The following is a 72,089-nucleotide window of genomic DNA, read 5'->3' as shown; positions in this document are numbered from 1 at the left end:
CAATCTACTTCAAGAGGAAGATGGGCATCGAAGAGGCTCTTTATGGAGTTTGATAGCCTTTTGGGCAAGAAACTGCTCTTGTCTGGACTGATGCATAAACTGGACACAGAGAACCCACAGAGAGAGGACTGCTGAACTTGCCTAAAGGTGAGATGGTCTTTTGGGGTTCCTGACTCATGAAAGAGTCTGTGAGACATTCTGCAGGACACAGCAGAAAATGACTAAACTGTCTTTGAAATTTCCTGCTTCATGAAAAAGTCTGCTGGATACTATGGGCCTGAAGGCTGAAGATGGATGCCCCAATGGTACAGAGGAACTTTGGGTGACTGTACAGGCAGCGAGATGTCTCTGTCATATCTAGAGCTTTGGATTTCTTGTTTGCTTAGGTAACATTATATCCTTCTGGAGTCTTTGATGGAGTAGAAGAATCGATACATAGTTGTAGTTTTCCTTAGTTATGATAAAAGATAAAATAGATATAAATATTGTAACTGTAATTCTTGCTTGATAACTGTTTTGCTTTATGTAATTTTACTATGTTAAAATGAAAGCCTTCTTTTTTGTTTAAACAGAAAAAGGGGAAATGATGTGGGAGTGATTTCTTTCTAATCTGTTGCTTTCATTGGTTAACTAATGAAAAAACTGCTTGGCCCTCTGACAGGGTAGAATTTAGATAGGTGGAGTAAACAGAACAAAATGCTGGGAGAAAGAAGCTGAGTCTAGTGAGTCACCACAATTCTCCCACTCCAGACAGACACAGGTTAAGATCTTCCCTGGTAAGCCACCTCATGGGCTACACAGATTATTAAAAATGGGTTAGATCAATATGTAAGAGCTAGCCAATAAGATGCTGGAACTAATGGGCCAGACAGTGTTTAAAAGAGTACAGTTTCCATGTAATTATTTCAGGTATAAAGCTAGCCATGCGGGCAGCTGGGCACCAGCAATGTAGCCTGCCACTCCTATTACAACACTAACCCAGAAGTAGAAAAGAATTGACATTATGAAAGTGATAGAGTCCTTTAAACAGGAAATGAAAAACTCCCTGAAAGAAATGGATGAGAAGAATAACAGAAAGTTTGAAGAAATGAGTAAATCTGTAAATGATACCCTGGGAAACCAAGAGAAAACAATTAAACAGGTAATGGAAACAGTTCAAGAATTGAAAACTGAAATGGAGGTAAGGAAGAAAACACAAACCGAGGGCTGGCTGGATATGGAAAATCTAGGTCAATGAACAGAGACTACAGAAGCAAGCATAACCAATAGAATACAAGAGATAGAAGAAAGAATCACAGACACTGAAGATACCATAGAGAAAATAAACTCACTGATCAAAGAAAACAGCAAATCCAACAAATTCGCATCACACAACATTCAGGAAATGTGGGACACAATAAAAAGACCAAACCTAAGAATAATAGGGATAGAAGAAGGAGAAGAATTATAGCTCAAAGGTACAGAAAATATATTTGACAAATTATGGAAGAAAACTTTCCCAACATAAAGAAAGATATTCTTATGAATATTCAAGAAGCATACAGAATACCAAATAGACTGGATCAAAAAAAGTCATCCCCTTGCCATATAAAAATCAAAACAAAAACCATACAGATTAAAGAAAGAATATTAAGAGCTGCAAAGGAAAAAGATCAAGTAACTTATAAAGGTAAACCTATCAGATTTACACCTGACTTCTCTATGGAAACCATAAAAGCCAGAAGGTCCTGGATAGAGGTACTCTAGAAACTAAGAGACCATGGATGCAAGCCCAGACTACTATACCCAGCCAAGCTATCATTCACTATCAATGGAGAAAACAAAATATTCCAGGATAAGAACAAATTTAAACAATATGTAGCCACAAATTCAGCCTTACAGAAAGTAATAGAAGGTATTTAAATGTTTCTTGGTAAGACTTCTTAAAAGAGCTATTAGGCTTTGCAGCTAAAGCTGAGTCAGGAAGCCTCTCTTAGATGAGAATGCTTGCTTGTCTCTAGCAAGCAAAGCAGACCTGAGATATTGCTGATACCAAGGAAACATGCTTTATTCTATTCTTTCCCAAGCTTTCTCAGGCTTTCTGTGGATGCAGTTATCCATGAGGGCACCATTCTGAAATATGAGGGCTGGTTTGCTGGGGTTTCCGTCCTGTCCAGTACCCCACAGCCAGCAAGCCCCAAAGAAAATTACACAGACACCCTGTCTTAACCCCCCCCCAAAGAAAATTACACAGAGATCTCTATAAGTTATAAAACTGATTGGCCCACTAGTTCAGGATTCTTATTAGCTCTTAGCACTTATATTAACCCATTATTCTTATCTATGTTAGCCACATGGGTAGGTACCTTTTTCAGCTGTGCAGGTCACATCCTGCTTCTTCAGTAGTCTGGGGAGGAGTGGTGGAAGAGCTTTCTTCTTCCCAGAATACTCCTGTTCTCATTGTTCGCCTCTACTTCCTGTCTGGTTCACCCACCCATACTTCCTGCCTGGCCAATAATTGTTTATTTAAAACATGATTAACAGAATACAGACAATTCTCCTGCACCATTTTCCTAACAGTGAGTGATGCTACATTCTTTGTTAATAAATATGATGACCATTTAAATTTCTCACACTGGGAATTGTATAGAAATAGCATTGACTTGATTTTTAAAATGATGATTTTGGCTTTTCCTAAACTGTGTCTTATGAATGTCTTTTAAATTGTGGACAGTACTGCATGACTGAATGGCCAGCAAAAAGAAAAATGCTGCCATGATTCCCACAATGATGACAATGGACTAACCTTCTAAACTGTAAGATAGCCCCAATAAAATGCTTTCCTTTGTAAGAATTGTCATGGTCTTAGTGTCTATCCACAGCTATAGATTCCTATCTAAGACAGTAATATTTTTCTTATTTGGGGCTCTTATCCTAAAAAACATTCACTGAGCCCAACACTGTGTCTTCACTGTTTTATTCTGGCACTTTCATGGTCATGTGTTACTTCTAGGTGTTTTGTACATCTAGAATTTGTTTTCATAGAGAGTGAAAAAGTGGGATTTCACTTCACTATTGATAGGAATGAAAGTTTGTAGAGCAGTTACTGAGAATTGGATGGAGCTGCACAGAAAATTGAAAACAGACCTACCCCAGAATCTCATTGCCTCACTTCACTTACTTCTCCAAGAGTCAAAAATCAATTTAATAAAACCATCTATGAAGTTCTTTGACTGCAACACATTATCTAATAAGCTGAATAACCCCAAGTCAAAAAAAATGAACCTATTAAGTACACGTATTTCATATGGAGTGAAATGATTCAGTGACCATTTGGTGAAAACCAGATGAAACCTTGAGATTTTGTATAAGGGATTATATCTGACACATAAATAAAAATTCAAATGTTGTGCTGTGAAAGCAAAGGCGTAAGTCAAAAACAATCCCACACCAGTTTTGAATTATGATTAATAGAATGGTTATTTATTTAAAGGGGAAAAAACTTACAGATCACCGTCCCAGACAATAGCCCTCTGCACAATCAGGAAGGGAGTCTAGTCACCTGAAGCAGAGCAGGAAGTAAGAGAGAGCAAGAAGGGAAGTGGCCGGTTTTTTAAAGGGAGAGAGACCACACCCCAATGGGCTGGTATCTCAGCGGCTATTGGCTGGAGGAGTGGAAGGACCTCCCACAACAGTGCTGTATATAAAAAGATGATTCCTACAATCTCAAAAGGTAGAAGTGAGTTTGAGACAGTATAGATAACTAACAGGTATCTCAAATACAGGTAGATATAATCAACTGAGTTCTAGGGCACTAAAAACATAGAGTGACAACATTTAATAAATACATATAATTCTACACTGTAGTACTGTGTTTGTCTAACATGTGAGAGGTCTAGAGGCCAGTCTGCAACATTACAAGAGAAACCCAAAGCATTTTGAACATAGTTAGAATAACTGGAAAAGGGAAGCACAAAGGTAAGGAGAAAGAACTGTAAGCTACCCTGATGAGTGATATACCATACTGTATACTATATGTGGGTAATTATTAAATATTAATCAAAATTGTTCATTTATGGCACTGCAGACTCTAACTTACTTGAAATGATCTTAATAGGGTGTGCATGTATAAAATTATCTCAAAGAAACATGTCAGTGATTATAGCACTGTAATATAAATTTAAGAAAATTTTAATATTCAACTAATTACCAGAATTTAAATGCAGAAAATAAAAATGAGTTTAATCTTTGGGCTTCAGTTTGGTTTATACATCTTAGATTTTAATGTATGAACAAAATATGCCTTTTGGTTCAAACAAGGAGGTAAGAAGAAAGTTCTAGTGCTCTACAGAATAATAGAGAAATAATGTTTAACTTTGCTATATTAATACTCTGTGAAGTAAAATGAGAACTTCATTTATACTCTCCTTCACATAAAGGTATAGCCTTTTACATTTTGTAATGGTAATAACAAGTTTCATTGGTAATACAATTGTAGCAATATTAATATTTAAGCTTTCATAATCAGTAGTTAATGGCTATTTTCTACATAGACTAGTCTAATTTGTACCTACAAGTTGGATGAAAATTGAATGTAAAATCTACTTAGATTATTCCAGATCAAGGTTAAATAATCAGTAATTTTTCATAGCTCCAGACAGTAAGACATTCAGTCATGCCCAAACATAGGTTACATTGTTGTAGGTACTATGCTGTGACATCATTTGCTTTTGTCACACTCTCAAGAATTCCCACTCAGGGTTCAGTTTAAAGACACCATTGATGGGTGTGGTCAATCGATAAGCTAGAATTAATCAGACCAGCTCAATACAATAGATTTAGTTTAATAATTGGAAAAAAAGGGAAACTCACATGACCCGGGGTCCAGGGAACACCAGGAGCACAGAGAACAAAGAGAAGGGGGTGAGTGCACCTGGATGTTTTTATCTTTTTTTTTCTTGGCCTCAGGGGGACACACCCTAAACAAAATGTGATTGGCTGAACTTCCCCATCATCTTCCCCTTTTGTCTAAACAAGATTGAACCAAATCCAATACAACTATATACAATAGGAACAGATACTAAATATAAAATTAAAAGTAACAAACAATATTAAGCAAGAAACATATAACAAAAGTTTTACTAAGCATTCTATTTCAAGGAGTCTAAATAATGTATTGAAATTGAGTTTAGCTAAATCATGAGGAGGGTAACTATAATTATCTAATCTTCAATTCCATCGAAGATCTGAGAAGGGAAGTAATATTACTTGAGTAACAAGGAAGAACAAATGAGAAACTTCCAAAATGTGCCACAAATGACAGAGACAACTGACTACCTGGGCAATCAGCCAAAGTCTCATTTGCAATGTTGAGTCAACCAACTTTGGCTAAGGCCTAACAAAACTGACATACCACTTTCAAAGGCAAGGAACTTTTTAGAACCATCTTACCCTGTCTTGGCAAGAGAAGACAATCCTCTTTTTGTCCATTTATGGATACTGTGTATCTCTGTCAGTGGTTGAGGTATGGGCTTTTCTTTGCCCAAAGGCCAGTTCTGCCAAGAAGACAAGCTCCCAGTGGAGTGTCTTTGGTGCTCAATGTTCTCTCAGGAGTAGAGTGGTGTTGCTGGGAGTGATTGTATTTCACTAGCATGGAACTCTAGGTTAGATTAAAGGCCATTTTCTACAGCTCTTCGAAGAGGTTGCGGATTATACTATCTATACTAAATATAATCTCTATATATCTAAAGAATCTGATTAGCCTAAATACAAATATGACAAACATATATGACTATTGATTTATAATTCTCGATACCTATCTAACTTGAAGACTAGGAGAAAAACAACTGTGCAATAAATGAGGACAATGACTTCCAAATGTAAACAATGTATATCATTACATAAACAATATATAAGTATCTTAATCAGAGGTAGAAATGTACACTGCAATATGGTAAATATATGTATATATATATTAATACTATATATATCAATACATAACAAATGTTTTAAACAGAGGTAGAAGCATACCCACATACAATATTCAATATAATTTAACTTTGTATCAATATACAAGAATCAATACCAATATAATTTTCTAAAAACAATAACTCACAAATACCAATCGATTATCCCATCACCAATTATCCCTCTTTTTTTTTCAAAAACACCCCTGAGCCTATAAAATACCTCCCCCATCCCCTCAACCCTATACCAATTATAACCAATCACTAAATGATGTCCCTAAACCTGAGGGCAAACTCTGCTGGGAGAGGGGACGTCATATATATTAGAATAATGGGTTAATGTAAGTGATAAGAGCTAATAAGAAGCCTGAGCTAATGGGCTAATCAGTTTATAACCTATGTAGACCTGTGTGTGATTTCTTTGGGACTTGCTGGCTGTGGGTACCAGGTGGGACAGAAACCCCAACAAGCCCTCATGTTACAGGAATTTGTCCAGCTTGTTTTTGTTCTTACTTTGGTCAAGTATTTCTTCACTATAATTATTTTCCTATTTTTTTGGAGTGATACTATATATCTTGTTCCATTATATGTTTTAAGTATGTGATTTGCTATTTTGGCTTTGTTTTATAGGGAATTATAGTTAAAAGATTGCTTGAATCCCAGAAGATATTTTGAACTTTGGACTTTTAAACATTGGTGAGATGTGATAAACTATGGGAACTTTTGAACTTGGACTAAATTCATTTTTGTCTTATGATCTTGTTAAAAGTTTATGGGAGTCAGGGAGGGGAATGTGGTAGTTTGAATGTAATCGGCAAACACAAGTTCATAGGGAATGGCACTATTAAGAGGTGTGACTTTGCTGATATAGGAATGACCTTGTTGGAAGAATTGCATCACTGTGGAGGGGGGCTTTTTGGGCTCATATATGTTCAAGTCATGCCTAGTGTTACAGTTCACTTCCTGTTGCCTGCACAATGGAGCCAAATTCTCACATTGACAAATTACAATAGATGTAATTTCTTTTATTTCTCTTGGTATGAATTAACCAATCCTTGCTAAAAATGAGGAATTCTGAAAGCGTAGGACCATTGCTCAGGGCCTGCTCTGATAAGGTACCTTCTATAGCTTTCCCACTTTGGAAACCCATGATCACATGACTCCATCCACAGGAAAACTTTTAATAGGGGCTGTTTTACAGTTCAGAACATGGTGCTATAGGTGTGGCTGAGAGTCCTACATCTTGCAATCAATTGAAAGTGGTCTGAGTGTTAAACTGAGGGAAGTGTCTATAAAATATATCACACAAAGCCTTCCCCCACAGAGACACACTTCCTCCAACAGGATCCTGCCCACTTCGAAAAGGTCAGACCTCCTAATAGTGCCACTTTATTTGGGGGCTGTATTCTTTCAAACCAACACAGTGGGTATAGACAGCTATCTCCCCTCAGAAGAGTGGAGGGAAGAAAACCACAAAGTAAGAACAGTAATGGTTGAGGTTGGAGAGAACAGAAGAATTTTGGGAAAAAAAGAAAGGGACTGAAGAGATGGCTCAGTGGTTAAGACTATTGGCTAATATTCCAGAGGACGCTGGTTGTATTCCTAGTAACCCCCAGTTCTAGAAAAATTTTTCTGTCATTTCTGGGCACTACATGCTGGTAGTGTGTGACACCCGATTCATTGTTACCCCCTCGGTACAGTTCGCGCACCACTGTACCATACATTAGTTGGGCAAGGGCCTGGAGATTGAAAGAACACACAAAGAGACCTGGGTCATTAGAAAGGAGATCAGCCGAATGCCGTTTATTCAACCTTGGGGAAATCCTTATACACCTAGCTGCTGCACAAGGATTTTTGCCCAGGCAGGTGGGAAATTACCATACCAAAAATGGAGTCAACAATGCCCTACAGCTAATCACCAGGTAGGGCAGGGAGAGCACAGGAACAAACAGAATACTTTAGTAGCTGACCAGAAACTGTCCTCAAGATGAACCCCAGGAATAAGGGTAGACCCGGGTCCTACAGTAGTGCTCATACATATCCCCATGCAAAACTTTTAGACTCCAAAAAAATTAAAAAAGGTTTTTTAAATAAGAAGAAACATCAAATATGATTCTTAAAATAGCAGTATAGAACTTTTAAGCCTGAACACATAAGGAGAGATTTCAACCTAATCCTTTGTTATAGACATAGAGGTATTAAAAAACAAACAAAAATCATTTTACACAATATTGAGTATCAGCAACCACTGTGCATATACATTTGAATGATTTTCAAATAGATATTTCATAAATTGTTTAGAAATCAATATAGTATTAACCATTGAAAGACCCCCCCATATTTGAAAGAATCCCCATACTTGAAAGACCACCGTGCCCACATACTATGTTAAACTCTGCTGAAAATTTAGCTGGGCCCCCAGGCTCAGCCGATGCTAAAACTGGATATCTATGGGTTGCAGACTCACTGACTAGGCTAAGGAGAGAGAATATTCCACCCCCCAACGCATTCTATCTAAACTGTCAACCTACTGCAGAGTGCTATATCTAGCTTTGTGGTTTTTTTGGGACTAAGGAGAGAGAATACTCCACCCCCAAGATGTCCTATCTAAACTATCAACTCACTGTAGGGTGTTTTATCTGGCTTTATGATTTTTCAGGGAAATTCAAAAATAGACATGGGGCCGTCCCCAGGGTGAGCTAAGCCCGCCAATTTGAGAACCAATGAAATGCTGTTGCTAGGCAGTCTCTTATGTAACTCCTAAACCCCTATAAATACATGATGTGCCATCAGCTTGACATGCTCAATAACTTAATTGTAACTTAGTTGCTGCAGCATCCACAGGCGCCTGTGTATCCAATAAACTGCCTTGTGCTTTTGCATCCAGTGGATTAGTTCTGGTTCTTGGGTGGAGGACTCCTTGATAGACACCTCTCTCTGAGGGTCTCTCACCATAATAACCCTTCTTCCTTGATGTAATTAACTCATTTTCCTTATAAATAAGACATTGTTTTATCCTGCAGGAGAAACACGGTGTTGGAGTCCACAAAAATTATACCATTAATATACTAATAGACCAATAGGCAAATCCATGGGAAGTATATATGTACACATTCACATGAAGAACCCCATTTTGAAGAGCTACAGGAACGCTTGTCTTTTGGAACATTCACTGTCAAATCTGTAAAAACATTGTGAAGCCATGATTCTTCCCTTTGAAATGGGATTCATTTCCAAAACACCTCAGCAGTGTAACTTCTCGTGCCTGGGTCTTGTCATTCCTTCACACCATGAGGCCTTAGAAGAATAACATTCACTCTTTATTCTAACAGTCAAATTTGCATAGAGACAATCCCACATTACCTGCTAACACTTCATATAGAATTTCTTAAAGAAGATAGGCACTGAACAGGAAAGTAGTGTGCCCCATGCTTGCTAACGAGAAAATCAGGGTGTCTCCAAAGCTGATTATCAAAAAAGAGATTGGGTGAGAAGAATAGGTGAGTTCAGGATTCAGGAATATTTAGTAACTTTATCTAATGTTTTGGAATATCAGGTACTTCCCCTTAAATGCAGGCTCTTTCCTGGATGGTGTCACCTGTTTTGAAATGCTGTTTTATCAGGTTCTACCTGCCCTTTTGGTGATTTTTTATATGTATATTATCATTGTATTTGCCTATGGACTTTTCCAACTATGACTATAAAAACTAAAAAGCACAGGGAGATCACCCCTTCTCTTCAGTTTTTCTCCCACACCTGAAAAATAAAGAACATGTAGAGGTAATATACTTGAATCAATATTTTTACCCTCAGATCTTTGCTTGCCATACACATCCTATTCTGATCCCCGAGTGTATGCTGAGGCTGATACTAAAGGCCCCCAATAGAAGGGCAATCATTAATATCTACCAACTACAAACCATCCATAAGTGATGGAGGAAGGTCATTGGTTAAAAAATAAAGAAACTGCTTGGCTGGCCCTCATAGGTTAAAACATAGGTGGGAGGAGTAAACAGAACAGAATGCTGGGAGGAAGAGGAAGTGAGCTCAGACTCGACAGCTCTGCTCTCTGGAGCAGAGACGCCATGCTCCCCTCTCCAGGACACGTAATGAGGCTCCGACCCAGGATGGACGTAGGCTAGAATCTCCCTGGTAAGCCACCTCGTGGGCTACAGCAGATTATTAGAAATGGGATAGTCCAGGTGCGAGAGTTAGCCTAGAAGAGGCTAGATAGAAATGGGCCAAGCAGTGTTTAAATGAATACAGTTTGTGTGTTGTTACTTCAGGCATAAGCTAGCCAGGCGGCCGGGGTGCTGGGGACGCAGCCCCGTGCTCCTATTACAACACATAAGACTATACAAAAGTGAGTTAATTGCAAGAATATACTAGTGCAATAGGAGTCACAAATGCTATGGAATTAACCAACTTAATTATGCATGGATTTATGGTCTACTAAATGAAGTGGAATCTATACCTGACTCTGCTTAAAAGGGTCAAGAACATGAAACTAGATAGATCATGGGCCTATGGGAAAAACATATGCTATTGGTTTATTAAATGAAAAAACAATAAAATTATTACTAATGACACATTCTTTTTTCAGCAGATTATATTTTTATTACTTTATAAATAATAGCAATCAAAATTTCCACTTCCTCCTCTCCTCCCACTTCCCTCCTGCTCCCCAACTCACCCTCTTTCCATCCCCCTCTAATCCTAAGAGAAGACAGGTTACCTGCTCTGTGGGAAATCCAAGACCATCCCCTCTACATTCAGGCTTAGGAAGGTATGAATCCAAATAGAATAGGGTCCCAAAATGCTAGTACATTCAGTAAAGACAAATCCCAGTGCCATTATCATTGGCTTCTTGGTGCCCCAATTGTCAGCCACATTCAGAGGGTAGAGTTTGATCCCATGCTTATTCATCCCAGTACAACAGCTAGATTTGGTGAGCTCCCATTAGGTCAGGCACACTGTCTCAGTGGATGGACCAACCCCTCGTGGTCCTGACTTCCTTGCTTATCTTTTCCCTCCTTCGACTCTTCAACTGGACCTTGGGAGCTCAGTCCAGTGCTCCAATGTGGGTCTCTGTCTCTATCTCCATCCATAGTCGGATGAAGGTTCTATGGTGATATTCAAGATAGACATCAGTCTAACTACGAGACAAGGCCAGTTCAGGCACACTTTCCTCTACTGCTCAGGTTCCTAGCTGAGGACATCCCTGTGGACACCTGGAAACCACTCTAGAGCCAAGCCTATTGCCAACCCCAAAATAGTTCCCTTAATTAATATCTCTCCTTCCCTGCTCCCATATCTGTTCTTCCTCCATCTCAACCATCTCACTCTCCCAAGCTCACCCCAACCCTCCCCTTCTCCCTTCTCTCTCCCCCTCTCCCCTTCCTCCCACTCTCACTCCCATGCTCCCAACTTTTGCCTGGCAATTTTGTCTGCTTTCAGTTTCCAGGAGGATCTATATATGTTCTTCTTTGTGTTCAACTTATTACTCAGCTTCTCTAGGATCACAAACTATAGGCTCAATGCCCTTTGTTTATGGCTAGAATCCACTAATGAGTGAGGACATACCACATTCATATTTTGGGGTCTGGGTTACCTATCTCAGGATAGTGGGTTTTGTTTTTTTGGTTTTGGTTTTATCAAGACAGGGTTTCATGTAGCTTTGGAGCCTGTCCTGGAACTTGTAGACCAGGCTGGACTCGAACTCACAGAGATCCGCCTCCCTCTGCCTTCCGAGTGCTGGGAGGCTTGTGCCACCACTGCCAGGAAGAATAGTGTTTTCTATTTTCATCCATTTGCATGCAAAATTCAAGATGTCATTGTTTTTACCGCTGAATAATACTCTAATGCGTAGATGTGCCACACTTTCTTTATCCAGTCTTCCATTGAGGGGCATCTAGGTTGTTTCCAAATTCTGTTATTAAAAAATAGTGCTGCTATGAACATAGTTGAACAAATGTTTTTATAGTATGACTGGGAATCTCTTGGAGATATTTCGAAGAGTAGTATTGCTGGATCCTGAGGTAGGTTGATTCCCAATTTTCTAAGAAAACACCACACTGATTTCCAAAGTGGTTACACAAGTTTACATTCCCAGCAGCAATGGATGAGTGTTTCCCTTACTCCACTTCCTCTCCAGCATAGGTTATAATTGGTGTTTTTGATTTTAGCCATTCTGACAGGTGTAAGTTTGTATTTCAGTGTTGTTTTGATTTGCATTTCCATGACCACTAAGGAAGTTGAACATGATCTTAAGTGTCTTTGTACATTTGAAATTCTTATGCTGAGAATTCTCTGTTCAGTTCAGTACCCCATTTTTTAATTGGGTTATTTAGAATTTTAATGTTTTTGAGTTTTTTTAATATATTTTGGAGATCAGACTTTTGTCTGATGTGGGGTTGGTGAAGATCTTCTCTCATTCAGTAGATTGCCTTTTTGTCTTAATAACACTGTCCTTTGCTTTACAGAAGCTTCTCAGTTTCAGGATGTTCCATTTATTCATTGTTGCTCTTATTGACTGTGCTACTGGGGTTATCCATAGGAAGTAGTCTCCTGTGCCCATGTATTGCAGGCTACTTCCCACTTTCTCTTCTATAAGGTTCATTGAGGTCAGATTTATATTGAGGTCTTTAATCCATTTGGACTTGAGTTTTGTGCATGGTGATAGATATGGATGGATCTATTTTCACTCTTCTACAGGTTGATATCCAGTTATATCAACACCATTTGTACAATTTTAGTTTTTTTGCAAAAAATCAGGTGTTCACAGGTTTATGGATTAATATCTGGGTCTAAAATTCAATTCCCTTGGTCAATGTCTCTGTTTTTATGCCAGTACCAAGCTGTTTTCATTACTGTAGCTCTGTAATAGAGTTTGAAGTCAGGGATGGTAATGCCTCCCAAAGTTCCTTTCTTGTAAAGTATTGTTTTGGCTATCCTGGGTTTTTTTTCCATATAGAGTTGATTATTGTCCTCTCAAGGTCTGTGAAGAATTTTGTTGGGATTTTGATGAGATTGCATTGAATCTATAGATTGCTTTTGGTAGAATTACCATTTTTACCATGTTGATCCTACCAATCCATGAGCATAGAATATCCTTCCATTTTCTGGTATCCTCTTCAATTTCTTTCTTCCTTGGTTAGTGTTACTGAAAGATACTTTATGCTATTAGTGGCTATCATGAAATGTGATATTTCTTTGATTTCCCTCTCAGCTTCTTTATCCTTTGTATATAGGAAAGCTATTGGTTTTTTTTTTTTTTGAGTTGATCTTGTATCCTGCCACATCACTGAAGGTATATATCAGTTGTAGGAGTTCTCTGGTAGAGTTTTAGGGGTCATTGATGTACACTATCATATCATCTGCAAATAAAAGTTTGACTTCTTCCTTTCCAATTCGAAGTCCCTTGATCTCCTTATGTTGTCTTATTGCTATAGCTAGAACTTCAAGCACTATGTTGAAGAGATATGGAGAGAGGGGACAGCCTTGTATTGTTCCTGATGTTAGTGGGATGGCTTTGAGTTTTTCTCCATTTAATTTGAGAATTAAATTAAATGGCTGTCGTTTGCTGTATATTGCATTTTTCATATTTAAATATGATCCTTGTATCCCTAATTTCTCCAAGACCTTTATCATAAAGGGGTATTGAATTTTTGTCAAATGCTTTTTTGGCATTTAATGAAATGATTATGTAGTTTTTAAATTCAGTTTATTTATATGATGGATTATTTTGATTAATTTTCATAGGTTGAACCAGCCCTGTATCTCTGGGGTGAAGCCTACTTTATCATAATGGATTATTTTTTGATGTGTTCTTGAATTCGGTTTGCCAGTATTTTATTGAGAATTTTGCACCAATGTTCATGAGTGAGATTGGTCTGTAATCCTCTTTCTTGGTTGAGTCTTTGTGTGGTTTTGGTATCAGGGTAATTTTAGCTTCATAAAAAGAATTTGGCAATGATCCTTCTGTTTTTATTATGTGGAACACATTAAGGAGTTTAGTTTTAGCTCTTCTTGGAAGTTCTGGTAGAATTCTTCATGAAAACCATCTGGCCCTGGGCTTTTTTTAGCTGGGAGGTTATTGATGACAGTTTCTATTTCCTCAGAGCTTATAGGTCTATTTAAATTGTTCACCTGGTCTTCATTTAATTTTGGTATATGGTATTTATCTAAAAAATGTCCATTTCTTTTACATTTTCCAATTTTGTCACGTACAGGCTTTTGTAGTAAGTCCTAACAATTCTCTGAATTTCCTCAGTGTCTGTTGTTATGTCCCCCTTTTCATTTCTGATTTTGTTAATTTGCATGTTCTCTCTCTACCTTTTGATTAGTTTAGAAAGGGGTTTGTCAATCTTGTTGATTTTCTCAAAGAACCAGTCATTTTTTTCATTGCTTCTTTGGATTGTTTTTTGTGTTTCTATCTTGTTGATTTCAGCCCTCAGTATGATTATTTCCAGTCTTCTACTCCTCCTGGGTGAGTCTGCTCTTTTTTCTAGAACTTTCAGGTGTGCTGTTAAGTCCCTAATGTGAGCTTTCTTCATTTTCTTTATGCAGGCACTTAGTGCTATGAATTTTCCTCTTGGCACTGCTTTCATAGTGTCCCATAGGATTGGGTATGTTGTATCTTTATTTTCATTGAATTCAAGGAAGACTTTAATTTCTTAATATTTCTTCTCTGACCCAGTGGTGGTTCAGTAGTTGATTGTTCAGTTTCCATGAGTTTTTAGGCTTTCTGGGGGGTGGAATTGTTGTGAAATTTTAACTTTACTCCATGGTGATCCGATAAGACACAGGTAGTTACTACAATTTTTTTTTGTATCTGTGGATGTTTGCTTTGTTACTGAGCATGTGATCAATTTTTGAGAAGGTTCCATGAGATGCTGAGAAGAAGGTATATTCTTTTCTGTTTGAGTGGAATGTACTATAGATGTCTGTTCTGTCCACTTGATTCATTACATCTGATAGTTCTCTTATTTCTCTGTTAAGTTTCTGTCTGGTTGACCTGTCCATTTTTGAGAGAGGAGTGTTGAAATCTCCTACTATTAATGTGTGGGGTTTGATGTGTGATTTGAGTTCTACCAATGCTTCTTTTACATATGTGTGTGATTTTATATTGAGGCATAGATATTCATGATTGAGACTTCATCTTGATGAATTGTTCCTGTTATGAGTATAAAGTGTCCTTCTCTATCTCTTCTGATTGATTTTAGTTTGAAATCAATCTTGTTAGATATTAGTATATCCACACCCACTTGTTTCTTAGGTCTGTTTGCTTGGAAAACCTTTTCCTAACCCTTCACTCTGACTTAGTGTCTGTCTTGGAGGTTGAGGTGTGTTTCTTGTAAACAGCAGAATGTTGGATCCTGTTTTAGTATCCATTCTCTTAACCTGTTCCTTTTTGTAGGTGATTTGCATTCCTGATATTAAGTGATATTAATGACTAGTGGTTGTTAACTCCAGTTATTTTTTTTTTGGTGGTAGTGTTTCTGTGTTTCCCTTCTTTGAGTTGTGTTGGTTAGATGTCTGTGCTATTGTGGGTGTTGTTGGCTTCCTTGGGTTGAGGTTTTCCTTCTAGTACTTTCTGTAAGGCTGGGTTTGTAGATACATACTGTTTAATTTTGTTTTTATCATGGAATATCTTGTTTTCTCCATCGATGATGAAAGAAAGCTTTGCTGGGTATAGTAGTCTGGGCTTGAAGCCATGATCTCTTAGTGTCTACAACACATTTATCTAAGACCTTCTGACTTTCATGGTTTCCATTGAGAAAGCAGGTGTAATTCTGATAGGTTTACCTTTATATTTTACTTGATCATTTTCCTTTGCAGCTTTTAATATTCTTTCTTTATTCTGTATGTTTTGTGTTTTGATTATTATATGGTAAGGGTTTTTTTTTTTGATCCAGTCTATTTGGTGTTCTGTATGCTTCTTGAACCTTCATAGGAATATCCTTCTTTAGGTTAGGAAAGTTTTCTTCTATAATCTTGAATATATTTTCTGGGGCTTTGAGCTGTAATTCTTCTCCTTCTTCTATTCCTATTGTTCTTAGGTTTGGTCTTTTCATGTTGTCCCAGATTTCCTGGATGTTTTGTGTTAAGAATTTGTTGGATTTGTTGTTTTCTTTGATCAATGTGTCTATTTCCTCTATAGTATCTTCAGTGCCTAAGATCTTTCTTCTATTACTTGTATTCTATTGGATAAACTTGTGTCTGTAGTTCCTGTTCGTTTACCCAGTTTTTCCATATTCAGAATATCTTTTCTTTGTGTTTTCCTTTTTACCTCCATTTCAGTCTTCAAGTCTTGAACTGTTTTCTTTACCTGTTTGATTTCTTTTTCTTGGTTTTCTTTGCTATTTTTGAGGGATTTATTAATTTCTTCTTTTTTTTTGTCTTCTCTTCCATTTCTTCAAGGGTGTTTTTCACTTCCTGTTTAAAAGTCTCCCTCATTTTTATAAGGTTACGTTTAAAGTCAATTTCTTCTACTTTTTCTGGATTAAGATGTTCAAGTCTTCCTGTTGTGCGTTCACTGGATTCTGCTATTATTACGCTGTTTTTCATGGTGTTGGAGGAATTCTTCTGCCCATCTCTTTCTTTAAATGAGGCCAGCAGAGTCTTGGCATCTTGGCCCAATCTTTGCTGTGGCAGACTGTATAGTTGGGAGTTTTTCTTTGTTTTCCTTCTCTTAGGTTCTCTCAGCAGTGGAACAGGCTCTCAGATTCCCTCCGCCCTGAAGCAGGCTCTGTTGGGGGATCCAAGGACCTCGCAGATGAAAAGGCAGGCTTGAGGGGCAGAGTGGAATCCTCATGTAACATTCTTATATGAATAAATCAGTGCTTCACTTGGACCTCCAAACAGTGGCTATGTTTTGTAATAGATGGTAAGTATACATAGAGCCACAACTGGAATATATAAAAGGAGAGATTTTGGAACATTCAGTCCCATATTAGATGTCTTTATCAAAATCTTCCCCTTATGGCTCAGGGGTCTATGTGGAAGAGAAGATGGAATGCTTGGTTGTAAGATTTCAAAGTAATATATGACTCAAAGAAAACAGTGTCTTCCAAACACAACAGGACCAATGAATACATGCACTCTAAAGAACTGTGGAGGCACATCCAGGGCCTGTACAGGTTCAAGCCAAACGTCCCCAAACTGATGGGGTATACAACTGGAGTCTCACTTCAGGGTAGGCCCTATGTCCAGGACTAGTTGACAAACACAAAATCAATTCAAGAAAATTTTGGTATACTATTATCTGCTTTTTTGGTATTTTCTTGTTGTTCTTATTAGTCTTTTGCCTGTTCCTTTTGATTTCCATTTTGTATTTTCATAGGGGTTTTGTGTGTGATTTTTGTTTTTGAAACAGAAGAGAAAAAGAACATAAAGTTGGGTGTGTAGCAAAGTGTGGAATATATAAGAGGAACTGGAAAGAGAAAAAATATAATCAAGATATGTGATCCTTTTCAATAAAAGACCATTGTTTATGAGATAAATAAAACAATTTTGCAAAAGAAAATTATTTTTATTTCATTCATGAATATATCATGAGCAACAGATAAGTCAGAAACATAAAATAATTAAAATAAATTGATATATCAATAAATAATTTCTTAAAGATGTCAATCATTTAAAATAAAGAAGTAATTTTGCTAAAACGCTTTGCTATTATTTTAAATAAGTTTATAATTAGAAACTTTCATTCTAATAGGTTTTCATTTTTATTGGAATTCATGATAGGCACAATACTCTCTAGTCTGAATGGGATGAATAATAGCAGTCCTGGATAAACAATAATATTCCATGAGAAACGACTTTTTATAAAGTGGGAACATTTCTGTGGTGTAATTATGAATGCTGTGCAACCATACAGTTTTCAAGTTAAATGTTGGTGATGGCTTGTTCTGTTGTTTATGCAGAGATGGCAAAAGGTGGATGCACTGGGGTTATAGATCATAGCAGAAGGGGATGACAGTGGGGAAACCTCCAGTGAATAATAGACATGCTTAGCAGGGACCAACTGAGACTAATAAAAAGATTTAAATAGATGATAAAATGCAGTAGTGCCTTAAAGCAATCAAAGAGACTGACCAGGAGAAGGAAGTGGTTGGAAGCTCTGGGCTCAGAGGTGAATGAGTACGAGAGTTTTGTCCTGAGCATATGCTGAATTTCTCTGTTTTTGGTTTTGAAGGATGATCCTAGAACTACTGGGCCAGGACATGAGCCTCACACACAGAATGTCAAGAAACTATGAAGCTAGCAAATACAGATTTTTCACTTGCTCTTTTTGGGAGAAGAGTCCTACATTTGTAATCTATTAGGTACAAAATATTGTGTTTTGTAGCTATTTACTCAGGAAAAGCCATATTCAAAAGGAAATGAAGGATCCAACCGAAGTACAATAAGGAACCAGTGTACCTGTGAAATTTGTGTTTAAAATCTGCCCAGATGGAGCTACTGGGGTTGATGGTGTTGTCCTAGAAGACACCAAGGAATCTGGTGCTTCCAATATACACACCTCTGTCCACTCTCGGAAGACAGAAGTCAATTTGCCTCCAAAATCTCCTAAGAAATTTTTCACACAAAAGCTGTCATTCTGTGCTCCTCTGCATAACATAGTGAAGTAGCTTGCCACAATCAAGTGCTGAGCAGAATATATGGACACTAGGCAAACAATTATCTTGATTACATAAAAAGACATGATTTCAGCACAAAAATTAAAGAGTTTGTAAATCCATGTACTGTTTAAAGTGGTAGTGGGATAACAGAGAAGTTAGGGATTGATCCTTCATGCTGCCTTAACTCCTAAGGCCTTCAAATATCTGGTTATATGTCTGCAGTACATTATAAATTTCTAATACCTTTTAGATGTGTGGCTTTTAAAATTACTCAACAATGTTCATTTAATTTGATTTAATGACTTTTCAGGTCAATGCAAATGAGGCACGAATGTTTACATACTCTAAGAGAAGTTTTCAAAGAATGATATACTGCTACAGGAGCATGCTGGGTGATGAGCCATGTGTACCCAAATAGTGCTGCCTTCATATAAGGATTACAAAGGAAAAGCACATTTATTTTTTTTTTTATTTTTTCGAGACAGGGTTTCTCCTAGCTTTGGTGCAAGCACATTTATTTTAAAGGAAAACAAAGGTCCTGCTGTTAGAGATATTATAGTATGGTAAATAAAACATTTTGCTCTCTTGAGCATCTTAGTTTGAAACTCTTATCTATAGCAGGTCAGATGCCACTGTCCTTTACAGGTACATGCACTCTGAAACTTTGCCATGCACTTTCATGGGTGTGTGCACATAAAGAGACAAAAAGAAAATAAAATTTAAGAAAAAGAAAAGTAATAAATAACAAGAAAACAAAAATGAAAAAACTAATATCCCAGTATGTGCTTAATAATCTCATGACGTCAACTTTTGCAAATAAACATTGGTCCACCAATAAGTTAGTAAAAGATACCAGGAAATTATCACCAAACATTGGATACAAACCTGTATTCTCAGAACTTGGGTAGTAGAGGCAGGTAGCCAGCCTCCAAACTTCAAAGTCAGCCTAGAAAGTTCAAAGCCAAATGGTGCTATATGAGCTCCTGTCTCACGGAAATAATTTTTTTTACTTTTAACAATGTTAATTTTAGATAACACATTCACGTAGTAACAATTCTTTCATGAAGTAAACTGTTACACATGATATATGAGTAGAGAAGGATAGAAAATATGATCTGGGGCTAGAGAGTTGGCTCAGAGCTTAAGAGCACTTGTTGATCTTTCAGAAATCTTGAATTCAATTCCCAGCAACCACCCCATGAGATCTGGTACCTTCTTCTGGCATGCAGGCACACATGCAGGTAGATCACTGTATGCATAATAAATTTTTAAATAAAAAGAAAATTTGAGATGTGAGTGGTTGAGATGATCAAGATCTCATCCAGCATGCAGAACTGGAACAAGGGATACTTTTTGCGTTGGATTCCAGGTCTAAATTTGTCTGGATTCTGAATTAGAAATCAGATCATTGGTTGGAAGTAACACTCTGTATGTAGATGACAATGGGTTAAAGAGGGTTAAAGAGTTCATGGGTGTAACTTTGGAGCTTTGAAGGAGTTTTCATGTGTTAGTATATTTGGTGTTGGTGGGTTAGAAGTTGGCAATCATATCACAGTAGACAGGACGGATCCTCCATTACAGTCATTGGCTTTGCATGGAATAGGTATATCTGTGTACCTAGAGATAGGATAAAAAGTTCTCTTTCAGCAAAGCATAAGACCTACTACATCATTTAAGAGGCTATCACCTTGAGTTTTTATGCTTGAACATTAATAAAGACCTGAATTTGATACTGAGAAGTAAGTAAATGCTCAAATACTACAGACTAAAGAATCAAGATCATTGAAAAAGAGAGAAAATATTTAGGGAGAAGTAGGGGAACAAGGGAAGGTCATGAGAGATAAAAGAAAGGGGTAATAATATGATGAAGTAAAATGATAAATACATATGAAAATGTTATAACAAGGGTCTCCGCCTTATTACACCACCTAATACACCAAGAAAACAGTAGGCTTCTTTGATTGGAAACATAATGAATTATTTTTCCTTCTAAGAGGTTTAGCTTGGATTGTTTGCACTTCCTTCTCGTTTAATGTATATAGTTTTTGTCTTAGTATTCAAATACTATGAAGAGACACCATGATCTTGGCAATGCTTACACAAGAAAAACGTTCATTGAGGCTGGCTTACACTTTCAGAGGTTTAGTCCATTACCAATTTGGTGGGAAGCCTGGTGGCATGCAGGCAGATATGGTGCTACAGATGTAGCATAGTTCCAAATCTACATTGGTAGACACCAGGGAGTGAGGAAGACACTGGGCCTGGTTTGAACATTTGAAACCCCAAATCCTGTACCCAATGAGACACTTCTTCTGACAAGGTCACAGCTCCTAATCATTGTCAAGAGGAACAAACTAAAGACCAAATACTTAAAATCTATGAGACTAGGGGGGTTATTTTTATTGAAACCACCCACTTCACTCCCAAGCACCATAGACTTGTAGCTATATCATAATACAAAATTGCATTCAATCCAACTTTTAAAGACCCCATAATCTACATCAGTATCAACACTATTTGAGACTCATAGCAATCTCTTAAATGTAAAATCAAAATCAAAAAGTGGATCACATACAATGGCATTGGATATTCAACACCATTTCAAATGGGAGGAAAGGAATCATAGTGAGGAAATTCTGGACCAAAGAACTTCAAACTAGCATGGCAAATTCTAAACTCTGCATCTCCATGTCTGATGTCAAAGAACTCTTCAGATATCCAACACTTTTCAGTTGACTACAACACACTTCTCTCTCTCTGGAACTTATTTCACTTGCTTTTAGCAGTTCTTGGTGGGTATCTCACATTTTGGCATCTCCACCATCTTGGGAGGTCCCCAAAGCAATAAAGGATTCATATTCACACCTTCATGCAAAACATCTCTGGGCCTTTATGGAGGGAAAGCACTGAAATACACATGGCCTCAGCAATTTTTCTTAGCTGCAGAGGGACGTGTCACAGCTCTTTTCTTGTAACTGGTCTCATAAAGTCAGATCCACATGGCCAAAGATGCTAAGTTCTGCTGCTTGCTGGAAATGTGGGCCCCTCATTCAATTACATGTGTATCAACTTTCTTTTGTTAATGATTTCCTTCATTCCTTGAGCTTTACCTTAATTCCTTTGCACAAGTTAAAAGCTTTGCTAGGTGGAGTCACTGAGATCACCACTTCATTTATTACATTTAACATCATTTTAAAAAAACTTTTCATCTCCTTCAGCACTGGACTTACTTCCTACATTACATTTCCTGGTGCTCCTTTTTCCCTCAAACTGTGCATTCCATAGTTTTCCTTGGTCAGCTTGTTTTTCATTAGAGATCTACATTAAAGTGACAACTAACCACGGGACAGAGTCAATGATTGCTGACAAAACCATTAATCCAAAATTCTTCAATTTAGATTCTGGAAGATTTTCAGGGTGGGGAAGAAAAGAAGCCATATTATTTGTCAACATATCACAAGAACAGTCTCCAAGCCACTTACTAATATTCTTCCCCTCTGAAGTTGAGCTTCCACATTTCAAATCACCCTCAGCACTGCCTTCCATCATCCTACTAGAATGGTACATTAAGACCTAGTTAAATGTATGTCCATTTTTCTTGTCCAAGGTACCAGTCTTTCATATTCCCCAAATCATTATGAGGCCTGTAATAGCAATGCCCCATCTCTGATAACTTGTTTTAGCCAAAGTTCTATTTTATGAATATACACCATGAACATGGCCAACCTTAAAAAAGAAAGCATTTATTTGGAGCTTGTCTCTAGTTTTGGAGGTTCAGTTCATTATCATCATGGTGGGGATCCATGGAAGCACACAGGCAGACATTTCACTGGAAAAGTAGCTGAGTTCTATACTAAGATATGCAGGCATCAGGAACAGGAAGCCATGGGTCCTTACTCGGGTTTTTGAAACGTCGAAGCCTACCCATTTATTCCTTATCCTTTCAAATAATGACCACTCCCTGACCAAGCATTCAAATTTATGAGACTGTAAAAGCCATTGTTGTTCAAACCACCAAGGTGGGTTCTTTGTTAATCCCAACTACTGCACCAGCTCAGCCTGGATGCCAAGTCTGAGCAAAGGATGTCAGGTCAGGATTAATGAGGTCAGGATTAATGGAACATGCACTCTGGATGTTGCAGAATCAGAAGCCCTTTTATTGTACATGACCAAGGGGGTTTATACCTAACAAAGACAGGTGGGTCAACAGGATGAAGATCTCATCGCTGAATCCTCTGGTTAGGGCCAAGGCAATGTGTACTCAGGAAGCAGGGTTGATAAACAACTCTGAGTAAGGAACTTTTAAGTTTCTCAGAAACCCAGAACAAGGGCAAAAAAGGTCACCAAGAGGAGATGAGTAGGAAGGCCAGGACTCCATTAGGTCCCAACACCCAACCATGTGGTTTATAGGCCTGTATACTGTGGAAGAAAAGTCCCATGATGTATTTTGGTTGGAAATACTGCTGAATGCTATAAGTAGAACTTAATGGGACTTTTAGTGTGAGCAGGGATGACAGCAATACTGAGAAAAATGCAAAATGTGGAAGTATAGCTCACAAGATTTCATAAGAAAGCAAGGACTCTAATATCAGTTTATGTTATGCACTGGCAAAGGATCCCGCTGAATTCTACACCTCCCCCCCACCGCAAGAATTTGAGTGACATTGCATTAGGAAGTAATGGGCTGATTTCTTTGGGAAAGTCTTCAAAATACCACAATATTTTGTGGCATTATTACTGGCTACTTATGAATCTATAGTGAAAAACACGTGGCACAGAATGATAAGCAAAACTCCAACAGCTAAGGCCACAACTTATTTGTGGTGAAACCTTAGGGTTCTTTTGCCCCAATAAAGCAAACAGGAAAGTTTTTTACCAGCTTCCATGTGCAGAAGTTGATGCAACTGGCCCAAGGGAAAGCTTCATAAAAAGTTGGAGGCAGAGCTTAGTATTTTCCAGTTCATACTGGTTTAGGGAAGAAAGGATGCAACACTGAGGGAAGTCAATGAAGGGTTCAATAAGAAAAGTCTCCCAAAGGCTCATGTAACTAAACATTTGGTCCCCAGTTGGTGATACTATTTGGTAAGGTTGTGGACCTTACTGGAGAAAGAGGTAACGGGAATTGTCCTTTGACGTCTTACAGCATGGCCCAACTTTCTGTTCCGGTTATGTAACATTTACAGATTGCCATACCTTCCTTGTCATTACTGAATGTATCTCCTCTGAAAACTGTAAAATAAAATGACCTTTTTTCCCCTAACTTGCTTTGGGGGTGGGGGGAGGGAGGATATTCTAGCATAATAGAAGAGTAATAAATTATCTACCTTCAGAAATTTTGGAATATTTTATTCATATTACTTCATGCATTTTAGCTTCATGTTTACTAAATAGTGCTTAAGGCAAACTTTTGTCATTAAATAGTTGAATTCATGATTCTAATAGTACTGTTGTTTTTCAAATTTTATTGATGTGGAAAGTCAACCAGAATGAAGACTGCGTAGTTTATATCAATTAATGGAAGTACTGCACAGCTATGAAGAGTCAACAGGTATATACAAAAACATGTTATCTTTGCTTTGGTAGTCTACACAATGTATCTTCTTGATGTCCATTATATCTACACAAGTATCCTTTGGGCATAGACAGAATAAATTCAATGAAAAATGATTATAGGGCCCTAAAACTTTATAGCATTTGATTTCATACGAAGTATAGAAACCTCAACCTGAGGAGCTTTACTTCAATTTCTCATTTCCTTGCAGGAGCATTGCACTGATACAGAAAAAGACTATACAGAAGAATTAAAAACACATTCACAGGAATGTAAAAAGCTTTAACTAAAAATTAGGTCAAGGATATATTTTGAATAAAATAGTGGCAAAGCTTAACAACAATAGTTAAATGATATCCTCAAGAAAACTTTAGTGTATTTTTACTTTTGGTGCTACTGAGGGCCTCACATATGGTAGGCAAGTACTTCTCCACAACCTCTATGGCCATCTCCTACACTTTGATTCCTTGGGTTAAATGTTCCATTCTAATAGTTTCTTTCTTCAAATTAAACAGTAAGAAAAATTATACTTTGCTGTACAAAAGCTATTGCCAGTCAATGTAGATGTTAACTATGCCTTCTGTATTTTACCAGACAATCCATCCCTGAGTATATTGTTCTCATTTCATAAAAAGTTCAATATTCTTCTCAGTCAGTCTTGTTGATTTTCTCCAAGAACTGGCACTGAGTTTTGACCCTATTGCATGCACTGGCTTTGTGGGAGCCTAGTCTGTTTGGATGCTCACCTTCCTAGACCTGGATGAAGGGGGGAGGACCTTGGACTTCCCACAGGGCAGGAAACCCTGACTGCTCTTAGGACTGGAGAAGGAGGGGGAGGGAAATGGGAGGAGGGGAAAATTTTTAATAAATAAAAAAAGAAAACTAAAAAAGAAAAAAAGTTCAATATTCTAATTTCATTCCCATTTAATTGCTGATGTCACACAGATAGCCCCCAAATTACACAATGAACTTGAAAACTTTGCGTTGCAGTTTTACAATATCTCATGCCTTTCAGATGATAAATGTTCTGTTTAGATCTTGTCAACCTGACACCCAGGAATTACCTGGAAAGAGGGACTTTTAAGAAACTGCCTCCATCAGGCTGGACTCTGAGTATATCTGACAAACATTTTCTGGGAGGGCCTGGTCCAATTTGGGCACTACCACCCCGTGCTAGGTGGTACTGGGTTGTATAAGGGAAGTTAAGCCATGAAAAGTGAACCAGCAGGCATACCTTCTCCATTATCTACCTTAGTTCCTGCCTCCACGTTCCTACTCAAGCCCTTGCTCTGGCTTATCTTAATTAATTATAATCCATAAGATGAAATAAACACTTTAGTCCCCAAGTTGGCTTTGGTCATAGGGTAAATCACAACTAAAACAAAACAATAAGTTAAGTAATAGTTAATTCAAAAGGTGGAGCCATTCTCAGAAATTATAGACATGCTCCTTTCATACTAATGTGATTTTTCATCCTGTTTTTCCCAGAGGGTGCAAAAAAAGGCCCTGGGGCAAGAACTGTACCATCACAAAGTTGAGGCTGACAATCATAAATTATAAGGAAGACTTTGCAGGGAAATACAAAACAATGACTAATTTATATCCTGAAGGCAACCAGGTATATCAATGTAGTCTTGCAACATATGTGTGTGTGTGTGTGTATGTGTATAGTTTTAGCCTATTCTGAACTTTAATTGTTCTGCAATTAACAATTATTTTGTTGCCTGTAACATCAAAGATTAGCTATGGAAGATGAAGACTTATTCCTCTGGTAAATCCCACAACTGTCTGACAAGTGTGTGGTTTGCATGCATACAACCATAACCAGTGATGTACTTTAACTCTTGATGAGTGTTGTTCTATCATTTAAATTAATATTTTCTTAAGACTGAATTCCTGGATATTGTGCAAGTGAATTGGGGCTGAAGGCCTTGCTACAGTCACTTATGTTTCTGTCCAATATGAAGTCTCTGATGACTTGCAAGGTTGGAACTTCGACTAAAGACTTTGCCACACACACTACATGTATAAGGTTTTTCTCCCGTATGGATTGCCTGATGGGTAGTCAAGCTTGAACGTACACTAAAGGCTTTACCACACTTATCACATTTGTAAGGTTTTTCTCCAGTATGAGTCCTACGGTGACTTGCTAGGTGTGAATTTTGAGTGAAGACTTTACCACATTCATTGCACTTGTAAGGTTTTTCTCCAGTATGGATTGCCTGATGAGTAGTCAGACTTGAGTACACACTGAAGGCTTTGCCACACTCATTACACTTGTAAGGTTTCTCTCCTGTGTGGGTTCTGCGATGATTTGCCAGGTGTGAATTTTGAGTAAAGACCTTGCCACATTCCAGACATTTATAGGGTTTTTGTCCAGTATGGATTACTTGATGGGTATTTAGGTTTGAATGTGAATTAAAGGCTTTCCCACACTCATTGCACCTGTAAGGTTTCTCTCCAGTGTGAATTCTCTGATGAATTGCAAGGCTTGAAGTCTGACTAAAGACCTTGCCACATTCATTACATTTGAAAGGTTTTTCTCCAGTATGGATTACCTGATGGGAAGTTAGGCTCGAACGCACACTAAAAGCTTTGCCACATTCATTGCATTTGTAAGGTTTCTCCCCAGTATGAACCCTCCAATGCCTTGCGAGGTTTGAAGTTTGACTGAAGACTTTGCCACATTCTTCACATTTGTAAGGTTTCTCCCCACTGTGGACTCCACGATGACTTGCAAGATGTGAATTTTGCGTGAAAACCTTGCCACACTCATCACACTTGTAAGGTTTTTCTCCACTATGGATTGCTTGATGGGTAGTGAGGCTGGAATACACACTAAAAGCCTTTCCACACTCATTACACTTGTAAGGTTTTTCTCCAGTATGTATTCGCCAATGATTTGCAAGGTGTGAATTCTGAGTAAAGACCTTGCCACACTCTGAACATTTGTAGGGTTTTTCTCCAGTATGGATTATCTGATGGGTATTTAGGTTTGAATGTGAATTAAAGGCTTTCCCACACTCATTGCACCTGTAAGGTTTCTCCCCAGTGTGAGTTCTCCGATGAACTGAAAGGCTTGAAGTCTGACTGAAGACCTTGCCACACTCGTTACATTTATAAGGTTTTTCACCAGTATGAATTACCTGATGATTAGTTAAGTTTGAACGAACACTAAAGGCTTTGCCACATTCATTACACTTGTATGGTTTCTCACCAGTATGAATTCTCCGATGACTTGTAAGGTGTGAATTCTGTGTGAAGACCTTGCCACATTCATTACATTTGTAAGGTTTTACTCCAGTATGATGCCTCTCATGTACCAAAAGGTAAGAACGTCGAAAAAAAGCCTTACCACATTGGACACATTTGTAAAGTTTCTCTCCAGAATGAATTTGCCGATGATGTGCCAGAGAAGAAGTATAACTGAAGACCTTGCCACACTCATTACATTGATAAGGTTTTTCCTTAATGTGTGCTTTGCGTCTTTTCATAAGTAGTGAACAATAAACATCATATTCATATTCATGAACAATGTGAGCTTTGACACCAATAGACGAAATCTGTTCAGATGATGAAATTGAAAAGCCACTGGTGATAGACTGAAGTTCATCATCATCAATATTCTCTGTAGATGGAAATGGCTGCATTTCAAATAAGTTCCTAAGGCATTTTCCTGTATTCTTTCTACAATCTTGATGTCTTCTATGGGTGAATTTATAACTCCTTTCACTGTCTTTCCTCTCAAAATCCTGTACGTTCTTCTGGAGTCCTCTGAACGAACAGTCTTTAGTGCCACTGCTTTTATATCTTTCTGACACCACTGTCTGGTCTATTTCCCCTGAATTGCTGCTCTCTTTTGGTGGTAAATCTTTAATTATATGTTCAAGAGAGTTGACTAGAAGACATAACAGATTTTTCATTAATTAAGACAGATATTCCACTCTGAAAAAAAGTTCCAGCAAAGTAAGATTTACTGAGTTAACTTATCAATTTTTAGAACCATAAAAAATAATGTAAGCATAATAAAATGACTGATCCCATAATTAATGTAATTAATTTATATGTAATTTAAATCATCAGGAAAAAGTGATTGTTTCAAATAACCCATGACCAAATGCTTCATATTGAGTAAAGTACCATAAATCAGGAAAAGAATATTTTTCCATCATATAAAGGTGTATACTAATTGCCAAAAAGTATATGGCTATACTATAACTGAGGGGAGGAAAGTAGATATTAACAGCTTATTCTGTAGAAATACACACTAAAGCACCAAAATAAATTAAAATGGAAGGTAATAATAGTTAAATTTATATAAGTAGGTGGCAATTTTGAATTGCAAAATGATAGCTAGAAGAAAAATTGACAAACAGTACCAGCAAAAACAATGCAATCATCTCTCATAAACCTACCTAGACCCACTAATGATGGGCATTTTTTAACATTAACAAGCAGTGCATGTCATTTATACTGCACAGCACATACAAAAAACAATCACTTATAGGTCCTAGTAAATATTATAAAGCAATTTTTGGATTTCATGATAAAGCAAGCAGGCAAACTTATGACTACATAAGTTCATAAACTGATAAATATAGGATCTGAAGATCTAAAGCACTGTTTGTGCTTATGAGTATGCACTACTCTTGTACAAGAGCTGAGATGGGTTCCCAAGACCTACATTGGAGAACTCTCAACCACCTATAATGCCAGCTCCAGGGGATCCAACAATTATGTCTGAACTCTGTAGGCACCTGAACTCCTGTGCGCGCGCGCGCATGTGCGCGCGCGCACACACACACACACACACACAGACATTTAATTAAAAATGACAAATATTAAAAATAAAATATCACGTTGTAAAATGGTAAACACTTTCATATTAAGAATAAACAGGACTTTCTATTACAGTAGTACAAAAAAGGAATATAACATTGTCATTTACCTCCTGTGTTTTTATGTATGAAACAAAGTCATTATATAGAAAATATAACTGCATAGCCATGATTATGAAACGAAGGCTCACAATACCCAAGACATGGAATCAGCCCTCAAGTTCATCAACAGATTGATTCATAAACATAGGCATTACAGAATTATTCAATGATAAAGAATACATGGAATCCTGTCATTCATTAGAAAAACTGACAGAACTGGAGAGCACTGCATTAAGCAAAACAAATTAAATACAAAGACAAATGTAGCATATTTTGTCTTACATATGGAAATTTTTCTAAAAAGCCTGATTCAAAAAAATTATAAAGTAGAAGAGATTCTATCAGGGAAGGGGAAAGAGAAAAAGTAGAGTAAAAAAAAAAATGTGGGCATGATCCAATGCAAACATGAATGGAATGTTTGCTGTCTCTCACTAATTTAGATAAGTAATATGTCATGTTATGGAATATTTGTTTACACTGTGAGGATAGGTGTCACTGTGATTTGGATTAATAAAAAGTAGAATGGCCAATAGTTAGGCAGGAGAGAATAAGTGGGACTCCTGGGGAGAGAGAAGGAACTCTGGGAAGAAAGGGGGGAAATGCCAGTGAGACACTGAAAAAGTCAGACATATGGTACTGAGCAAAGAAACTGAGCAACATGACATAACGTATATTAATAGAGATAGTTAAGTTATAAGAGCTAATTGGGAAAAAGCATAAAATAAGGCGCATCTTTCATAATTAATGATAAGTCTCCAAATCATTATTTGCAGGCTGGTGATCCGAAGATAGCTAGACAAGAAAACTTGCTACATTTAGCACCCAACATTCAGCACATAAATCTACATAGGGCCTGAGAAAGTTGGAACAAAAAGTCCCAAGTGTGACTTTCTGGTGACCATGTTCTTTCGGGTAGGCACTTTTCTTACAGCATACAGAATCACAGATTCTTTAAAAGATTTTGCTGGAAGGAGAGAGAGCACGAGCAAGGAACTCAGGACCGTGAGGGGTGCACCCACACACTGAGACAATGGGGATGTTCTACTGGGAACTCACCAAGACCAGCTGGCCTGGGTCTGGAAAAGCCTGGGATAAAACCGGACTCTCTGAACATAGCGGACAATGAGGACTACTGAGAACTCAAGAACAATGGCAATGGGTTTCTGATCCTACTGCACGTACTGGCTTTGTGGGAGCCTAGGTAGTTTGGATGCTCAACTTACTAGACCTGGATGGAGGTGGGGGGTTCCTTGGACTTCCCACAGGACAGGGAACCCTGATTGCTTTTCGGGCTGAGGGGGGGGGGGACTTAATTGGGGGAGGGGGAGGGAAATGGGAGGCGGTGGCTGGGAAGAGACAGAAATCTTTAATAAATAAATAAATTAAAAAAAAAGAAAAAAAAAAGATTTTGCTGTACATCAGAGCACTTGAACAGCTGGTATGCTAGGTAAAAACACCTACTGCATCTTGATCTCAGCAACTTTCCAGAGCTGGGATCATTAGGCCAAAGGAGGCAGAGCCAGTCGCCAAGCCATGTGCTCACCCTAGAGAGTAAAGGTTTGGTTCATGTGGACAGAGAAGGGTACAGACATGCATAAACTCAGACTTGAGTCAAGAAAGCCTCTGAACAGGTCACAACATACAGTGTGCCTGAATGTATGCTTAGATGCTATAGAAAGAAAAAAATGGGTATGGAAAGTCATAACAAAATCAATCAATCAATAAATAGTTTAAAAATAATAAAGTAAAGTAATTTTTAAAAAGCAATGTAAGGATGGGAAATACATAGGGCTCGATCTTATATGTTGCTTTGATGACTTTAAAATTTTTGAATGCTGATGAGCAAAACACAAATGCTCCTGAAAGACAGTCGATTGGACAAAAAAAAAAAAGCTAAGTTAAGTATTTTAAGAATGTCTTAACTTCATAATGTAAGGTAGGAAATCTGATGTGTTGGGGAAGATGTTATGCCTATGACTCTACAGAAAGCAAACAGCTATAAATTGCTTCAAAATTAATGAAGATCAGATTTGTTTGGGAGAAAGCTCCTAAAAGTCTTGGTTATAGAAATGAAAAAAAAAAAAACAAGCAAACAAAAAAACAAGAAAATCTAAAAAACAGATGATGTACATGCTGATACCTCCACATGGGAATAGCTCTGAGACTGGATGAAATCTTGTTTGCTAAAGAGGCCTCATGATTTATTATTCCATATCATCTTTACAAATGGCATGGATAGAGGTTTGTTTATATAATCCAGAGACTTATAAAGTCAACAGATCCTTTATGCCTGCTAAAACATAGAACAAAAACCACCTTTAGCTGACCTGTACACACCATTCTATATTTGTTTTAATGCAGATACATATGTTACATAAAGTTTGTGTTTTCATAAAATAAAGGGATCAGATAACAATAAAGACAAGCATCTCAGGTGACCCAGCATTTTAGAATGTCTCTGCTGCAGTTTCCTAAAAATTCTATATACAGGTTAATACATAGTCATCTATTATAGTCAAGCTTGTAGTCATGTTAGTTAGATTTTCTAAATATATAAATTATATTTCAGTTAGACAGATAACCTTCAAACCTTTCAAAGACCTACAGATTTTGGCATTTAGAATGTTTTAAGAACTTAGGACTTTTCTCGACAATGAGACACATGTGCTCCTGGCATCACCAATCTACTTCAAGAGGATGATGGGCATCGAAGAGGCTCCTTATGGAGTTTGTTAGCCATTTGGGGAAGAAACTGTTCTTGCCTGAACTATTTGACAGAAATGAGTACTGAAGCTGCTTAAAGAAGATGTTCCTGCTTCATGAAAAAGTCTGCCAGACATTCTGCAGGACAGAGAAGAAAGTGACTAACTGCCAATATAGGTGGAACTGTCTTTGAAATTTCCTGCTTCATGGAAAACTATGCCAGATACTATGGGCCTGTAGGCTGAAAATGAGTGCCTGCAATGTTACAGAAGAACTTTAGGAGACTAGGCAGCGAGATGTCTCTGTCAATTTTAGAGTTCTGGAAGTTGCTTACAATGCACTTCCTGTTAACTTAGGCAAGATGATATTCTTGTTGGGGTCTTTGATGGAGTTGAAGAATAGTTATAATTATTGTTTTCCTTAGTTATGATAAAAGATCAAGTAAGATATAAATATTGTAACTATAATTATTGCTTGATACCTGTTTTGTCATATGTACTCTTGCTATGTTAAAGTTAAAACCTTCCATTTTATTTAGATAGAAAAGGGAGGTGATGTATGCTGTGCATATGTTTTACTGCCATCGGTTAATGAAGAAGCTGCTTTCAGCCAATGGCTTAACAGATTAAAGCCAGGCTGAAAGAGATATAAAGTAGGTGGAATGACACACCATGTAGCCACTGAAGGAGACAGATGTGACCCCAGAACTTTACTGGTAAACCACGAACCACATGGTAAAATTTAAAATAATAGAAATGAGTTCATTTGAGATGTAAGAGCTAGCTATAAACATGAATACGCTAACAAGCTGAGCAGTGTTTTAAATAATATAGTTTCTGTGTGGTTATTTTGGGTCTAGGCAGTCAGGAAACAAAAGAGCAGCCTCTGACCACACATAGATGCATTGGTTATGAACACATGGTCTATTACTTAACTTGGCAACTAGCAATAATGTCACAAACGTAAGTCACAAGAACAATATAGCCATGCCATGTACATGTCATCATTAGTCTTCAGTATCTACATTCACAAGTTGAGCTGCCTTATTGATTATACAGTAGTTCTATTTACTTTTTCTGATTTGTCTGTAATTAGTTCTTATTAATGAATCCCAATCTAGATTCCCAACAACAGAGAACCCAAATTCCCTTTCTACCACATCCAGATCAAGGCTCACCTTTTCCACAATAGCTATCTTTCCAAGTGAAAGTGACATTCACTTTGGTAAAAATTGGCATTTCTGCAAAATAATAATGCTGAACTTCATTTCATGTATCATTTCTCTTCAGTAAATATGTATTAAAGTTAGGCATCGTGATGTGTACCTCTAATCCATCTGAGGAGTCTGAGTGGCCTGTGCAATGTTCATCTCAAAAAAAGAATACATAAAAAGTAAAATGAAAAGAATACAACATTTCTAATGGGGTGGGAGCCTGGTATGGTTCTAGCTTAGCTAGGCCCTAAGTGTAAGCACCACCTCTTGCCTAACACACACACACACACACACACACACACACACACACACGCACACATCCCCATTTTTAGGCCGGCTGTTTTCATGCTGGCTTACTTCAGGTTTTACATTTTGGCTATTAATTCACTTTTGGATATATGGTATGCAAATTACTTGTCTACACTCAGAGGAAAATACCTAATGCAAAGTAACAAAAGCCTGTTTCATTTGGTTCTTCTCAGTTAGTCATGGTAGGTTTCACAATGGTGACAATAAGTATGGAAGAGGAAACATTCTGAGACAGAGGCAAAAGACAGATGTTGTTATTACATCATCTGGCAACTCAGCTTTTGAGTGATGCCTGCACTATTCTGGTGTTATTTTTAGTAGCAAAATTATTTAATTTACCTGTGTGTACATAAATAGCTGTCTGTGTGTGTGTGTGATGAGTTTTATTTGTCCAGGGAAATGAAGTTCTAAATATGACAACATTTATCATCCCAGAGAACATTTTACTGGACAAAATGAACCAAGTAGGAAACCATTATGTGTTGTTTTGTGTTAGCCTAATTATTTCAATTTTTAAGTTTTATTTCTATTGAGACAGACTCTGACTACATAATTGGAACTCAATTATGTAGATCAGCTTTGTCTCAAACTCAGAAAGATCCCCCTGCCTCTGCTTCTCAAGTGCTGGGATTAAAGTCATTTACCACCAGGCCCAGCTTAGCCTTACTAATACATCATTATGTTCAACATTAATCCCTCTCAGGGTGGCTCATCCAGTTACCTATTTCCTAATTAGATTCACCTCTTCAAAGTTCTACGTCAGGGAAGCATGGAGGCCCACATACATAATTATATCAATTGTCAGGCTAAAGCAGGAGAACTGAGAGTTCCATGCTAGCCTGGTCTGCAGAGATAACATTGCTACCCATCCTCCTCCCACACAGAATGTTCCATTTCACATTGTCAAAGAGAGTTAAACATTTCACCATGAACCTTGTATAGCACCTCTGTCAAAATTTAATCAAATGGTAGCTCATGCATCTAATCCTAGCACTTGGAAGGCTGAGACAGGATGCTTACCAAGAGCTACACAGTGAGTTTCAGATCAGTCTGAAATGAAGAGTGAGACACTACCTCAAATACACAAAGAAGAAAAAGATTAAAAACAAACAAAGCTACCAGGACACCACGAGAGAGTTAAAGGCTAAAGTTCTCTACCTGTAAAGGATAGTGACAGACTTATGTTTCCCATAGAAACCCTGACTTGCCAATGCACAGCGGTACAGCTTCCACTCTACCCTCTGAGAGCTTACCTGTCCTCACATATTCTTGTCCATTTGGTTTTCTGGTTATTACTGCCTTACTCTCCACGATCCAGGACCCTTTCTCTTCTTCCAACATAGACATAATATTCAGATTAGGAAGTGTGACTCCTGTTTATAAAAAGACAGTAATACCATGTAGTGAGGTTTTTATAGAATATCTGTCCTATGCTAATGTGGGGAGAGAGCAAGCTTCATATAAATCTAGAAAAATACAAAATCATTACTGACAGCCTCCTTCTGGGAGTTTAATGGACAGATATCTAGTTATGTATCAAAATGATTGAATCAAAAGTTCAGGGAAAGAAAGCAAAGAATTGGATGTAGTGGGACTCTAATACAGTCATTTGTATCTAGGGTAAACATAAAATATAATAGCTGTTCCTCACTATATATAGGGCAACAGTAGAATGTATTAGCGTTAGTTGAAGGTACCAAACTATGAAGAAACCACAGTAGAGAAGAGTGACTGCTTTCTATGATTTATAGATTTGTTTTCTGTTGTATGATTTTGGCTACAGGACTATCCAGACACACCTGGAGATCTTGCACTATTAGGTACTGCAAGCAGTACAAAATAAGAAGTAAAGGTTTTGGGAATGTGATAATTTCCTCCAGAAAGCATATAGACCAAAGGGGCTTCGATACTCCTAATACAACTTTTGTGTACTGTCAATAAATATGCTTCGAACATAGGTTCAAAGTTCAGGTCACAGAAACTGTTTCTCCCCGTTGCCAGAGGGCCTAAAATTTACGTGACTCTCCTTCTTTGAACACCCCACGCAACACAGAACACTCAACATTGGATACTTTAAACACAAATCTAGGTGACATGAGTCATGTGTAGTGACACATGCCAGTAATTCCAGCACTAGGGAATGTGAGGCAAAAAAAAAACAAAAAAAAAAAACAAAAACAAAACTCTTAAGGTCAAGGCTTCTAAATTATATAACTCAAGAGATCAAAACAAAAACAAAATCTACCACAAGGGCCAGAAATAACACCCAGTGCTTGTTGGTGAAAAAGTCTTAGGTTCTATTCCCAATGCTGAGCAAGAGAAGGAAGAGGGAACAGTGGGAGGAAGAAAGGAAGAGGCCACATGGTTCCCCCAAAGGCATGGAAAGAAAACTGCAAGGTTACATGGCAAAGATTCCCAACTCTTGAAAGAAGTCATCCTTACCGAGGGAGACCAGGTTGCTGTAGTTCTCCAACATGACATCCCTGTGCAAAGCCCTCTGTGCAGGGTTCAAGCATTCCCACTCCTCCTGAGAGAACTCTATGGCCACATCACTGAAAGTCAACTTCCCCTAAAAGGAAACAAACACATTTCACTATGTGGACATTTAGGATCTTCACAAAAAGACAAGAAAAGGGGAAAAAACAGAAAGACTGAGTTGATGAGACCAAACCACCACCACTCTGTGAGATTACAAACTATATATCTGATGTGGGAAGTCCTCCTATATATGTGTTGCTTTTATTGGTTAATGAATAAAGAAACTGCTTTGGTCTGACAGGGTAAAATAGAGAGAAGTGAGGAAAACTAAGCTGAATGATAGGAGAAAGAAGGTGGAATCAGTGAGAAGCCATGTAGCCCTGGCTGGACAGAACTTTATCCAGAAAGCCACAGCCATGTGACAATACACAGATTAATAGAAATGGGTTAAATTAAGATGTAAGAGTTAGCCAATAAGAAGCTAGAGCAAATGGGCCAAGCAGTGATTTAATTAATACAGTTTCTCTGTGGTTATTTCAGGAGTCTGGGTGGCCAGGGAACAAACAAACAGCCTTCCTGTAACATATGTTTTTGTCTAGTTCTCAGACATACAGTTCACCTGGCATCTCCAGAGTGATAAGAATGGATTTGTTTTCTATGATTATGATAAAAGGTAAAATGAAGTCCCGAGTTAGAGGACAATTTACAGGGCCCAAGACGACCAAGGCAGGAATAGGTTCGAACTTCAGGTCTTAGTCCCCATCCTCCATGGAGAGGATTGGGCTGAAGGCATGTGTGAATACCAATGACCAAAGGAATTAAGTAATATGTGAATAATGGAATCTTCATAAAACCTCAAATAAGTTTAAAGCTTTTATCCTACATTCTGCTATGGGGAAAGTACTAAAGAGTGGCTTACCCAAGGAGGGAGTGAAAGTGACAGCCCATCTCATGTACATCGCTTTTTCTGTCTTCTCTGAACAACCTGTCATCTAGAGTCTTTGGAATGTTCTTTATAATAAATAGGAAAAGGTAAAGGGTTTCCTTGGTTTTGTAAGTTGCCCTAAGAAATGAACCATAAAACTGAGGAGGAAGCTGTATAGATCCTTGCTGAGCATATTCTGTGAAACTGGGTCCTCCAGCTGTTTAGTGTCAGAATGCAACTTGATTAGCTGACACTGGGCTGCAGTACACTGCAGAACTACTTGACTGGTATGTGGGCTACCCTAAACTTTCTGATTAATGAGTGTACAAGACCTACCCTAGTTTCTCCTATGTTCCTAAATTAAGATGCATCAGAACAACACGGTATGTCCCTAATGTTTTTCTGCTTTGTAATGAAATATTATGGTATCACATCACAGAGCATTTCTCATGTTTGTAGACAATACAAAAATAAACAAAAGCCAACACAAGGTCTGCTCCTTTCATTCACTGCCCACTCTGATAAATGTTCACTGTGTCCTCCGAAACCTTTTTTCACCCCCTTTTGCCCAATTCCCCTAACTACCACTTGGTACTTATTTGATAAAAGAAAAAGAAAAACCCACAGGCTCACCTCAACTCAAGTGGTAGATAAGATGTTTGACACACCCAGTTCAGTTTCTAGCTGAGCTAATTCATGCAGTGTCTTCTGAGATGACATCATGGGGCCTTAAGAAGTCAGCTCAGTGCCATGACACAGGCTTATTATCCCAGCACTTTAAAGGCTGGGGTGCGAGGACCTCTATGAATTCAAGGCCGGACTGTACTGCATATTGAGTGCAGGGCTAGAGTGGGCTTATTACTTTGTATGTTTAAATGTTTGCTAAGATGTATGTCTGGGTAAGACAGGAGTACCTGGTGCCCAAGAAGGCCAGAGGAGGGTGTTAGGTTCTCTGAAACTGAAGTTACAAATGGTGATGAGCCTCCATGTAGATGCTAAGAATACAACACATCTCCTCTGGAGGAGCAGCCAGATCTTTTACCTGCTGAGTCATCTCTATCTCTCTAGCTCCCCCCCCCCCAAAATCATTTTATAAGCAAAAAAGTTGAAGGTACAGCTCAAACCTGTGTTCACCAGTCAGCAGTAAAAATATGTAGGAAAACAAAACATGATTTTAAATAAACCCAAACATTAAAACTATCATGACCACCATTTTCTCCAGAGGATAGAAAGCAGAGAGGCGACTAGCCAGAGATGCAGCAATCATTACCACTCAGTGAGAGGAAAAGAAGGCGGTGAAGAGAACAGCAGAAGTAGATTTACTAAAATTAACACATTGATGTGGTTACAACACAGAACCAGGTAATCAAGAGGACTATGTTTCCTCATCACAGTCTCATGAAACATGCAATCCAACAAAAAACACTCTACTTTATACACAAATTTATCAACAATATGTAGATCATGAAAAATCCAAAAAACTTTTGGATTTTAGCAATGAAACCTGAGATGGTGTGAAAATACAGGAACCACTTAGAAGGGTATAATTCTAATACCAAGCCTAGAGGGGTAATTTGTAGCACTTATCAAGAACCCAATCAAGATGTGTTCACTGAACACTATGTGAGAACTATGTACATTCATTTATAGAATGTTCCCACAAGACTGTGAAAAAGCACTGGAAATGGTAACTTACTTTTGTAAAACCAAGCCTCTGGAGGTTGAAGCTACAGATTTTACTATGGGGTCAAGGCCAGTCTGAACTATATAGAGTTCCAGAAAACAGAGTGAAAGACTGTCACAAAAGAAAAGAGTATGTCAGGCAGTGATGGCACACACCTTTACTCCCAGGACTTGGGATACAGAGGCTGGTAGATCTCTGTGAGTTTGAGGCCAGCCTACAAAGCAAGTTCCAGGACAGCCAGGGCTATATGGAGAATCCCTGTCTTGGAAAATCAAAAAGAAAAATAGGAGACAAAAGAAAATGAGAGAGAGAGAGAGAGAGAGAGAGAGAAGCTACTCTACTTTCCTAATGGGAATACTTACAAAATAAAGTACCCTAAAAAATCTTTTAAATTCCTAAAAGAACTGCAGCTGTGGTTTCCTGGTGTCTAAGAAACAGTAATAGGCAAGGAAAAGAATGCTTCAATTCACTTCCTAAAATTCAGGACTGCTTCCAAATTTATGATGAAAGAGTCTGTTTAGGATACACATTTACATTTTTACTTTTGAATATCCAATACTAATTAATAGGAGGAAAATATTATTGTGTTTTTTATTACAAGGAAATATGCTCCCAAGTCTGAAAAACAGAATTACTTTTATCAGAAATGTGAGATTCAGAAGAGTCACATGGGAACAGCAGGGGCTACAGGATAGAAGTTCTGAGAATGTTCACAGAGCCCCCTTCGTTGAGCACTCAGGCTGGTTCATACTGACAGCTCAGGCAGTAAAGTGCTTGCCTGGAAAGCAAGTGGACCTGAGCTTGTATCCCCAGCACCATGTAAAAGCTGAGAGCATCTGCAAACTCCGTACTGTACTAGTGGAGAGACAAATCCATAGTGCTTAGTGCTCAGCCAGCTTAACCAATTAATGATCTCCAGATCCCATAAGACATGCTGTATCAAAATAAGAGTAGCAAGCCCCTCAGGAAGATGACTGATTTGACTTCTGGCCTTCAAACATGCCTACAACGTATGAGTACACTCACATGAACAAGTACATACTCCACATACACAGAGAGATGATGATAGCCCAGAATGCACTGAGGAAGCAGCCTTAGCTACACAAAAAGATAATCTTACTCTCTCTGAAAACAAGGGGGGAAAAACCCTAATATCTTAATGGTGAAATATAACACCCTCTAACCCTTATTCCAATTTTAGTTGTTGAGATGTTCTTTTGGAAACAATGACCACTGACATTATATCCTGCAGTATACTGGGCTATGAAGAATGCAGTTTCACATGAAGGTCCCCTTATCCCCATAATTGAAGAAGTATCTGTGTGTGCATGTCAGTATGTAATTTCAAAGTATAGTGTCTTTTTCCTACATCTAGAGAGCTAACAGTCAATCCTTACTAGGCAATCCTTAGCACAGGGGCTGCTTCTAGAACATATTCAATAGAAGTTTCTTCCATGTGCTATATCACAGGATTATTGTGAGATGAAATCTAGTGAACACAACAAAGGCCAAGGAAAAACACGAGGAAGAGCAAGTGAAATGTCTGTGCTACACTCAGTGCAGGACAGCAGCTTCCATGCCTAACACTTCAGGGAGAGCAGAAAAAAATGTGGTGTGTGTGGGGAGTGGGATGACGACAGTGGCTCACTTTACCTTCATGGCAGACATTACTGTTTCTTTCTGTTTCTTCATTTTCCTCCTCCCAGTTTCTTCCTTGAGTAACTTGAGTATTCAGAAGTCAGTCCTGAATACCAAAAGCACACAATTAAGATATCAAAGGTTTGTGAAGTGCTTTCATTAATAAAACCCTAATTTTCGGAATAATATTAAAAGAGAATGGGCCTGCATACATATACAATGCTAGCACTAAAGACTGAGGATTGTGAACTCAAAGGCCAGTCAGGCTAGTGATTTTCAGGCCTTATGGAACTAGTAAAACTAGCAAAACCTTCTCTCAAAAATAGTAAAATATAATGTTCCAGATAAACACAGCCATTTCCCTTCCCTTTTGGAGATGAGGGCACAATATACAGCCCAGACTGGACTTGAACTCATCACCCTCCTGCCTGAGTCTCCTGCGAGTCGGGATTACAGGGACATTCAAACCAGCTAAGCAAGGCACCCACTTCCTGTACCACAGCCAGAGTCACTGGGTCACTGGGAGGAATTCACCATGCAGAAAGATGGACCTTTTTAGCCCACTGCAGCAAGGGGCTGTAGGGACAATAAACTACTGCAGGAGAGACAACAAGAAAGTTGACACTTTTAGAAAAGAGGAAAACATCCCACCACTCCTCCATACCACACCTGTGAAACCAAAGGGTGACCTTGTCGAAAGGAGTCACATCACTGTTCTGGCTGAAGAAGGTCTAAACGGGGGCAGTATCCTCAAACCTCAACATTATTTACTCACTTGGAAAGTGCCTTACGTTATCTTTTCCAGGCTGCCTTAAACTGTCCGTATTCCTACCCCAGCTTTGCTTCCACACGCTGACATTACTGGTGTGTGCCAACATGCTCTGCACAATACGTGCCCGGCAGATACACATTTTGCAATTCTCTTTCTCACCACCAACATTTAAGCAAAGCTTTTTCAACAAAAAGGCAAGCTCAATAACAATAACCCTATTAACCCATCAACTCCTCCCTTATCTAGCCTCTCCCGCCCTCATTCTGCACTATCTCCTTGACACCTTCCACCAGCTTTTCTTTCTCTCCAGCCACCCTCCACACAACGGCAGCTCAGCTCGTGTCCCCTCACCTCCCGTTGCTTTCTGTACTCCAGACCCTGCTTTTTTTTTTTTTGGTTTTTTCAAGACAGGGTTTCACTGTGGCTTTGGAGCCTGGTCTACAGAGCTAGTTCCAGACCCTGCTTTGTGTATTCCCTCCGACGGGCCAGATATCCCACCGCAACCAGGTCCACTGTCACCTGCAGCTTCACCCCTCTCTAGTCCCCTCATCGCCTGGCTCTTCCCGCACCAACGACAGTCAAGTCTCCTCCCCAGCCGCAGAAGCGTCTGAATCCGTGTCCCTGATCCTTTCTGGGTGCTTCTTGTCTGGGCAGCCCTCGCCTCGCTCTGCTGCCATCTCTCTCCCACGTCCCTACTTCCTCAGTCTCCCGGCTCTCCGCGTCACGCGGGTTGAGCTGGCGCACAAAATACGGTTCCCGGGCATGGGTAAAGGTTCTCCACGCAGCTCCTAGGCAGGCAACCATTCTAAAGGCTCTGGGCAAACTCACCGGACTACAGCATTTGACCTGCGACGAACTGCTTCCGGGCCGCAGCGGAAGTGCTTCCAAGCCAGTTCTGGGAAAGTAGGCGGGGTCAGACAGAGTGATTGACATTGTCGAGGGGCGTACTAGAGGGTATAGACTGAGACGAAAATGTAAGGGGAGGTCGGTGAGTACGGGTGGAGTCCAGAGTCCAGAACTTCAGCAGGGCAGGAGAAAGGTGGTCAGGCTGGTGAGGGTTTCAATGACGAGATGGCGTGATGAGGGCGGAGAACCAGCTGGTAAGGGAATGTGGGCGGGGCCAAGGCCCAAGTGATGGACTAAAGTGGAGGGTGGGCATAGCATGCTCCTGGGTAGTGTACAAAAACAAAACAAAGCCAAAAGAGTGGAAGTGAGCGGAGCAGGTTCTGTAAGAGGGTTAGGGGCCAGGTTACTCTCCAGCACAGTGTTACCAGCCTCCGCTTCTTTCCCTTCCGAGCCCAGCTCTAAGTAGGGCAGAGTCAATGAGTAGCCATGGGTATGCGTGAGTAGGAGAAGCCCATGGTGAGCTTTTTTTTCTTATTTTTAATTTGAAGTTTTTTTTTTTTAATAATCGTCTATTTTTCGGTGTTATAATTGTTTTCTGTTACAAAAAAAAAAAGAATTGTATTCGCCAAAGTTGTTACTGTTTGACATTGAAGATCAATACTTTTCATTTGCGTATTTTCTCTCTGTCGTTTGATTAGCTTGGATAGGGGTTTAATCAATCTTGTTGATTTTCTCCAAGAACCATCTTTTTGTTTCATTGATTCTTTGGATTGTTTTCTGTGTTTCTATTTTGTTGATTTCAGCCCTCAGTTTGATTATTTCCAGTCTTCTACTCCTCCTGGGTGAGTCTGCTTCTTTTTTTCTAGAGCTTTCAGGTGGGCTGTTGGGTCTCCAATGTGTGCTTTCTCTGTTTTCTTTAAGTGGGCACTTAGTGCTATGAACTTTCCTCTTAGCACTGCTTTCATAGTGTCCCATAGGTTTGAGTATGTTGTGTCTTTATTTTCATTGAATTCAAGGAAGATTTTAATTTCTTTCTTTATTTCTTCAAACTTCTATCTTCACAGAGTAGGGAAGGGTGTGTCCATCAGCAGCACCAGCTTGCAGTGTGTCTTTCAGGCCATCACGATCAGCTCTAAGCGCTCCAGTTGGACAAAGGCTAAAATCAAGTCTTCAAGTTACATTGCTTCTAGTGTGTGCCTGCACTGGATACTATCACTCACAGCAAACATGATTTTTCATATGAACATGACTTTAAAAAGGAATAATAGAAATGTGATAAGTCAAAAATAGTTTGGATGTCATGCTGTCATGTATCATGACAAAACTAGTGTCATCCTCTATATAGTATTACTCTCAAATCTTAATGTCTTGTTCATGGGTTTGATGTGGTGGTCCAGCAGTTTCATGATTTACATTCTCTACAGACACAAGAACAAAATGACATATATTCATAGGAGCAACTTTTCCCTCTCCAGAGGAAACTATGTCTTCCCTGGAGAGCAGAGCTACAAAAAACATTCTGTTCTTGGTGAACACCTTTGTCTGTTTCTTCACACTTTCTTGCCTCATGCAGCCTAATTTAGCTCTTCTGTATGATCCAAGCTGGCTCCTGGTTAATATTGCTGCAGTTGTCTCTGGGTGTTTCCTAACTGTGATTCCCTTTCTAATGATGACCAAGGACTCCAAGGAAAATACTTTCAGCTTTGTTTGTGAAAGGAAAAGAAAGGAGTAACCATGTGGGCAACAAGTAAATTGTTTCTAATTAATGTTCAATTGTGTCTTCAGTCTCTGCAATAATGTAGTATAGAGATTAAACTGACACATCAGAAAAGTGAATATAACTACCCACAGGCACATACACAATAATCTTTTCTACTACATTACATTTGATTTTGCTTATCTCATGGAATTTTACAATGGGCGACTGACTATTAACTCTTTTATGTAAATTGTACCTTTGTCATTCTATCAAAACAGTGATAACCTGAGTTGTATAGGAAATTTTACTTAGTAGTTCTTTCTTTGATAACACAGTTAAAAATTCAGCAACTCTGTATGAATTTATAAACTTACATATTTCTGAAAGAAATCAAATAAATGGACTTGAATATGCCTTATTTCTCTTCTTCTTATGAACGCAGAGAAATTACCAAATTGCTAGTATTTGCCTTCAAAAGAATAGACTTTTGTTTTAATAAAATAATGGGAATATTTTAGAAGAATTTGCCAGTGATTAGTTACTCATGTTTGAACAATACAAGGATCATATATAAATATAATAAAAGCAATATACAGCAAGCTGGCGGCTAACATCAAATTAAATGGAGAGAAACTCAAGCTATTCCACTAAAATCAGAAACAAGACAAAGCTGGCCACTGTCTCCATATCTCCTCAACATAGTTCTTGAAGTTTTAGCAATAGCAATAAGACAACATAAGGAGATCAAGAATATTCAAATTGGAAAGGAAGAAGTCAAACTTTCATTATTTTTAGATGATATGATAGTGTACATAAGTTACCCCCAAAACTCTACCAGAGAACTCCTACAGCTGATAAATACCTTCAGTGATGTGGCAGGATACAAGATCAAAAAAAAAAAAAGTAGCCCTCCTATACACAAACGATAAAGAGGCTTAGGGGAAATCAGAAAAACATCACCTTTTACAATAGCCACAAATAGCATAAAGTATCTTGGGGTAACACTAACCAAGGAAGCAAAAGACCTATTTGACAAAAAGTTTAAGTCTTTGAATAAGAAATTGAGGACGATACCAGAAAATGGAAAGGTCTTCCATGCTCTTGGATTGGTAGGATCAACATAGTAAAAATGGCAATTCTACAAAACGCAATCTATAGATTCAATGCAATCCCCATCAAAATGCCACCAAAATTCTTCACAGATCTGGAGAGGACAATAATCAACTTTATATGGAAAAACAAAAAACCCAGGATAGCCAAAACAATCCTATACAATAAAGGATCTTCTGGAGGCATTACCATCCCTGACTTCAAACTCTATTACAGAGCTACAGTAATGAAAACAGTGTGGAACTGGCATAAAAACAGAGAAGTCGACCAATGGAATCTAATAGAAGACCCGGACTTTAACCCACAAACCTATGAACACCTGATTTTTGATAAAGGAGCTAAAAGTATACAATGGAAAAAAAGAGAGCATCTTCAACAAATTGTGCTGGCATAACTGGATGTCAATCTGTAGAAGAATGAAAATGATCCATATCTATCACCATGCACAAAATTCAACTCCAAATGGATTAAAGACCTCAATATCAGTCCAGACACACTGAACCTGGTAGAAGAGAAAGTGGGAAGTACTCTACAGCACATGGGCACAGGAGACCACTTCCTACGTATAACCCCAGCAGCACAGACATTAGGGCAACAATGAATAAATGGGACCTCCTGAAACTGAGAAGCTTCTGTAAAGCAAAGGACACTGTCACTAAGACAAAAGGGCAACCCACTGAATGGGAGAAGATCTTCACCAACCCCGCAACTGACAAAGGTCTGATCTCCAAAATATAAAAAGAACTCAAGAAACTAGACTGTAAAAAACTAATCAACCCAATTATAAAATGGGGCACTGAGCTGAACAGAGAATTCTCAACAGAAGAAGTTCAAATAGCCAAAAGACACTTAAGGTCATGCTCAACTTCCTTAGCGATTAGGGAAATGAAAATCAAGACAACTTTAAGATACCATCTTACACTGTCAGAATGGCTAAAATCAAAAACACCCATGATAGCCTTTGCTAGAGAGGTTGTGAAGTAAGGGGTACACTCATCCATTGCTGGTGGGAATGCAAACTTGTGCAACCCCTTTGGAAAGCAGTGTGGCTATTTCTCAGGAAATTCGGAATCAACCTACCCCTGGACCCTGCAATACCACTCTTGGGAATATACCCAAGAGATGCCCTATCATACAACAAAAGTATATGCTCAACTATGTTCATAGCAGCATTGTTTGTAATAGCCAGAACCTGGACACAACCTAGATGCCCTTCAATGGGAGAATGGATGAAGAAAGTATGGAATATATACGTATTAGAGTACTACTCAGCAGTAGAAAACAATGACTTCTTGAATTTTGCATGCAAATGGACGGACATAGAAAACACCATCCTGAGTGAGGTAAGCCAGACCCAAAAAGAGGAACATGGGATGTACTCACTCATACTTGGCTTCTAGCCATTAATAAAGGACATTGAGCCTATAATTCATAATACTAGAGAAGCTAAAAAAGAGGTGAACCCAAAGAAAAACATATAGGCATCCTCCTGGATATTAACCTTCATCAGGCAATGAAGGAGACAGAGACAGAGACCCACATTGGAGCACCAGACCGAAATTCCAAGGTCCAAATCAGGAGCCGAAAGAGAGAGAGCATGAGCAAGGAACTCAGGACCGCGAGGGGTGCATCCACATACTGAGAGAATGGGGATGATCTATCGGGAACTCACCAAGGCCAGATGGACTGGGTCTGAATAAGCATGGGATAAAACCGGACTCGTTGAACATAGCGGACAATGAGGACTGCTGAGAAGTCAAGAACAATGGCACTGGGTTTTGATCCTACTGCACGTACTGGCTTTGTGGGAGCCTAGGCAGTTTGGATGCTCACCTTACTAGACCTGGAAAGAGGTGGGAGGGCCTTGGACTTTCCACAGGGCAGGGAACCCTCACTGCTCTTTGGGCTGATGAGGGAGGGGGACTTGACTGGGGGAGGGGGATGGAAATGGGAGGCGGTGGCGGGGAGGAGACATATCAAAACAACTTTGAGATATCATTTGACACCTGTCAGAATGGCTAAAATCAAAAACACCCATGATAGCCTTTGCTGGAGAGGCTGTGAAGTAAGGGGTACACTCATCCATTGCTGGTGGGAATGCAAACTTTTGCAACCACTTTGGAAATCGGTGTTTCGGTTTCTCAGGAAATTCAGGATCAACCCACCCCTGGACCCAGCAATACCACTCTTGGAAATATACCCAAGAGATGCCCTATCATATGACAAAAGCATTTGTTCAACTATGTTCATAGCAGCATTATTTGCAATAGCCAGAAACTGGAAACAACCTAGATGCCCTTCGATGGAAGAATGGATGAAGAAAGTGTGGAATATATACATATTAAAGTACTACTCAGCGGTAAAAAACAATGACTTCTTGAATTTTGCATGCAAATGGATGGAAATAGAAAACACTATCCTGAGTAAGGTAACCCAGACCTAGAAAGATGAACATGGGATGTACTCACTCATAATTGGTTTCTAGCCATAAATAAAGGACATTGAGCCTATAATTATGATCCTAGAGAAGCTAAATAAAAAGGTGAACCCAAAGAAAAACATATAGTCATCCTCTTGTATATGGGAAGTAGACAAGATTGCCGGGCAAAAACTGAGAACTTGGGGTGGGGTCGGATGGGGGTAAGCGGAAATGGGGAGAGAAAAGTGAGAAGGGGAGGATAGGGGGAGCTTGGGGGGATAGGATGGTTGGGATAAAGGAAGGGTGGATATGGGAGCAGGGAAGTATATATCCTAATTAAGGGAGCCATCTTAGGGTTGGCAAGAGACTAGATTCTAGAGGGGCTTCCAGGTGTTCAGGGAGATGTCCCCAGTTAGTTCCTTGGGCAACTGAGGAGAGGTAACCTGAAATGGCCCTATCCTATAGCCATACTGATGAATATCTTGCATGTCACCATAGAAACTTCATCTGGCAATGGATGGAGATAGAGAGACCCACGTTGGAGGACCAGACTGAGCTCCCAAGGACCAAATGAGGAGCAGAAGGAGGGAGAACATGAGCAAGGAAGTCAGGACAGTGAGGGGGTTGGTCCACCCACTGAGTCAGTTTGCTTGATCTAAATGGGAGCTCACCAAAGCCAGCTGGACTGGGACTGAACAAGCATGTGATCAAACTGGACTCTCTAAATGTGGCTGACAATGGGGGCTGACTGAGAAGCCAATGATAATGGCACTGAGATTTGTCTCCACTGCATGTACTGGCTTTTTGGGATCCTAATCTGTTTGATTGCACACTTAGGCCTGGATGGAGGGGGGAGGACCTTGGACTTCCCACAAAACAGGGTACCCTGCCCTCTCTTAGGACTGGAGGGGGATGGAAGAGGGTGAGTGGAGGAGTGGGAGGGAAATGGAAGAAGGGGAGGAAGAGGAAATTCGAAAGGTATTATTTATAAAGCAATAAAAATTTTAAAAATGGAACCAATAAAAATAATCAAGTTTTAAAAATTTAAAGACAATAAAAATATATCTTTCAAGAAACAAAACACTAAACACACAAACACTCACTGTTTTTCTGAATAACTAAGTTCCCCTCATCCTTCATCTTCAAAATCAAATTCATCATAGCAACAAATTCTGCATATATGGTGGATGGGGCAAACAATTTCTTTATGTTTCCTTCACAGTAGGGACTAGTACATTGCTAAAGCTCTTTCCTTTTGCTGAAAAAAAACATGGAATAACTATTCTCATATAGAATGGTAAACAGAGAAAGGTAGATTTCAAGAGACCTATCACATATAGACCATGATATGTTTTCCATGCAGGAACCTGACACTCAAACGCCAGAATCAGACAGAAGGGCAACCAGTGATGTGAATATAGGTCTGATATTATCACAGATTGAAGTTGGAGTTCTGGGCAATTTCTCTCTTCTCTATTGGTCTCTGTTTTCTTTCATTTACACAGAAGACTTTAAGGTCTACAGACTGGGTTTTGATGCACTCAATTGTAGTCAATTTCTTACTTCTCCCAAAGTTTGACAGCTCTTGCTTGAAGAGACTTCCTCCAACATTCTGGATGCAAAGGCCTTTAATATCTCCACAGAGTGGGCAAGAAAATTTCCAATGTCAGTACCAGCTTCTTGCATGTCTGACAATTCATCACTGTCAGTTCCCAAAACTCAAAATGTTTAGAGCATAAATTAAAAACACCAAAATTACATTGTCTCTTTTGTAAACTTTAGTTGTATTTTGAACCTCATTATTAGTATAATTTTTGGTATAAATGTAAGTTTAAAATAGGACAACAAAAATGTCACAGTGCTAAAGGACTTTGGGTACTTTTCTGTTTATCTCAGAGAAACTGATAAAATTCTGCATATGTATATCTGTTATTCCCTGATATTATGTGCACAAAACAGCACTGTGGTTTTCATCCTGCACAGACAGAAACAAAGGATGAAACACATGCCCAGAAGCAAGATCTTTCCTCAATCCTTACCAAATACCAGAGTATTCCAAACCACCTTTTTTCTAGTGAGCACCTTTTGTCTGCTTTTACATGGTTTCCTACATTTGTCCAGTTTGATTGGCTCTTGTTTATAATCCTATCTGGTTCCTGTTGATCATGTCTATTGCAATATCTGACTGTTTCTCAACCATAAATTCCTTTTTATGAATTGTAACTCCAGAGTATTGACTCCATTATTTACTTTTATCCAGAATACACATGCCCCATGATCATCTGAGAAACACATAATGCACATTTGTTCATAATGCTTCACCCAATACTCAGTCATGTTCACACTCTTCAGACAATGAGAGTCTATTGGAACCATGAATGACAGAAACATATGAGAACATATCTGAATCCACATTTATTTCTGTTTTCTCTATTATAATGTGTTTGTGGTTGTATTTCTCTTGTTTTGGTTGCTCCCGTAGCAAAAGTGAAATTCTGAATAAAAATTGTTGGTAGGGGGTATTACATTCAATGAAGCAATAGCAGTATCTTCTTCTGTGTATTGCTTATTCTATGTTTATCATGTCATTGTATTTTACTTATTCTGTAAAATATGTGCAATAGGCTTTTATTTACCTAATTTAGCATCTCTCAGAAAAGAATAAAAAAATAGGCTAGGTCTAGTACTATTTGAGGTCCTTTCTGTTCATATGTAAAAAGCAATTAAAAACAAAATAATTTATTTTAAAATGCTTCAATTAATAATTGACATAAAAAGAAAACTCATTTAAGTTGTATAAGGGTTATACTTGTGAAGAAATAAAGATATTAGTCTTCAGTTTTATTTTCTTCATTTTTTCTGTTGATCTCCCTTTTCTAGATTTCTTTTCCCTCCTCTAATCTGCCCTCCTATTTCCCCTGCATTTACCCCTTTGAGTTTCATTGTTCTCCCTTAACCTTAACATCACTACATTCTATCTTCCCTACCTGGAGATACACCCCAGTGGGCCTGTACCAGTTTCATGACCTCTAAGGGTATTCCAAATTCAGCACCCATTAATAAAGACTCAAAGATAACATCCACAAAAGACAGAAAATACACAGTGTTGTTTCTTGGTCTGGTTTACCATACTAATAATCACTGTTAAAGCTCTTCTCATGTATGAATATCATAATTTTTGTTTTCTCTAATATGAATAATATTCCTTTGTTTAAATATGTCATATTTTAATTATATTTTGATCAGTTGATAGACATCCATGCTGGTTCCATTTCCTGGCAATTGTGAATATAGTTAACAGTGAACATGGATGAGCAAGTAACTACAGAGTAGGATATGGAGTATTTGGGGTAAATAAACTAGAAGTGGTTTAGCTGAGTTATAGTAGCTCGATTGCCAGCTTTTTGAGGCACCTACACTCTAATTTACATACTGGATTCGAAAGTTTGTACTCACACCAGAAGTGAATGAGTATTCTTCTTTCCCCACATCCAGACCAGCATTTGTCAATACTAACCATTATGATTCGGTAATATCAAATATCAAAGTAATTTTAATTTTCATTTCCTTGTGAGAAATCTCATAGTTTGATGTCCCACTGTTAATTGGATGTTTATCTTCCTTAGTTTTTGTTTGTTTTTATGTTCTTGTTGTTCTTTGCCTATGCTAGATACTAACCCAGTGTCAAGTGTATGGCTGGTAAAGATTTTTTCCCACTTTGCATGCTGACTTTTCACTCTGATAATGGTATCCATTGCTGCACTGAAGCTTTCTGCTTCCTTGTAATCCCACATTCAATCATTGGTACTAACATCTGTGTTATTAGGGTTCTGTTCTAAAAGTCCATTCTTACACTTATAAATGAAAGTGTGTTCCCTATTTTCTCTTTTTTCATATTCAGAGTGTTATGACTTCAGTTGAGGCCCTTGATCCATTACCACTAAATTTTTTACAAGTTAGACTAATGATCTAAAAACAACTGTGACAGGAATCATAAGGCCTGAACAAATTTAAGACAGACAAATTTCCAATATGGAGAAGGGAATGTTGTTATAAGGTTCCATCCCTAAGAAAGAAGCTATTGGCAATTGATTCCAGACTAGAGAAGGAAATTATTTTCCTCCAGTGGAAATATATCACTCACAGGGCAGAGCAGGCAGAATTCTGAGGGCTAGATGGCCAACACAAAATGGATTTCATATTTTCATTTAATTTTTTTTACAATTTTTATTTGCATTGGTATTTTTGTCTTTTTCAGTTTTGTTGATTTATTTTGGTGGTCTGGGTTTGGTTTGGGAGAAAGACAGAGAGGGAACAAACTTGAAATTCAAGGGGTAGGGAGAGTGCAGAAAATCTAGGAGAAGGTAGGGGATGAAAAATGATATGATCAAAATATATTGCTTGAAGAAATATTAAAGTCAATATATATGAAAATAAAGATTTCTGTTACATGGACCTCTACAATTTGAACGGCAAAATTTCTTGAAAATTCTGTGTTTTCTCCATTGCTCATTGTTGTCTTTGTTAATAGGTATTTCTAGAATAGAATTGTGAATTTGTATGTAGGTTTTCAATTTTATCCCATGATCAATGAATTTGTTTTCATTTCAATAACATGCACTTTATCCCTCATTCACTCTGCAATATACCTTTAAACTGGGGATTATGATGTCTCTAACAGATTTTTATTTTACTTAATTATATGGCTGTCACTTAGAAATTCTCTATTCTATGAAGATCAGTTGGGTTTTCTGAATGTTTTCTCACATCTTCAATGGCCACTCTCTAATTTCCATCTCTCTTCCTTCTTTGAGTATTTATATATCAAACAGCAGAATATGTCTCAATTTTCACTCACGGGATTTAATACAACTCTATGAATCTAACTTATATATACCACCCGATATATCCAAGATTATTATTTCTCATTGTTTCTCTTGGGTTATTTATGTCAGCCATGACCTTCATCTTTTCCAGCTCCTACATTGCCTTGTTAATTTTCTTCTTGGATGATATGCCTTACCTCTCTGTGACTCAATTACCTCATATTCATGCTAACTTCAACCTATGTTTACTTCCATCATCTTCAACACACATATCTCTTCTCCTTTCTGTAGACAGAAATTTCAGTCCTGTCTGGTCCTACAGCTTTTCTGTTCCAAAGAAACACATAGAGGATTATATTAATTATAAAGTGGTGGACCTATTAGCTCAGGATTATTAACTAGCTCTTAAAACGTAATTAACTAATAATTCTTATTTATGTTTAGACACATGATTTGGTACCTTATTCAGTGAGGCATTCTCATCTTGCTTCCTCAGTGTTTGGCAGGTGACTACAGACTGAGCCTTTTCTCTTCCCTGAATTCTCCTAGTCTGGTAACCCCATCTATACTTCCTGCCTGTCTATTGGTCAATCAGCATTTTTATTAAACCAATATGAGTGACAAATCTTTACATTCCCTCCGTTATTTTCTGCCAGTCTTTAAATGCTAAAACATATGTCTGTCTAAATTCTATAATTTATGCCTGAGAATTGACCAATGCATACCACATCAATGATGACTTATTTTCAACAATTCAATGAATGTACCATTATGCAATAACTGCGGCACACTAGAAGTATAGAAAATCTACTACTGAAGCCAATGTTACCAATAATCTATGGGTATAAGCAACAAGGTTCAAGAAGCAGTGTGCCCTGTCATCATGTTCATTAATCAATACAACAGCATTGGTCTCACCTATAGGCCCTAAGATCTCTCCAGCTAAATTTCTCTGCCCTGGTAAGGACAAAACATCATAAACTTCCTGTGAAGCATCTTAAATGCATTCAGTAATCATTTGGCTACTGCTGTAATTGCCAAGCCACTATTGCATCCCTAGGCACAATTTATTCAGTGTACTGACAGTGTAATACACCAAAACCATAAATGACCAAGCTCTCAGGGACAATTCACCTGCATCAGCTTGAATAGTGACTTCTGGAACTGCAGAAGCCAGCATAGAGCAGACATCAGCTTTTCTTTTTTTAAATTGTTTTTACTGAGGTATATATTTTCCTCCAATCCCGTTTCTTCTTCTCCCTGCCTCTTCTACCCTCTCCCATAGGTCCCATGCTCCCAATTTACTCAGGAGACCTTTTGTTTTTCTACTTCCCATGTAGATTAGATCCATGTATATGTCTCTTAGGGTACTCAATGTTGTCTAGGTTCTTGGGGATTGTGAATTGTAGGCTGGTTTTATTTGCCTTATTTCTAAAGGCCACTTATGAGTGAGTACATATAATATTTGTCTTTCTGGGTCTGGGTTACCTCACTCAATATGGTCTTTTCTAGATTCATCCATTTTTCCACAGATTTCAATATATCAATTTTTTTTCTGCTATGCAGTACTCTGTTGGACATTAGCTCTTCTCTTGTTCGTCTCCTAGATTATCCTGAAAGCAAAGTGTTATATCTTTTGCAATAATGGCTCATTTTGTTCTTTCAATTACCCATATACAATGGCAAAAAAAGGTAATGCAGGAGAAAATGCAGCTCACACCTGTGACTGGAAATTTTAACCCTATACTTACAGCACCTTGACTAAATGTCCTTTCCCACTAACACAGAGTGCACTTATTTGGAGTCCTTACTTATAATTTTACAATTTTCAACATGATCTTCCAATATTGTGAAACACTCAAGGGTTATAAACATTTTTACCTGGGGTCAGCAGGATCTCTGCCTTCTCCAAGCAAGTACCAGTGGATCTGATGATAATTGGCTACTACAATAAAATAAGAGCAAGAGTCAGTAAAACATAAAAAGAGTTCTTAATCTGCACCTAGATTTTTCAATATAGTTGTGCTGGGAAGAACATAATGGATGAAGAGCACTGTGACATCCAGAGATAAACTTAGAGTAAGGTTGTGTGAGAATATAATACATTTATGGCATGTGCTCAGAAATGGCAATGTTGATATTTCTCAATGAGAACATGAAATGAAAAGAAGACAGATATTTGAATAGGAACATGGCAATCTCTGCAGTCCCTAAACTTTTAGAGATTTGTTATGATAACTGATGGTCAGACTCCTAAGGTGTTTTTCTGAAGACAGCGTAGTTGCGCGCTGTATGATCCTGCGCATAATGGTCTGTAAAGCGGGCTTCTCTGAAGTACTATAATCCCATAAGTTATCAATGGAGATGTAATAATAACAATGAGTATATAATGAAATAATTATATAATAAAATGAGTATGTAATACAATTATAATAATAAAAATTAGTGTTGTCCTACAAATTGCACTGTCAATTTTCTTTCTTTAGTCCCCTAGTTTTACTGCCTTTCCTCTGACATTAATCAGGAGACACAATCTGGACAATTTCTCTGCGTCCAGTCTTCTTATTGCACTTTTCTTCCCCAGAAGCCATTCATCTGCCTTACTGTAGGGTAGTCCTATGACTGTGGGACCCCTGCTTATCTCTGCTATAATTTTTAAATATGACCTGTACTGACAAACTCAGCTCAGATAAAGGAGGTAACAAGAACATGCTACAGCATGTTGAGCCTTCGACTGCAGCCAGATCCTCTGTTCTGGCAGGATACCAAGAAACATGTATGCCCATACTGTTTCAGTGCATCCATGTCTTGTATCAGAATGGAACACTGACAACCCATGGAAGCTCCTTAACTTTCCCCCAAATTTCTCCTCCCTGTGGAAAATATAACGTTTCCTTGTGTAAACAGGCCAGGGTTGAGATGTGTCTTCTATCATGAGTACATCGCTAGCTCCTTTTTCACTGTCTGACTCCTTCCAGACTTGGTCTCTTTTGTATTCATTCAGTGGATTCAAAGGCTTTAGCCCTCCTGAGGGCCTCTTTACCAGTAGTCTATTGGTCTCTTTTGTATTATTTTTCTGTACCTACTCGCTTCCTACTGCAGCAGATGGAAATGAATACAGAGACCCACAGACAGACATTACGCAGACTGAGAAAATTTGAAACACTCAGTCCTACATGGGATGTCTTTATCAAATCATGTCCCAAAGAGCTACGAGATTTTAATGGAAAAGGACATAAAAACGTGTAAGAGCAAAGAAAATTCAAGACACCAAGAAAACAAGACTGACTAAATCAGCATGATCAAGCTCATATAAACTCACAGACACTGAGTCAGGCAAGCACATGACCTGCATGAGTCTGCACCATATTCTTTGCTTATATATTGGAGCTTCCAGTTTAGTGCTTTTATGCTACCTGTGTGAATAAGGGGGTCTCCGTTTCTGCGACTTCTCTTAGGGTCTTCATTCCTCTTTGTTTGTTTAGTTCCAATTTGATGTGTTAGATTTTTTTCTTTCATATTATATTATATTATGCATCTCATACATTATATTACATTATTATATTTTTATCCCTTATAAAACTTGTGTGTTTTGGTGGTGGATTTTTATCTTTTCTTGTTGTGTCTCTGTGTGTGTGTCTGTGTGTGTAGTCCTACCTGTCCTGAAACTAATTCTGCATACCAGGCTGTCCTCAAACTCATCAAGATTCACCTGCCTTTGCCTACCATGAGCTGGGATTAAAAGTGTGGACCTCCATTGCGTGCTTGGCTGCCTTTTTGATTTCTTTTTTTAAAAATATTTATTTATTTATTATGTATACAATAATATTTCTGTATGTATGTCTGCAGGCCAGAAGCAGGCACCAGACAGATGGTTGTGAGACACCATGTGGTTGCTGGGAATTGAACTCAGAACCTTTGAAAGATCAGGCAATGCTCTTAACCACTGAGCCATCTCTCTAGCCCCCCTGCCTTTTTGATTTCTAATGAAAGACATTGTAGTAGGAAAATCAAAGTTATGAATTAGACACAAAAATATTTTGACTGGGCACACCAAAATTCCAGGAACTGGATTAGAGAGAGATCTCTCACTTCAGAAATAGATACACTGGATTTGATCACGTGACACATCACTTAATCATGAAATAGAATGATGTAAACTTACCTCAATGGTGTATGGAAGACAGACATCAGAATTTCATCATCCATACTGGTCTCCAGGGAACTGAGCAGATATCAGCAGCTATAAACTGCAACACTCCAATTAGAGGATAGCAAGAAACTTGAAATTGTTTTTGATACCTGACATCTGGGGAAAAGATGCTCAGAAAAGTTTCTACCTGCCTTATGAAAAGTTGTGTACCCATTACTACTGAAGGTGAAAAGGTAATTGGAGGTCTGTTGGGAGGTGAGGTCACAGAATAATATACCCATATCTCAGGCACTGGTGGCTCCCACCAGAATATGTCAGGGACCATAAGACTCTGGCTGTGAGATTGTCATCCTAAGAAAATAAACAACACTTGGCATGCACTCATAGAGTCTGTGAGACAGAATCCACAGAGCAAAACTCATCTGAAGACTCCAGCTAAGCAAGACTTCCAGAAAAGCAACTTGGAATTAAGTAGCATAACAAAGCCACCTGGCAACTAAAGAAAAACCTGAATGAAGCACAGACTCAGGACACAGGCAAAGTGAACATGAGGTAATAGACACAGAACACAGTCTCTGATGTTTTTATCTTTATCAATCCTCCACTCATTGGAATTCTTGTGATTTTTTTTCCAACACATACTGAAAGCTGGAATGCAATGTTTTAAAATTGGTCTACTGCTCAGCAATGATCATGGGAATCCTTCCTGCTCATGAGCTGATTCTATATATTCTTGGGAGATGCTTCAGAGAGTAGGAGGAAGGTAAATGAATCATGGAATCCTGTGTGAAAGCATATCTGCATGCATGTGCTTGAGCAGAAAATCTTAATCTCTGACCTATGAGGCCATTGATGGAGAGAGAGACTGTATTTACCTCGAAAGCCAAGTATTCTGAGATTGTGATGCAGCTACTGCCCTCCTAAATCATAGTCAGGGACCTTGACATAAAAATCACCACCATTGTTTAGCAAGTTAGACACTGCCAGTCAGATGTGGACCATCGTGCTTTTAGATCATTCTTCCTTAATTGATATAAATAAACATACACATATATATCATATATATTTATAATATACTATCAAATTAGTCCAGCATATATATATGTGTGTGTACATGTATACGTTAATTGACACATATGTGTATATATGCATATATAGTATATATTCTATATATAATGATATAGAGAAGCAAATTGACAGTTTGCTTAGATATTACAATCTAAGTTTAATTACAATGTGAATCTAATGGTTTTTCTAATGAATGCTGTATTTTATTTATTTAGTTTTTAATAGTAAGAATTGGAAAGTTGAGGTGTATTCCCTTTACTTTTCTTTTGTGTGTTTGAAATTATGTACATCTGTGTATCACATGTGTGCCTGGAATACTTAAAGTCAAGAAGAGGGTGTTGGAACCCCCAGGACTGTCTGAACAGTCATTTATGCTAGGAATTGAACTCGGGTCCTTTGGAAAAGCAGCTAGTGACCTTAACTAAAGTGTCTTTTGTACAACCTCAAATACTTCAAGGTTTACAAAGCACAAATCTTGATGCTGACAAAAGACAGAGTGTATGCATAGTGAACATACCTTATGTCTGTGATCACAGATCATTGCTCAGGTACCAATTAGCAATGAAATATGTCATCAGATTCCGAGTCGTACTGTGTGTGTGCCACACACTTTTATTACGTGTTCTTTTTTTATTGAAATTAAGGAAAAACATGTGAGTGTGATTGGTTTCCATTAGGCTATTATTTTAGTTGTTTTTAATAAATATAAATAATCCATAAGGCAAATGCAGCTATCTGAAATATGGGACAATTTTGCACTGATGTATATGATTTCTCCTGACACTGGTTCCTGTAGAGTTATAGTTCCTCCTGTACATTAAAATACCCAGTGTTTTCTAAGAATAGGTACTCACTCATGCAAGAAACAGTAACACACATGGAAACAAAATATCCACTACAAAACACACAGCAATAGTAATTTTGAAAAGGTATAAATGTATAATAATCAAACCTAAGTATCGGGATGTTCATTTTAAGTACTGAATTGAATGGTTTTACAAGTAGTTGGGGATTCCAGTAGCCTAACTGTGGACTTTATGGACTTGAAAGTCCTCACTTTATCATTAATCAATCATGAATTTACAAATAATTGACTCAGATGATCTTATCTCACTTTTCCTCATCTGCATAACTGGAGTCAGAGCAGAGGATTCCACACTGACTGTGAATATTGACTAAACTGTATTACCCTTTATTCAAAGCTAGGAGTTATACATTATACACTCTCTTGTAGGTTATAATGCCACTTTTTGATTAGTTGTTTAAAAAAATCAAAGAAGGATTTTGCATTAGTCTTATTATGGATATAGAACACAGTATATAGATGCAGCCCATGCATCAACTTCACATGCCATGATCCTGAGACCACAAGAGTTGACATTATGGAAGCCAGTGATATGGTTGTAAGAATGATATTTTTATCACAAACTGCAATTGGAGTCCTGGGAAACTCCTTCTTAGTCTACAACTATCTTCTGCTTTACTTCACTGGGATCAGGTTAAGGCTCACAGATTGGATTCTGCAGCACTTGATTGCAGCTAACCTTTTAACTCTTCTGTCTAAAGGAGTTCCCCACACATTGGAAACTTTAGGTTTGAAAGACTTCCTCGATGATTTTGGTTGCAAACTGATCTTCTATCTTCACAGAATAGGGAGGAATGTGTCTCTCAGCAGCACCTGCTTCCTAAGTATCTTCCAGGCTATTACCATCAGCCCAATGGGCTCCAGGTGGACACACCTTAAAGTCCAGGCTCCCAGTTACATTGTTGCTAGTGTTTACATAAGTTGGATCCTGGCCCTCATAATAAACATTGATTTTCCTATGTATATAACTGCAAGATTGAACGATAAGAATATGACAAATCTAAAATGGTTTGGATTCTGTTCTGCCGCTCGTCATGACAAAGCCATTGACATTCTCGCTGCAGTAATACACACAAGCCCTGATGTGCTTTTCGTGTTGCTGATGATTTGGTCCAGTAGCTCCATGGTTTGCATCCTCTACAGACACAAGCAGAGAATGAAGCACATTCATAGAAGCAACTTGGCCCTCAAATCCTCTGCTGAGTCCAGAGCCACAAAGATTATTCTGCTCTTGGTGAGCACTTTTGTCTGCTTTTATGCCCTTTCTTGTGTTTTACAAATTAATCTGACTATTTCAAATAATCCAGGATTTTTCCTGGTAAACATGGGTTCAGTAGTCGTTGCAGGTTTCCCAACTGTGAGTCCTTTTCTGCTGATCAGTCATTAAATCTGTGAATCTCCCCTCTGTTTTGCCTGTGCAGGGAATAGAACATTCTAACCATATCTGTAACATCAAAATTGTGTGTTTTTAATAATGTACATATTTTATTCAATCATGTATATATGCTCAATCATGTCCTAAAAGCAGGTAGTATGTATTCAAGAACTAACATGTACACATATAAAATGTGAATATATTATAAACTGTATATTTGCATACTCTATATTGTTTTGTGACATTGAGAATATTAATAAACTTATGTAAATTATGAATTTGTCACAGTTTATAAAACAATGGTTGATTTACAGTCTGTTTTTGGAAATTTGTCTTGCTTTTTTCTACAGCAACAGAATAAAATTTGCTGGACAGTTTTTTTCTTGGCTACTTTTCTTGCCAAATCAAAAAATCTTAGTAAGATAGTCAAATAGCATTCATTGCCTTTTTACACTTAACAGAAAATATTAAGAAACCTGATAGGATTTAACTATAAAAGGACAGTCTGCATGTATGTGTAATAATGGGGATACTAACAGACAATGATCCGCTCTTACAAACATTTGTATAATACTTTTCTATGTTGACTTCTGCAAATCCTTGCCTTTTTTGGAGCCACCATTTTTCCAGATTTATTGTAGTATGATTGAAAATGAAATTTTAAGATTATATATGGTGAAAACTTCCTATATGCACATATATGCATATATATAATGAAAAATGATTAGCATCATCAAATCATGTCATATACTTTCAAGTCAACAACATAAGAGTGATTTGGAGAAAGAGAACTCCCATTGAAAAAACAATGCACCCACCAGATTGTCATATGGACAGACTTTCAGACATTTCCTTGATTAATGTTTGATGTGGAAGGGTTCTGCTCACAGTAGATTGTGTACACCCTTGGCAGGTGACCTGAAGCTTTCTAAGAAAGCAGGCTAAACAAGCCAGTGGAAGGAAGCATGAACACAGATTCATCTATGGCTGCTGCTTTAGTGCTTGTCTTCAGGTTCATGTCTTGAGCTCCTGCCCACCCTTGTCTCAGTGATAGACTATTACTTGGAAGTTTAAGAAAAACATAAATCTTTTGCTCTCCAACTTGCTTTCTGTCACGTTGTTTCTACATAGAAATAGAAGCTCTAAAATCTATCTATCTACAACCAATTTCTTGAGATGAGAACTTTTAAGATCTGTCCTAACATCTTCCACACAAGAAGCATGAAGTATACTTATGTATTTTAGAGCCTCAGAACTTGCTCATCTTTGTGAGTATATGTGTTGGAGAATCTGAAGCTCATGAGTCCAGCTAGGATGGCTTATCAGCCAGACCCAGAGATTCTCCTGTCTCTGCCTCAGTTATTATAGGAGCAGGAAGCTTCATTTATGTTTCTATAGTTGTTGGATGTGAAACACATGTGTACACATTTCCTAGGTAAGAATTTCAGCACCTTAGGCATTTCTAAAGATCTAGAGTTGATTCATTTTATTACTGAAAATTTGTCTATCTTAACAAGCATTTCCTCACTTCTCTTACTCTGCTTTTCCTCGGTTCTCCACTCTTCTCCTGAGATTATATAAATTAAGCTTTCATGGAGTCTACAGATAAGTAAAAATGTCTCACTGCATTTATTCATCTTAATTCACATGATACCCATCAGGTAAATCTGTTTTGTTGCAGATGGAAGGACATTTATTCAAAAATTATATATAATACTCAACTGCATGTATGTGAAAGGTTACAACTGGCTGGCCTGTCTCATACAAACCCTAGAAGACACTAAAATTCCTTTCTTGAAAGAGAGAATAGAAGAAAGGAGATGGATAGGCCCAGCAAGGGTTGGTCTGTGTACAAAGGACTCCACATGAGTAATCCCTTACAATAAATGGGAGGGTGCAAAACATCATCAGCTTGGAACTCTTTATCTGAGTTCGACTTCACAGAGGTAGACAGGATTTATACACTTCTTTGAGAACTTTCACCTTGACTAAGATGGGTTTGGGGAAGGTGGAATGTAAGCATTGCCCTGAAATCTGAGGTTTTGAGAATTTTAGATCTTCCAGTATGCTGGAAATCTACCACTGAACATCCAGTCTCCTCAAAGGTACTCTTTCTTGCTTGTGAGCTACTCCCAAAATTAAAAGCTATCTTTTGTGAAAAGATAGCTTCTATCAGTCATTTTCTTGCCGTCTCTTCAACTACAATGTTATAGTTTAGAAAGGAAACAATATTGAAATGAATCTGACTATTGTAAGTTGACCATAAGGGAAGGGATTAATGATTGGCAACAATGAGCCTTAACCTCTAGCATGCACATCATGACTTCCTGCATCCTCAGCCCTATCTCTCTGCTCTTTTCCCTTTCATCTCCACAAGACAGGAGAGGATGGTCCTTCCAGCACATGAATTACAAGATGAGAGTGAACCACACTGCAGCCAGATATGTCCACCTACATCCAATATCAGTCCATATCAAAGAAAGTAAATGTGCCATAAAGCTCTTTCCCCAAACTCACAGTGGTCTATCACAACTGTGGTCAACATGTATTTTCAGAGACAATTTATAGGACCAGAACTTTATTGCTATAGAGCTAAAACTGTGAAGAACTCCAGTTAGATTATATTTTAACATGAAGCAGATAATTGAAAATTAGAGGACTGAATGAGAACTTTCAGACTACTTTTTACCATCGTCTTCACTGAAAGCATTATTTGTCAACTTTATTATCACATCCTAAATTTTGCCTCATTTCTCTGCATTTTAGTTTTCACCTTATGCTGAACTTCTAAAAACCCTTCAATAACATTCTACAGTAATATTAGCTCACACACAACACTTCTTCCCTGCAACCAACGTAAATATCTTTCTTCTGCACTTAAGTTTGAAATGAACTTAGGGAAAAATTAAGGCATTAATTACCCTAAAGCTCCTACCTCAAGTCTCTTCTTTTTCTCTTGATATGTTCACATCATAGTATCCATTCCAAAAAAATAAATAAATAAAAATCTACTCTGCTGCATGCACCCGAATAGCCACAATTAACTTTGATGTAGCCTCATCTTCATGAGACAACCCCTAACTTATGACACCCATCTGATTAAGAGCCAATTCCCACCAGACAGATTCTACTTTGTCTTATTATTATTGTTTGAGATGATTCGGATATAGTTTCTTTGTTGTCATGGTGTTGGCACATCTCCCAACTACCTTGCTTTACAAATGCTTTAAAAATGGTAGAGTTACTCTTGAAATTTAGAAAGCAGTATCCCCTTCCATTTTTTCTTTTATTGAAGATAACTTTTCTCATTAAATATATCCTGATTATAGTTTTTCCTCTTTCTACTCCTCCAGTTCATCATATCTCAATTACAGGCTTGAGATTAGGGGAGTGCACTACATGCTTGCTGGTGGTGGGTGTTCACTACTATTCCTGTTATTATTACTTAATTGACACAAGTTAGAATCATCAGGAAAGAAGAAAACTTGAGATAGTGCCTCCATCATATTGGCCAGTAGGCATGTCTGTGGGCCATTTTCTTAGTTGATTATTGATATAGGAGAATACAGTTCACTGTGAACAGCAATCTCCCTAAGGATATCATGTGTTATATAAGAATTCAGGTTGAGCAAGTCAGGAAGAAAAAGAAAACCAGCAAGCAGAATTCTGCTACAGTCTCTGTTTCCATTAATGTCTTCAAGTTCCTGGCCATGCTTCTTTCCAAGATGGACTTTAAGCTATAAGTTGAAATAAACCCTTTCCTCCACATGTTCCTTTTGAAGATGGTGTTTGTCACAGCAACAGAAAGTGAACTGGGACGAACAGTTTCCATTTAGAATGCTCCCTCTGTATTTGTCAAATATACTGATGGGATAACAAATTATTGGCAATTTTTAAGTTTTATTTATAATGTATACAATGCTCTGCCTGCTTCCAGAAGAAGGCACCAGATCTCACTATAGATGGTTTTGAGCCAACATGTGGTTGCTAGAAGTTAAACTCAGGACCTCTGGAAGAACAGCTAGTGTTCTTAATTTGGGAGTCATTTTATGACTCCAGACCGAAATTGTCAACATTTTAGCAAAGCCCAAAATATCTGCTCTGGTCAGGCACATCAGACCATGTTTGTGTCTGAAGATTGTACCATATCTGGGATCAAGCTGCTCAGGGTGTTGGGTGCTGCCATTTAAATCCATAGAGACATCCAGGCATGGGCCGCTACCTAGGGCCACGTGTAGATCCGTGGCCATCTGGAAACCAGGATCTTGGGTTGTGTCCATGGCTCCAGTTGCTACCAAAGGCTCTGCAATCACATAAAGTCTTATCAGTCACCTGGAACCAGGGCTTTGTTGATCTGGGTGGTCTCTGCAGCCACTAGGGCTGTGGTAGTGCGTGGCCCTGAGCTGCTACCAAGGGTCATGTCTGGGTACGTGGTCCTATTGCAGCTTGGGTCTGTGGTGATGTCCACTACCCATGTTACAGCAGGGGTCATTGAAGCCATGTTGTGTTGAGTCGGCCCTGGATTTCACTGATCCTGGGAAGGCTGGCCCTGAAACTCAATGGAAACCACAGTGGGCAAACTAGCCTGACCCTTCAGTAGAGTTCTGGGCACTGCAACTGGGAAAGATGATCCTATCCCTCATCATAGGTGTTAAGCATACCTGGGATTCACACCTGAACTGACTCTGTGATCAGGAACACAGGTGAGCCAACCATGAAGGAATGAGGACAGGGGAGCATGAAAGCTGACCCACTGCCACCCACTAATCTGTCATGTGGAAGTACAAGTGAGGGAAAAATGCCCTCCCTCCTCTGCCCCTCACTACCTATGACAGGCAAGAGACTTGGCCCCAGAGTTATAAGAGTGAGAGAACTATCCCTGCCCTACCAGCTCTATCACACAGGAGATTGGACCCTTCTCCCTGCCTGGACAGTACAATACAAATGACCCTGTTGTTGGGGGTGCAGGTGAGACAGCTCTGAAGGTATGAGAACAGGAGAGCTAACCCTGCCATCCCTTTGCATGCCTTCTATAGCAATCATGAGAGAGGGCAAAACAGTAGAGCTGCCCCATGTCAATATGAGTGAGGAGCACCTGAATTTGAATGTCCAAGAAGAAGAGAATTGGCATTGCTTCTTGCTAGAGACTGTATTGAATGAGGTAGCCGAGGCAATACTGGAGACCTTTTCTGGGTAGTAATAAGGAAAAACTAGCAAACTAACTAGCCAATCTACCAACCAGGCCCAGAACCAGAACTATGAGTTAGTCCACCCCAGTATCCACCTCATTTATGAACTGTTGGAGCATATGAAGGGGACAAACTTACAGATCTGTATAGCAGAATCTCCATGACATATAACAGCAACAGGATATCCAAGAGGAGCCCCAGGGAAAGCCTGGACATAAATATCTTGAGTTTCCAGTAATGTCTTAGTAGCTTTAGTTGTCTTGAGGATCAATATCCCAGAGAAATTCATACCTATCCATGATATGCGGCATTTACTTTCCATGTTTACATTTTTTTCCAGTATATTAAAGAAGTACACATCAGATCTGGAAGTCCCTCTGAGGATGAGAAAGATATCCCTATAAGGAAAGAGGCCATTTGTTTATAAACAGAAATGGTTGCTTCCATAGAAATCCTCTTTACAGCATGTTTCTGAATAAGCTAGTCATATTTTACTATGAAATTTTTATGGATTCTACTGTGTTATCAGATTATCTCTATATCTCTCAAGTCTCTGTTGATATTAACTGCTCCAGGATTATTTTACATCTATGAGTCATAGAAGGAATCTCAGTACTAGACAGCAGGCAAGTAAATAAATTTCAACAGGTGTCAGTTATCTTGCAGCATTTAGAAATGTTCAAGTTCATAATCCTAGCACTTGCAACAAGGTGGCAATCACAGGCTGTTTCTAGAAACTCCAAGGCACATACTTGGGTTAGAAAACATGGCCCAAACCAAGGAGAACAGAGGTTGCAAGGTATCAAGACAAAAAGTACTTTTAAATTTGGTTGAGAGGGATAAAATGCTGAAATGCACCAAAAATCGAGAAACGATAAATGCTATCTATGGCACAGAAGGAATCATGAATCTGGGAAGAAAGCTGAAAAAGGTGGGTTCTGAGCAAGTCATCTGCACTCTAGTCCACTCCCATGCAATACCTGCTTGCTTCCTCCAGGGTGATGGGGTGCCACGTTCTTCTGTGACTTCTACAGCACTGAGCCAGTCCCCCTTACATTCCTAAGATCTGTATGTACAGATTGTTATATGTTCTGAAGTGAGGTAGACTCAGAGTGGATCTCCCAAAGAGTACATTTCAGATGTTCTTTCTAAGCACGGGATTCCTGCTTTCAGAAACATGAACTTTGCTTCTATGGTTGTCTGAATGAGAAGGACCCATCATGTTTCATATATTTGAATACTTGGTCACCAGTTATTAATACTATGTAGAAAGGAATAGTGTTTGTGGCTTGGGGGTGGGATTTGAGGTTTCTTTTCTTTCTTTTTTTTTTTTTTTTGAGTTTTTAGAGCCTGTCCTGGAACTAGACTACGCTGACCTCAAACTCACAGATATCTACCTGCCTCTCGAATACTGGGATTAAAGGTGTGTGCCACCACCGCCCAGCTGGACTTTGAGGTTTCTAAAACCCTCACTACTCCCAGTTAGCTCTGTGTCTTGGAGCTTCTAAGGGACCAGCCTCAACAAAAATACCTCTTGCCAGGGTAGAGACATGGGGATTTAGAAATATAGTAAAGAATATAAAGACATGAATGAAAAAAAAATGAACCATAGAATAGTATTGGGAGGGAATTCTAGTAAGTACAGGAATTCTCCCACATTTAATTTCCAATTGTTTTAAATACCCCTGACACTAAAAGGTAGGAGTTAAACAAAATACTGCATTAACACAATAGAAGGAAATGAACATGCCAATGGAAGGTCACTGGCTATGTCCATAGCTAAACATTCTGCTGCAAGAACAAAGAAAGTCATCAAGTCACACTCACACCCTAGACCAAAACATTCTGTGGGCAAACCACTCCCTGTGTGGGATCCAAAGTTATCTCCATAAAGGGAACTGGATCTTAGTTGGATCCTTAGACTATTGTTTGAGGTAGGAACCTGTATACTTCTCTATGCTTGAATACAAGGTCTGGTTATTAGTCACATCTGTTAATAATAATCTGGATAGAGCAAATCTATCTCTCTGACCTAAATCTAGATGGGACCTTTGTTTGTGGTTCCTGCCATGACTGTTCTAGACTCTAAAGCTATGGATCTTATGTAAGCAAGTCCATGGAAAAACTCTTTATTTATCTATTTTTTTTTATTTATTTTTATTTTGCTTTTCTTGGAGCAGGTGGTATTTGAATCCGGGTTTCTTTGTAAAATGATCTTGGCTATCCTGGAACTCACTGTAGACTGGGCTGGCCTTGGACTCAATGAGATCCACCTTCTGCCTCTCAAGTGCTAGGATTAAAGGGGCATGCCACCACTGCCCAGCCAAACACTTCATTTATAAGCTGCCTGGCTTGTAGTATCTTATCAGAGCAAAAGAGAGAGAGAGGAAAGAAACAATAGGCTACATATAGGGGAGAATATGAAGTTTTCACCCATCGGAACTTGAATTATTGACCTTAATACTGTGCTATTTCTAGCCACACACACCCCACTTTCTGCTATTTTCTGTTAAGTTGGGAGTGTAGCCCCCAGCCCCTCGCATCCACCCCAGCCCCAGGCTTGGGAGCTATATTGGTCTGGACTCCAAATCCTTGCAAGCCAAGTCCTGACCCCTTCCTGGGGGGATGGGTCAGGACCACTTCCACAGGGTATTTAAGTTAGTTCCCAGTGCAGTAAAACATGGTCTCTTTTCTCTCCCCCAGGTGGTCCCATTCACGGCCTCCTGGTTCCTTCTCGGGGCCACACAAGAGCACAGGAATTCCATTAAACCCGGATTTTTTTTTTTAATTTGGCTTGATTGGGATTTTTGTGTCAGCAGAGAGCTCACATTAGGAAAAATACCTAACACCTTGGAAGACCCACCCGGTAGGGCAGCCTTTCCATATGGCCCTAGATCACACCTCGAAAACCCACTACTCCACAATCTGAGCTCACCACGTCAAGTCAAACCAGCTCCTGAGGAACAGCAGCTGCATCTTGGTGTATGATATAGGGTATCTTGCTTCTTGTCTATGCTATAGAGTTTTGGGGGGACCCATTCATAATTATGAATTATGATTTATGTTTCTATAATTCCCTTGGCCTGTGTTTTCTCTATTGTCTCTATTTTAGTTTTCAAGTCCTGAATAGTTTCTTTCACATGCTTGATTTCTTTTACTTGGTTTTCTGATGTCTTCCAATTTTTTGTTTCTCTTTTCCTCTATTTCTTTAAGGGAATTTCTCATTTCTCTTTAAGAGTTTCAAACATTCTCTTGAGGTTAATTTTTAGGTAGTTTTCTTCTGCTTCATCCATATTTGGTTGTTCAGGTCTTCCTGTTGTAGAGTCTCGAGGCTTTACAGGTGTTGTGTTGCTCTTTGCAGTGTTGCGTGTGTTCTTACCTTTTCTACTCATTTCCTCTAATAGGTGTGGCTGGGGCTGTCTGAGATTCTGTTGAATAATCTTCTAGGTGCCAGTGAATCCAAAGCTTAGATGGTTGTTCCTCGTGGTACAGTCAGTGTCACATTTCTAGCTACCCCCGTTGGTTACTCTGCGTTTCTGGAGATAGCTCAGTGTTCCTGTGTTTTGCTCTGCTCCCTTGGAGTTTGCTGTCTCAGGTGTACTTTGGCCTAGGTTGTTGGCTTTGCCCTGTTTCTATAAGTCCTGGTCTGGATCCTCTCCTAAAGAAGTCTTTGGCTTGGAGTTGGACCTGAAAAGGTTTCTGGCTTTGGTCTACTGCCCCAGAGGTCCCACGTTTGGGTATGCCTGGAACCATAGAGGACCTGCTTACTCCCTCAGAGGTCCCAGACTCACACCTGGACCCAAAGAGGTTCCAGGTTCCTGCATATTCCCTTTGATATCCAAGACCAGAGGTTCTGGCTCAGGGCTACTCCCTCTGAGGTCCCAGACTCAGGCCTGGCCCTGCCAAGGTCTCTGGCTCCTGCCTATTCCCTAGGAGGTCTCAGGTTCACTCACACCCAGACTGGCAGAAATCCTGGCTCAGGTCTAGTTCCTGGGAGGTCCTAGGCTCATGCCCAGACCAACCAGGGTCCTGGCTTAGACCTTTCCCCGTGAAGGTCCCAGATTCACGTCTGGTCTCTGGCTCTGACTTACTTGCTCAGTGGTTACTCCCCTGTACCTGTTTAGGTGAATATCACTGACTCTGGATCTGGTTGCTGGCTCAATCCAGATCCACAAGTGTCCTGGGACTGGGTTGGCTCCCAGGACTGGATTTGCTCCTGGCTTCTTCTGCCAGCAGAGCTTGCTCCCTCTCTGACCTAGGTAGCTGGTTCAGGCCCCACTCCAATACTGGTGGAGATCGTTGACTCTAAGTCAGATTGCTGGCCCAATCCTGATTTGCTCCTGGCTTCTGGTCCCACTGGAGCTTTTTTCCTCAGATCCTCTCTAGATTTTAAATTATTAAAATTATTAAGCTTTTTTTTTGTTTCCTACCATCATTATGGCCAACTCTCATCTTTATTTCTAGCCACATCCATGGCCTATCTTTAGATTGTGGCTTTTATTTTTTTTAACGATGCAGCCTATTTGAATTTGCAACTGTGATGTTCTTGCTGGAGATGATTTCTGTATTTATCCTGAGAACACATAGCATGGCCCTTGAAAGTACCTGGCATGAGTGAAAAGGAAACATGGAACATGCAACAAACCTGCTTAGGAGTTTAGTGAGGAGGGGTATACAGGCCTGATGGAGGTCAGTGTGCAGAGAGAGAGCTGAAGATGGTGATTCCAGCTTTTAAAGGGCCCCCTAGCACATGTGCACAGGAGAAAGGATGATGTGGCTGCACCATACACAGATGACGAGCACACACATGCACGCAAGGACTCATGCAGCTGTGTCATATGTAGATGATGCAATCACACTGCACGTGGGTCACGTGGGGTAATTTAAGATTCCTGGGGCCATTATGTACTTCTGCTTGAGGGCTTGTCTGCACATGCATGGCATTGGAACCCAGAAGTGTCAGCCATGTTGTGTGGCTAAATCATTACATTCCACCCTTTTGTTTCTTATAAAAATTTGGGAGTTTGGGGTCTTTTTTGTTTTTTTTTTTCAAGATAGGGTTTATCTGTAGATTTGGAGCCTGACCTGGAAATAGCTCTTGTAGACAGGCTGGCCTTGAACTCACAGAGATCTGCCCACCTCTGCCTCCCAAGTGTGGCATTAAAGGCATGCACCACAACTGTCCAGAAAGTTTGGGGTCTTTAGTTGGTGGGAATGGGGCAACATAATGTCTCTTGTGACTGCTTCCTGCTGATTTTGTGGGCATTATCAGGCCTCTCAAGAAAGTTTTTTGCTGATTCTGTGGGTTTCAGAGAGTTGAGATTCTTGACCACAGCCTGCAGTGGCTGATTATTTTTGTGTTTTTTCCAGGCTCCATGGAACTAGCTGGCTGGCAGCTTGGACCTCACAAGATGTTAGAAACACAGAAAAAAAATGGTCTGGAAAAAAATTTAGATCCTGGTGATTAAGGCAGGATAGTCCCAAGAGAGTAACTAGAGGGGTTTTTTTGGGGAAAGGGGTGGAGGAAAGAATTTTAGAAGGACTTCTGAGACCAGGAATGATAAGGGAAGAATTAAATTATACTTATTCTGGGCAAGTCTGGTCCATTTAAATAGGTACAATTGGCTTCCTGGAGCTTATAAAAGAATGTTTGAAAAGAAATTTTAGATATATTAAAAGCTGCTGCTGCTGATGATGATGATATAGTGTTGGAATGGAAGACAGTGGGGATGAGAGAGGAAGAGAAGAGGGCATTATTAGAAAGGGAAATTATTATACCCCTCAATGTTTTACCTGAATCAAATCTTAAGGCACTTGTTCTCTTTAGTATCATGGTATTACCTTAACATCCAGGAGACACTGCTGCAGTCCGTGATAAACCTGTCATGTTAAAGTCTGTTTTGTGAGTTTTTGAAGTCTAGGGCTATGAATGTCCCCAAGCTCATTAATGTTTCTTACCACCTGGGCTCTTGGAAATCTTTGTACCTCTGTCTCTATGTTTAATGATGGTCCCTGTAATAACAGCTGAGTTGTTAATCTGGAAATTTAAATTCGACATTGGAGATATAGAGAAGTTGGTAAAGCAGATAGGAAAGAGAGGAAGAGAAAGAGTGTGTGGAGTTTTTGGCACAGGAGGGTTGAGTATGGTGATGAAACTTTTACTTTTCTGGAACATGAGAAAAGGTGACTGATCTTGGTTTGCTCTTGAACTTAAGGGAACAGTGCTCTGTTTGAGTTACTGTATATGAGGGGGTATCTTGAGCTGGAAGAGTATAAGGTTTAAGGTGAAACAGGTGTATCCAATGAGAGAATCCCTTGAGCTTGGCAGCTTTGGTAGTTACAAGAATTACGTTAAAGAGACACTGCTATTTAAGGGTAAGGGGTGAGGTTGTTGGTCTGGGAGAGAAAATAGTATTCAATCTCCTATTTTAATCGGCAATGGGCATGAATTGTCATATGGTTAAGGTAATGAGTAGTCAGTAAGGTCCCATAATAGGAAGCAAAGATGGGATAACAGCGGAGTAAGCAGATGATCAGGAATGGGAGAGGTTTTGGGTGAGAGGCCAGGAGTTAAAACCAGTCACCCATATATGAGTTCAAAGGGCGAGATTAAAAGACAGCTTTTGGGGAGAGCCCTAAGCCTAAGAAGGGCCAGAGGCAAAAGTTTTACCTAGTTGAGGTGAAACTTGTGTGACATTTTAACAATAACATTTTTTAAGGAATGGTTAGTTCATTCTATCTTCCCTGAAGACTGAGGGTGTTATGGGATATAAAAATGCCAGGGAATGTTAAGAGCCTTAGATAAAGTTGAGAGATCTGCGAAATAAACTCTGGGCCATTATCCGACTGAAGAGGGGTTGGGATTCCAACAGCAGGGATAATTTCTGAGAGAAGAACATCAGAAAATATCGCGGCTCTCTTGTTAGTGGTGGGAAGTGCTTTAATCCACCCAGACATGGTGTCCACCAAAACCAGGAAATATTTAACTCATCTGAATGTGTGCATATGAGTAAAATCAAGCTGCCAGTCAGTTCCTGGAAGGGAGCCCCTGTTGTAGTGGATGGAAAAGAGGAAGCTATGATATTTGATTTTAGGATATGACTTTGACAGGTTTTACAATAGGCAGTGATAGCTTTTAAGAACTCTAAGTCCTTGGGACTTGGCTGGAGGTGAACCTTGACAAAATTAAACAGCTTTGCAATTAGGATAAAAGAGCTGATGTAGGTAGGACAGAATTTGCCGGGTGTCAGTGGTGTCTGGGAGAATGTGGGCTGTACTGTATGAACCACCTGAGGTGATTGCGGTAGGTTTGGGCCCTTGAATAGTGCTGTTCTAGTTGCTTGGTCAGCCCAGTTATTTCCCTCGGAAATAATCTAACTTTCAGTCTGAGGAGACCAACAGTGTATAATTCCTACAGCTTTGGTGAGATAGGAGGCTTTTAATAAGTCTATAATGTAGCCTGAGTTAGTTATGGATCCTCCTTTCATCATAAGAAGCCCACGATCCTTCCAGTTAGATGTGTGGGGCAGGGGGATATGAAAGGCATATTTGGAGTCTGTGTAAACATTTAAAGATTGTCCCTTTGTTAAAACTGGAAGGCACAGGTAAGAGCTATTAATTCTGCCTGCTGATTAGTGGTATTAGCATGGAGTGCCTGTGCCTTCACCACCGCAGTATCTACAGTATGTCATAACCTGCTCTACAGGTCCCTTCACATAAAATGGAGCTGCCATCTGTGTACCAGGTATAAGTGGC

The 72,089-nt window shown here is 38.8% G+C and overlaps 2 protein-coding genes across 2 annotated transcripts; one reads left to right on the top strand and one right to left on the bottom strand.

Annotated features, from left to right (window-relative positions):
• Window positions 1-24,935: 24,935 nt before the first annotated feature.
• LOC121449195 (zinc finger protein 160-like) lies at window positions 24,936-41,602 on the bottom strand. The gene is made up of 5 exons (XM_041653479.1): window positions 40,682-41,602; window positions 40,028-40,118; window positions 35,730-35,856; window positions 34,541-34,660; window positions 24,936-28,020 (listed from the first exon to the last, which is right to left on the bottom strand). Exons 2-5 carry the CDS (start codon window positions 40,064-40,066, stop codon window positions 26,063-26,065), a joined length of 2,244 nt encoding a protein of 747 aa, XP_041509413.1. The 5' UTR covers window positions 40,067-40,118; window positions 40,682-41,602; the 3' UTR covers window positions 24,936-26,062.
• Window positions 41,603-58,287: 16,685 nt separating this feature from the next.
• Window positions 58,288-59,157, top strand: LOC121449780 (vomeronasal type-1 receptor 4-like). The gene has a single exon (XM_041654459.1). It carries the CDS (start codon window positions 58,288-58,290, stop codon window positions 59,155-59,157), a length of 870 nt encoding a protein of 289 aa, XP_041510393.1.
• Window positions 59,158-72,089: the final 12,932 nt, after the last annotated feature.

Source organism: Microtus oregoni, unplaced genomic scaffold (assembly GCF_018167655.1).
Source record: "Microtus oregoni isolate MIOR12 unplaced genomic scaffold, Mior012 000006F_ref0000085, whole genome shotgun sequence".
Lineage (NCBI taxonomy): Eukaryota > Metazoa > Chordata > Mammalia > Rodentia > Cricetidae > Microtus > Microtus oregoni.
The sequence above is the reverse complement of the archived record's forward strand: the minus strand, read 5'-3'. Positions and strand labels throughout refer to the sequence as shown.

Bases quoted from the DNA above. Each gene is read 5' to 3' on its own strand.
- LOC121449195 (XM_041653479.1), bottom strand. From the start codon at position 40,066: ATGAAGAAACAGAAAGAAACAGTAATGTCTGCCATGAAG. The intron at 35,857-40,027 runs GTAAAGTGAGCC...GTTTCCTTTTAG, and splicing joins CAGTAATGTCTGCCATGAAG to GGGAAGTTGACTTTCAGTGA. The intron at 34,661-35,729 runs GTAAGGATGACT...TTTTATAAACAG, and splicing joins CAGCAACCTGGTCTCCCTCG to GAGTCACACTTCCTAATCTG.
- LOC121449780 (XM_041654459.1), top strand. From the start codon at position 58,288: ATGGAAGCCAGTGATATGGTTGTAAGAATGATATTTTTATCACAAACT.